The sequence below is a fragment of the Thrips palmi genome, unplaced genomic scaffold (genome assembly GCF_012932325.1).
Source record: "Thrips palmi isolate BJ-2018 unplaced genomic scaffold, TpBJ-2018v1 HiC_scaffold_8, whole genome shotgun sequence".
NCBI lineage: Eukaryota > Metazoa > Arthropoda > Insecta > Thysanoptera > Thripidae > Thrips > Thrips palmi.
The window spans coordinates 14,676,573-14,737,587 of NW_023144635.1; the positions used below are offsets into that span (position 1 = coordinate 14,676,573).

Below are 61,015 nucleotides of genomic sequence, written 5' to 3' on the forward strand. Positions count from 1 at the left end.
ACCGTGTGACCATGTGACCTATGCTGCTTTCACAACTGACGGTCTACTGGGGGTTCCTTTTCGTTTTAGAACCTCGCGACCACTTGGGATCGAAAGAACATCGAAAATGCTCTCAGAAACCCGTGCCCGCGGGACCTGGGGCAGTCAAACGACGCTTCCAGGCCGCCAGAATTGTTCAAAACGGTTAGGGTGTTCAAATAGATGTAAATTCCGTTTCGGGCCGCAGCTCCTCCATCTGAGGGAGACAGTTGCCACAACCCACTGATATTCAACTTGTGATGCAGACCACACTTTCAGCGCAATACAAATGTCATCGCACTTTTCTGTTATGATCTTGCCAAAACGTGTGATGACCTACAAAATTGCAGAATTTTGCAATGATCATTGCAGAAAACTGTAATGATTTCAGATTTTGTGTTGTCATCATTGCAGCCTTTTGCAATTATTCGGATTTTCATTGCAGAATTTTGTGATACAGAAGTCATTGCATCTCAGGAGCAATGATTCGTGGGAATCACATTTTCGATATCATCGCACGTTTTTGTGTTGAAAGTATCGCAACTTGGATAACAGTGGAAATTCATGGAGAAATTAAAAGTCAACTAGTAGCGTTGCCACGCTCAGAGGGGTACTGTGGGGAGCTATGTTTGCCATCTACACCAAATTTAGCCCCAAAAATTGATTTAAAAAAAAAATGGCTACATCCGAAATGACCCTCTACGCACGGAATCACCCAGGTGTACGCCAGACCGTGTCTTGTCCCAGGCTGCGAGAAGCCCCTGCCACCACCCACACAACGCGCCTCGCGGAGCCCCCCGAGACCGTTGCCGTCTCATATTCAAACTGTTTATTTTGTGCAGTTTGTGGATTTGCTGTCGCTCTAAGAAGGCCAGAAGACACGAATGCAGAAGATTGACAGGGACATGCTTAAGTGGCTCATCAGTTTCCTTCAAGAGTTTGAGGAGGAAACTAAAACCCTTGAAGGAGACAACAAGAACCATCCCACTCTTCCCTACGTTCTTCTCGTGTCAGCTGGTCTAAGGGACCACTGTCTCCCCTACCTGAAGACAGCCATCACCTTGCTGTCATCAAGGAGAGGTGTTTTGTGTTTCTTGGGTCGAAGTTCCAGCCAAGCATGAAGGCCAAGGTGGCTTATTTTTTGCGGCCTGACTTCAAGGAATTGTCCATGCTGCCCGAGGAGGGGAAGGAGGAGGTAATTTGCCCCGTCTGAAGTGTCTCGTCAATCCAAGAATGAACAGTCAAAAATGCATTACTTTTACACTCTCAGAGCCATATTGACTTTTTGTTCATAGCAGCAGCAACATTTCCTAAGTAGCATATGAATTTTTTTACGCAACAATAATACTTAGAAATTTGTTCATATGCCACGAATAAAAAGTCCATGGTACATGTACAATTCCATAGACAATATTGTTAGTACATTACTAACAAATTTGTTGATAAAATTGTTGATAAATTTGTTGATAAAAATTTACTAGAATAACCACTGACAAAACTTTTGTCGTTACTAAACGACACTTTTAATGCTAATTTTTTCAGCGACAAGATTTATTTTGGAACGGATAGCTTGTTGGACCACTTGTTAGTCAGCGACAAGTATTGCAAGTCCATAAAAATATATGTAATGTCTGCGACAAATATTGATCATGTACATAGAATTTTGTTTGTATTTTACTTTGTACTTGTATTTGTACTTTATTTATTAGTTACTACTGACTCCGTTTCTTTCTTACTATTGACAAAATCTCTTAGTAGGCACTAACAAATTAGTCCCAGAACGCCTCCATACTTCTTTTAAATAACTAGTGACAGATTTGTTAGTAAGGCTAACATACAAAATGTCAATACGTTACACATAGATTTTTATCAGTAAGATACCTAAAAAATTGTTCATAAATTACATAGAAATAATTTTTAAATAAAAGTACAGACAAAAATGTCAGTATGGCTCTGAGAGTGTATTTTATTCTTTTCTTAGCAGGTGCCCGTGTCCGCCCCCTGAAAGGCGACGACGGCGATTCCGATGGCGGTGCGGGCGCGGTGGACCCCGACGACACCGACGCCCCTCCCTCGCCTCCGCAGGTCAGGCGCTCGATACGGAGTTCGGAACCGTCAGGCCGCCAACCCCAGCACTCCCCAGGATGAGGTGCCCAGGAACCTGTTCGAATACTATTCCCATTCGTAACAAAGCAATGACTTGTGCACCAAGCCTGTTCCTTAATGTGAGCAAAGCGAGCTAAACCTCCGCGCTTCCAATTGGGTACTTCGGAGAAAGCCTAGACCGGAAGTCAGCGACAGAACGGGAGAAACAAAAGAGCGTCGCGCTGCCGTGCTGAGCGGTGGTGGGGGTAGAAATCGGCGGAGTGGGGGTGTAGGCGGCGCGCGCATGCTACCCCCACTCTGCCGACTCCGGCTCCCACCACCGCTCAGCACAGCAGCGCGACGCTCTTTTGTTTCCCCCGATCTGTCGCTGACTTCCGGTCTATGTTTTCTCCGAAGTACCCTTCAAACTTTCCAATTTCTTGGCTTATTCGTTCTTCGCTTTTCTCCTCATGCCCTCTTCTCTTTCTCCCTTCTCTCCTTTTTTTTCCCATGCGCGTCTGAAGTTAGTGCCCCCCCCCTTCCTCCTGGATCCGCGCTTGGACACACTACACAATGCAACACCAACATAAAAAATTACATTTGCACTATGTTAAGAAATTTACAAGCGTCATTAATTCATTTGCCATCCGTCTTGATGCCTTGAGAAAAAATTCAAGACGCATTATTTCACCATGCTCCAATCGCTGGCCTGTCGGTCTAATCCTTCTGTCACAAGTAGTACACTGATTTTCTGTTTATGCACGACTTACAATTGCAGGCAAATGGACTTCAATTTGGTCAAACCTTTTACATAGGGTAAAGTGCCGAACATGGTTTGGGGTACAAAACATGGATCATTTCTGTTTGTGGGTCTATCCGAAGACCAGGTGACCAGATTCTAAATTTCTGTATTTCCTTGCTTGGACTGACCTTTTGACTGTTAGATGTGACGCTGACAAGTTCGCAACTGCCTGTCTCTACTCTGCATGGTTGCGTTAAGAAAGGCACCTTCAACAGGCCCCCGAAAATCAAGAAGGTGATTTTTGCCCTCCTGATTATCGGGCAAGTTATCACCACAGTCGCTTCAAAATTTTTCATCGTGAACTTAAGGCCGACTACTTCGATACTTTGGGACTACTGAACGCATACTTTGCTTAGTGTCCAAACGCTGGTGGGGTGATCCATGATTGGACCACCCTAGCCCAACCTTAGCAAAAACAGCCATATTTTCTTGTCCCCTCAACTTCCAAAGTATTCCTTGACAGCCCCAATCACAACAACAATTCCCCGCCTGGTAGCCGCTGGGAAGACTATGATTTACTTGCTGAAGATGATGGTAAGTAAATAATGGCTGCTTGAGAGCAATGTAAGATTGTGTAAGTGCAGCTTATTGATTTGATGTATGGTTCTTTGGCAGATGCAAATGCAGCAGCCCAAGGCGGACTCTGCTCGTACTGGGGAGAGGCAGAAAAAGGAGGAGGAAAGACGTCACACGTGTAGTGTGTTATGAAACTTGTGGCAAAATGATCAAGGTGGTGGTCCCGTGCAGTCACTACCACTTTTGCGCAGGGTGCGTAAACAAACTAGTTGCCAAGAAAAGCGCCATCCCTTTACTCCAATGGCCACAGGACTCTGATGAAGCGTATCTGTACTGCCCTACACTGCAAGAAAAAACCACAACAAAAGTACACAAATTTCTGGCAAATTTTCTATCAGGTTTTTATTGTACTTTCAAAGTACAACAATTGTTGTACAATGGCGGCATGACGAGTGCTGTGCAGTCCAGGCCTCGTTGTGGTTTGTACAATTCTCGTTGTACTTTCTACAATCCCTGTTGTACTTTTATTGTACAGTTTCTGTTGTACATTTTTAGCAGATGATACCTTCACACTTGAAACACACTTCAAACTACTATACACATGAAGGTGTCAGCGTCCTTTTACTCGAGTCCAGAAACCAAGCGCGTATCCTAACAATATAATAGGGGCTGGCTGCCGGGGCGGGCTGGTGTGTCTGGCTGGCGGTAAGCCGCAGCCTACGCGATATTCGACAATGGCACCCCCTCCTCGCACGCGACGGCCTGCGCACAGCATTGACAGTCCCTCCCCGCTACAGCGCAGAGGCACCGGGTGCTCGCAATCCAACGGGCACGGCGCGGCGGTGCAGGCCACGGCACAAAGGACTCAGTTTTAAATAATATCTTTGGAATGAGCCCATACTACCCCGTTGAAGAAAACCAAACGAGTATCATCTGCTTTCATTAACGTTCGTTGAATGAGATTTTTGTACTATTCACGCTTTTTCTTGCAGTGTATCTGCTCCCAGACATGCTCCTCGTCACAGATTGTTAGGGAGCTGGATCCAATCCAAGACAACATTGCCGAAATAATTTTAAATATTTAGAGAGGTCCTAACGTAGGCCTAATGGCTTGTTTGGGACTGTTTGTCTTGTGTCCTTGATGTCCTTGTGTTCACTAAGATTGACGCAAGTGTTCATTGTTTGCTTATGGTTGACCATAAGTGGTTAGTTTTTACTTAAATAAGGTAAAAAATCGATTGTGGGTCACATTTTTGAAAATTCCAAATTAAGGCCTTTAATTTTGACCTGGTGACAAAAGTGCATGTGCGGCCTTTAACTATGGTCCTTGGACTACGTTTTGCAGCATAGTAGCCCCGTCTATCATCCATATTTACTAAGCTGTGGCTGTTTTAAAAATAGTCTGTTTTGGCCCACAATTGATTTTTGGAACCAGTTGTGGGTCAGCATTGTAGAAAGCTCAAATTTGGATATGATTTGCTTAAATGCGAGAGGAATTCACTTTTGAATTTATTTTTCGGAATCGTGAAAACTGCAGGATCAGTAGCACAATGAATCAATTCTGGGTCATATCAATTGTGGGCCATTTCGTCTTTTTGCTTGTAAATTGACCACTTTTGCAAGATATTTTCTTATTTTTACGTCCTGGACTAGAGACGAAACTTTTATAGTGCATATTCTAGGGCCACCGGCGTGGTAGACAATCCAACACCACACCCTGTCATCGTGAGGTATTGCTACAGTTTATAATCTATTTCAGTCAGAATATTTAGTCTGTAGGGATTGATTTGACTCCTACAGGGCCGGACTGGCCTCGGGTGCCTAGCCTGCTGTTGAGAGCGGTCCCCTTCCGGGCGCTATGTAAGCCCCGCAATGCCCCCTTCCCAACAAAAAAAAAAAGCCTTATGGCGGACTGGAAGTAAGAGCCAGCGTTGTCATTCGGGGCTGTAGCCTACACACTAAACTTCTTACGGATACATCCTATCTGTATTACGGACATTTTTGTGCAATTACAATTACGGATAGATTTTGCTTGAAATACGGATGAAATCATCCGTATTACAAAGAGTTTTACGTCCGTACCATACGGATATTTTCGTCTGTATGTTACGGACACGAAAACCTTTGTATTACGGATAAAATCATCCGTATTACAACCAAAATCCATCCGTAATTACGCTTGCACAAAACAGTCCGTATTGCGGTTACATGGTGTCCGTAAGGAGTCTTGAGTGTAAGCTTAATAACCTTCGTATCGTAGTACTATATGTAACTGAGCAGAAAAGTGGAATTTACTGTGATACATCAGTCATTCAGAAGCGCAGAAAACAAAAAATATAAGAAAAACTACCGCAAAACTCGTCAAAAATAATGGGTCGGACATGGTAGCGTACGCTACTTTGCCATCACCCGCGCACCATGGCGTCGAATGATTTCGGCTGTACTATGGTAAATTTATGTTCCCTGACCTATTATGAACCTAAATCAGCAAGGACGTCCCGTTTTACCTCGTAATAGCTTCACGGTGGCAATTTGAAAAACAAACGATTTTTCGGCTCGTTGGATGAGCGCTTTTTTCGCGGCTTTTTGAAGGGCCTTCCTTTGAAGCCTGATAGGAGCTGTTACAGTCGTCGCTCGGACATACACGCTATTTGGGGAGACAAAGAAAGGTTGGAGGAAGGTCTACCGCGAAATTCAAATCGATTCAATCTCCGCCGGGGTTGCGGTGACCCGTCGAAAAAAATGACCCACAATTGATTCGTGACCCACAATTGATTTTTTACCTTACCCACTGTTCTGGTTGTTTGTCTTTATTCAATAGGTTTTATTTAATTATGTCTTCATGACGACAATTGGCCGATTAAGTAACCGTTCTGCCCTGGTTGCTTGTTGTTACTCGGGTGGGCTTGGAAAGTTATGTCTGTGTGTGTGTGTGTGTGTCCGCAGTACTCCTGAACGGCTCGGCCGATTCGGTTGAGATTTTGCAGGGTCATTTGGTATGTCCTTAGCTCGCCACACACCAAATTTCAGCTTTCCATCTCAATCCCTGCGGTTAAATCCACCAAAGGACACTTGAAAAAACGGCAGAAAAGCATGGTTTACATGAGGGGGAGGAGGATTTCTGCCATAATTGGTGCTGGCACGGCATGAAGGGGTTGCCCAGGTCGGGATCTTGGTAAAAGGTCGACCGACTGAAACATTTTATTGCGGTTTTCGACAAGTCTCGCCGAGACGTTTTCAACGAGTGGTCGGAAGGGAGGTCTACGAGCCCGCATTCGGCAGTTATGGCGATCAGGATCTGGAAAAAGGGGTTGACCGCCTGAATATTTTTAATGAGTTTGCAGAAGTAGGTCCCTACTCATTGCTTCGACATAAACTTCTATGACGGCTTGCCGAAGGCACACTGCGAATGATACTGTCATGATCATGACTCAAATTTTGGGCGAGGAATTCTTTTTTACCTAAGTTTGGGTGAGGAAAGTTCCCTCCCCCAAATTTGAGTGAGGAAGGTTCCTCACCCAAATTTGGGACAAAATACTATGGAGCCACGTTAGGAGCTGATACACCGTTCCTCACCTGAATTTGGGCGAGGAAGCCGTCCTCGCCGAAATTATATCTCGCTCAAAATTGGGTGTTGATTATGACTTTCTCATTCTCAATGCAAGCAGGAAGCGCCGCAGGCCAAGGTGTGTAAATGCCAGGCGTAGATTGTCGTAACTGGCGCAGAATCGCGAAGCCTGTTACGATAAGATACGGTCTGGCGTACACCCACCTTGTATACATGCAACGTTTTCACGCATTTTATGACTTTTCATAGTAGAGCACAATCCTTTTGTATGACTTGTTCTTATGCAATCCCCGTTCATTAGGAGCAATATAAGACTTGGCCCCAAACCTTAAACCGTGAGGGCGCGCTGGCGGCGGTGGCGCTGGGTATAAATTCAGGCACCCCGACCGCAGGAGCATCATGCTTCATTCAGTCGCTGACCAGTCCACATCAGCACGATGGCTTACGCTATCGCGGCCCAGGTCCACAAGTGGGCAATCGATCCACCCTATCCTGGAGATGAGACCCCAGAGAAGCAATTGCGCTAAACTAACAGTAAGTAGATCGTGAGGCGCTTGCATTCCCTTCCCTGGGTAACCGGCTTCTCGCCCTATGACAGACTCTGATCGAGATGTCGGGGGAGTATGACTTTCTCTACGTGAAGAGGGATGAGAAGAAGTATAATTCCTCTTTAACAGGACCGGGAATTTCAGAAACTACTTGAAATATAGAGTAAATAAATAGGAAAGTGAAAAAGATAGCAATATCACAGTATTGTTCAACGTTAGTGAATCTGCTTTCGATAACAGGACCGGGAATTTCAGAAACTACTTGAAATATGGAATAAATAAATAGGAAAGTGAAAAAGATAGCAATATCACAGTATTGTACAACGTTAGTGAATCTGCTTTCGATAACAGGACCGGGAATTTCAGAAACTACTTGAAATATAGGGTAAATAAATAGGAAATTGAAAAAGATAGCAATATCACACAACCAATTCAATTCTCGATGGGGTACGAACCCTCAGACAAGAAGAACATACAACAGTTGTAATAAACTTGAGTCACAACCACACCCATAAGTCATAAGTACTCATTATGAGCACAAGAAGAACATAATACAGTTGTAATAAACTTGAGTCACAACCACACCCATAAGTCATAAGTACTCATATGAGCACAAGAAGAACATAATACAGTTGTAATAAACTTGAGTCACAACCACACTCATAAGCCACAACCACTTCAGTTATAAAGGCGACACCTGATGATCATTACTTGTGGCATTCCTCCGTGGGTGGTCAAGCATCAAGCTGCTTGACGTGCTGCATTACGAGATGTCCTCCGCCGCCCTCTGCTCCCAGGATGCTTCTGTGGACACATAGTACACTGGTTAAACTTAGGCGTAGTATTACCCTCTGTTTTCAAGCGTAATCAGGTTATGTTTCAAATCAAGCGTAAGAGGCTCATCCCATCTAAATGCATGGGGGAATTGCCCGAGTATGCTTCATTTCAAGCGTAACGTCTTCAAGCGTAACTTTATGCTTGACTCAAGCACAGAGTTACGCTTTAGCTTCACCAGTTTATACACCAACACATAAAAGAAGTTGAGCATACATAAGCTTACAAGGAAAGTAAATACAAAACTGACAATCCAATGCCAGCCAAGAACGTGCACGTTGACTATTGAAAAGTGCAACATCACACAAGACATCACTGTACGGGCCGGAGTGGACTGATGGTCCAGACTTGTAGGTTCCCAATTTATGAGGCTGACATTACAGACAATCTAATTTGCTCCGATTTCATTGATACACTCTTAAAACCTTGCGAACCGATGTGTTTGTAAGCTTGCGGAGTGTCTCACTTGTTTGCAATGCGAAGAACGCATCCGTATTGCAAATCAGTAGTTCGCAACTTGCGAAGAGGTGCTTCGCAATTTGCGAACAACGTGTTTGTATTGCGAAGCCCTTACAAACACATTGTTCGCAAAATTGCGAACTATTAGTTCGTAATACAATCAAGCCAAACTCTTCTCAAGCTGCGAACTAAATGGTTTGTAATGCGAACACATTCTTCGCAAGGTTTTAAGAGTGTACGTTTGAAGGTGTCACCAAAAGTAAAAGGCTTAAACTTGTAAATAACACTCAGGAGTGTCATGGCAGGGAGATGACCACTGACAAAGATGACCACTGGTTCGAAGCGAGTAATAAAGGGACTCACCGCAGTCGGCCGCCTGCGAGGCGGTCCTGGTCGCAGAGTTTGGCCCCGCAATTGATTTGGGGTTCGCCTGCCCGCTCGTCGCTTTAGGGTGGTAGGTGGATCCACTGCAACAGGAACATTTGTCATGAGCACTCCAATATCTTGTAAATGTGACTACTTCCAAAAAGGGCAGCCCTGTATTCATTCAGTCGTTCATTCATTCATTCATTCATCCATCTATCCACTCAAGAAACCGGCAGTGTCGGCACAGATCCTAACCTCTCAAACACATGGCCTGACACACATGTACATAAAGAAAGAAACACTTACTTTTAGGTCTGGCGAGCTGGATGGTGTGGAGATCTCGTATGGGCCCAATGAGCTACGGAGGAACTTTTGATGAAATCCGCATCTTTTTATACGAATTTTGGCACCTGTCAAAACGCCCCCTTCTTCTCCCTAAACGCTTTGGCGAGGGAAACGCTTGACCTGGGCAGGAAACTAGGTGGGAAAATTGGAGATTCTCATGTCAGAGGCAATGACATGCATATTTGCTGCTGAGCATGTTTTCTATGTCAAATACCATGGCAGTGCTGAAATGACATACTAATTGTCGGTTAATAAGAAGTTAATAAGAAGTCGTGGCTGAGTGAAGAACAAGATGAATCACAAAAGACTAAATTAAAGGCAATTAAAGTGCATATGTTCGATCAAAATGTGTTGCATTTACTAGAAAACATTTTTATTAACTTACACCATGCAAGGGGACTTAAATATTTGAAGATAAAGTGCAAAAAAATACGGCAACAACCTGTCCAGTTCAAGCGTTCCCCTGGCCAAAGAGTTCAAGGGGGCGGGGGGCGTGCGCAGTGGTGGGCGTTGCTGCTGCGGCTGCAGGGCGGGGACGGGATTGCCAACACGCGCGCGTGCATCCCTAGGCGTGTGATCTCCGCTTTGGGTGAAATCCCCCACAAAATGCATCATCCCTGAGGATATGTGAGCCCAGCTGTGGTGTAGCTGCTCATCAATATGTCGGCAGCATTATTCACGCTGATATGCATTCACTTTGCTGTGCTCAAAAACTCGTTTTCTCATGTTGGCAGTAAGCTGCAATTCGAAACCAAATTCGAAATAGTGTCACATTCCACCTAGGTCAGCAAGCAGGAATCGCCCCCCTCCTGTTCTCTTCTGCATCACTTTCACAAAAAGCCTTGTGTGAAGACAACCCTTTTGGACTGCGCCTACCTTGGGTCCCATTGTGGCCAGACTGAGTGCATCATTAAGCAATACAGCTCATCTACAAGGGCTCGTCGACATGAGTGACTCGTTTCTTGTCGAAATGGAAAATGCTCACCAATTTGGCATGTTAAGTTGCGTGTCCCACTACCCACCTTCCACCGCCTCAGAGGAAGGTGTGTATTTCAATATATTGAGTGCATTCTTGCTGCGTGTCATGTCGATCAATGCTAATTTCATTCCCTCAGATCTACAGCATTTACTAGACTGTGTGCTTGCGGACTTGAGAGACACCATGCGATGCCTCTTGGCCAGCCTGCCCCATAATCCAGCAAGAGAGCTAGGGGCAACTATATTAAATCATATCGACTACCTTTGTGCATGCAGGGCTCTCTTATGAGATGCAATAAAATCGAGTCTTTTTATTCTGGTTTTAAAATTTATTATCCTACGTCAAGGACGGCACACACACACACTGATAAAGTTAGAAGCATTTGGTAATACAAATAAGTCAACTTCACAAACACAGTTCAGGTGATGTAATGTGGAGAACTGGCCACTAATATTATAAATTATGTACAGACCAAATTAATTAATAAACTGAAACTGTCCCCTGAAGCATTTGGTAATACAAATAAGTCAACTTCACAAACACAGTTCAGGTGATGTAATGTGGAGAACTGGCCACTAATATTAAAAATTATGTACAGCCCAAAATTTAAATTTAAAAACTGAAACTGTCCCCTGAAGCATTTGGTAATACAAGTAACAACTTAACAAACACAGTTCAGGTGATGTAATGTGGAGAACTGGCCACTAACATTATAAATTATGTACAGACCAAATTAATTAACAAACTGAAAACTGTCCCCTGAAGCATTTGGAAATACAAATAAGTCAACTTCACAAACACAGTTCAGGTGATGTAATGTGAAGAACTGGCCACTAATATTATAAATTATGTACAGACCAAATTAATTAACAAACTGAAACTGTCCCCTGCACTACTTGCAAGGAAAATAAATCATGAGTACACAAACACATAAATGAAGTTGAGCATGCATAAGCTTACAAGGAAAATCAACTGTAACCCTCAAAGCAGATCATTGACGTGGAGAAATTCGGATGTACCAGTCTCAAAAATATTCCCCAAAGGGCCCTAGGCCCTTGCCATTTTGATCCCATAGGCTCTCACAGCCCCAAAAAATTGTGCTGCGGGCAATGCGAAGCGTTTCGGTTGGTGCAGGCAGGTGTACCTCAACTCACGTAAATGAGCGAGCGCTGTAAAATGGACGCAAAAAAAAAAAAAAAAAAATATCATGAAATAAAAAAAATTTTCAGGGGGTGGCAACGGCCTAGGTAGAGCGTGAAGCGATGCTCGCGTCGTCAGTGCAGAGGTTGCGCACTCGAGATTATGAAAACTAGACTGTGTTTGTAAAAAACGCTTTGCCCCGATGGAAAGGGCTTAAAATTTAGGGGCATTAGGCTAATTGCTCTTCTCAAAACCCCCCCCTTACCAAAATTTTAAAGGTGCAGAAAAAAAAAAACCGAAAAACACAAAATCATAAAATTGAAGAAAAAACTCGAGTGCGCCATGTTGATGTAAATGATTTCCCCCTTTGTGTTCGGTTGAATTGGAAGTATCGGGCAGTCTACTTGCCCTAATGCACCCCAAATTTTGTGCTCTTTTGATCTGTGCAAAGCTTTTTGCAATAAAACGGGCTAGATTTTCGAATTGAAGCAAAATAAGGAACCCCTGCACCTTACTCGCGCATGGCTTCACGCGCTTCCTAGGCCGTTGCCGCCCCCTGAACTATCTAAACAATGATGCCGATGATATCCGTCTGATTAGGTGCTTCGCGAGATGCAAGCGGAGGGCTCCCCACCTCACAGGCCCCCCGCGTCCGTTAAGCGTTTCTCCGCCCTTTACAGTCAGATCCCCCAAAAACGCCCTCTGGGGGTTCTAAGGGCAGGTGACTGACCCCTCCCCCTGGCTTAGGTTGGGCGGGGTTAGGCCCCTCATCTTCACTTCCACCTAGGTTAGGTTGGGTAAGAGCCCTCATCTCGCTTGACCTCACCCAAAAAAAAGGACCTCACGAGACGGGCCCATCAGAATGGGGAATAAACATGGCTGTCACTCAAAATGTGGTTTTACTGACTAGACTTAATATAGAAAGACGTTTTTAGGAAAAAAGTGCCAAGGACATCCATGCGACACAGGGACGTCATTATTGAAAAAGAAATGGAAAAACGCCGTTTTTTTTAGATCTTGACGCCCAGGGCCTTGCGGTTGATGAATCCGCGGTTTTTCTCGACGCCTATGGTTGAGGGGTAACAGGACAACACGTGAAAAATGAGGGTCATCGAGCCAGGTGGGAACTTAGATTTTTGGGCCCTCAAAGTACACACTTTTCAAAAAAAAATCCACCAAAATGCTGTTTTTTGACAAATCCGAGCCCTGGCTTCGGCTCTGCGGCCAAAACCAAAAATTTTATCGAGTTTAACTCGTAAAGGGGGACAAGGACAACACGTTTCATTATTAGAAGCATTGAGGGCAGGTGCGGAACTATTTATATTTGGCCTTAAAATTTATGATATTCTGAAAAATTACCAAAAATGCCGGTTTTTGACAAATTTGACACCTAGCATTAGGCCCCATGGTGAATCCGGGAAATTTTCTCGACAAGAATTGTTGAGGGGGACGACAACAACACGCTTGAGGTTTTCAACCCCAGGGCAATGCTTCGAAGTTATAACGTGTTTTTCCCGGTACTCCTTTTCCCGTTGACGTCGATAAGAGGTGCGGGATTGCCGCAGAGCCGAAGCCAGGGGCTCGGATTTGTCAAAAGAAATAATTTTGGTGGATTTTTTTTTTTTAAAAGTGTGTACTTTGAGGCCCAAAATCTAGAGTTCCCCCTGGCTCGATGACCCTCATGTTATCAAAGTGTTGCCTGTTTCGCCTCAACCAGTAGGGGGTCGAGAAAAGCCGCGGATTCATCAACCAGCAGGGCCATGGGCGTCAAGATCTTTAAAATTTGGCGTTTTTACCACTTCTTTTTTAATAAAGACGTCCCTGTGTCGCATGGATGGTCCCGTGGCACTTTTTTCACTAGAATACGTCTTTCTTATTAAGTTAGTCAGTTAGAACAATAAAATATTTTATGTCCCACTTTCCGACCCTTTTATTACAGTGGCGTCGGCAAGAGCAGCTGATTTGGACCCTTTTTGGGGAATTGTTTCCTGTACCTCCCCCCCCTCCCTCCCCCCCTCCCTACCCAGCCCCCGTCCACCGACGCCTTGCGTTTTTATGTGCCCCTCCCCATTATACAACCTCTGGTCATGGTATAGACCGAATTGGTCAGTACAATCCTATAAAAGCTGAAAAAAGGGGGGAAAAATCAAAAAATTGTGTTTAAAAAGTATGAAAATTTAAAACTCTGGGGGCACATATGTGAGGTGTACGGTGGTCCAGCCAAGCTGCAAAAATTGTATTTAGTGAGGCGGTGACCCTCCGACCGGCAACAGCCGCCCCGGCAGTTTAGGATGGAATGTGGAACCAAAAAAACAAGAAAAAGTACCCAAAAAATCCGCTTTTTTGGCCAAGGGAAAAAGCCCGGTAGGGTCATGAAGGAGTATCCTATCGCAAAACCCAGGCATTTAGGAAACAGCACAAAAAAAAAGAAAATTTTGAGTGCTACCCAAAAATTGCATCTGAAAAGTCGTGCATATCGAGACCCAATGCAGGGAATAGGGAGGCATTGCACTTCATGTGCGATGCTTTTGCATTGCACCAATTCATAGCGTTTGGATTCTTAGTGCAGTATGAGCCCCTTTAAGCGTCTCAAGCCTATTCGGCCGATGGCCGTTGTTCTCTTTCTTATCGGAAGCGGGGCCAGCTGGCAGCACGGGGACGAGGCTGATGCTAGTCTGGCAGTTTGTCGCGTCGCAGCATGTTGCGTCTTACAATCGTTCTTGCGAGTTTGGCAGGTAAATTGCCCCACCCATCTCTAGAGTCGCTGAAAAAAGTTGTCGTAATTTTGCGACATATTTGGCGATGAATGCTTCGTAATCTTAAGAATGGCTCGTTTTATGCTCACTACAAAAAAAATCATGAATGAGCCAAATTTTGAACCCTTTTTAAATTTTTTTGGAGAAATGTGCCTGAAAACGCCCGAAAGGTATTCAAATTTTACGAACCATTCATAAAATAATGAACCATTTATCGTTTAATTGTTCTTAAATTTACGATTTTTCCACAGAAACTGTACAAGAATGGCTCATATAAAACTCTACGAAACATTCTTAAATTTATGAATTATTCATGTAACATTATGAAACATTCGTAAAGTTACGAATGGCTTGTGATGCTGTAACGTTAAAATTGGGGAATGAAACATGCGTTTTTTTATGTTTTTGAGTTAGTCATTTTTCCAACGAAGCATTCATAAAATAATGAGCCCTTTATAAAAAAAAAATCATTCGTCGTACAATTATTCGTCAAATTACAAATATAATGTGGGGGGTTAGGACCAAGCTGGTCAGTTCTATAACGATTTTTCAATTTTAGTAAATTTACCAATTTTAGAGAAGTGTTACAAGTCTTCCTTGGTACTCGAAACACGTCTTGCTGAGACCCCAATGACCGTAGCATCTTTCAACCCTGTTATTTTAACATTCTAAATGCAGCATTGGTTTTGACGGAACCCATCATTCATAGGGTGATACTGACTTTCATAGAAGATGGTAACTGTGCGGGGTAACTTAAAACACCAAATTTCGTTGAATTTGACGGAAGTTTGAGTGGCGTAACTTGGGCACTGGCCCCCTTGTACTACAGGGTGATTTTAAAATTTAAAGGACCTCTCCGTTCAAAGATCAAAACCAAGCCGAGTTTGATCGGGAATCACTTTTTTAGACAGTGGGGAGGGGGAGGGTCCCAAGTTGATATGCAGCTTAAAGTTGGAGTGTTTTCTCAACTACTCACGGACCAGATAAGACTTAATAAATCTTGAAGTCGCAAAAGATGGGGAATTTAATTACCTTTCCAGCGAGCTAAATACCATTGAAATCGGACCACTTATAGCCCAAGAACCGTCGATTTTTTTGAAGAAAAACAACTGTAAAAATTGTGAAAGGATTTTGAGTTAACTTTAAAAATTGATTAAGACTATATACCTTTGCAGGAATGGACTTGTGTACTTAGAAATAAGAAAAAGTCTTTCAAAGGGGTCAGGGTTTGGGTGTGAAATGAGAGAATCGCTGTACTTAGTTTACGGGTGGATGTGAAATGGAAAAATCGTTTCGCTTCGGGCGTGCCGTATCCCTCAAATACCAATGTAACATTGATGAAAAAAAATAATATTTGGATCAAAAATCTTCTAATATTTTTCCCCAAGTAGTACTTCATTAAAAAAAGTTAAATGTATCAGAAAATCAGTATGGGGGCAAAAAAAAAAACCCCTTCCGTGAAAAAGCAAAGTAAAAACTAGGTGTGTCTCAAGTTACCCCAAATGACGGGGTAACTTCAGACAACTTTAGAGGCCCATTACTCCCCAAAAAAAACTTCATGGGGTCCAAACTGAATGTAATCATGTGAAATTAAAGATAGTTGGGATTCGGGTTGGTGAGAGAAGTATTGTGGACACACGGTCCAAAAAACGTGAAATATTCTCTCAAGTTACCCTGGTTTGCTACACTGAAAACGTAAGGGTCGGACACATGGCCGGAATTATGGCGTGACCAAGAGCCACGCCAAAAACTGGTGGGACACGAAATTTACGCCGATATACGGCATGACACAGTGAGTCACGCCTTCATTTGGCGCGAATAACAACACGTTTCATGAGAAAGTCATGTCAAAAACCAGGGGTCCTTAACCTAACATTTAACTAACATTGCTTTAACGTAACACAAGACAATGTTCGCTAAAGGTTAAGCGTACGGACTTATGAAAGTACTTGCAAAAGTATATCCACACAAATTCGAGACATAAAAAAATAATCTTCCCTTTAGAAAAGACGTTAGAAGTTAAGGGTAATAACTTTAACTCTTATAACGTTATGATGCCCTTATGTTATGCAAGTTAAGGATCCCTGCCACAAACCGGCATGATAGGAAATTCACAACAACAATTGGCGTGAATTTTTGAGTCACGCCGATTTTTGGCGTGACTCTTTAGGTAAAAATAAGAATGAGTTGGCCCTACCCACAGATCAAACAAGTCAACGGACTTAGTCCAAGAAACGTACAAACACACATGTGTTAGGGTTAGAAGAAGGAGGTAGGTTCCACTTGCCAGCAACAACTAGGTGGAACCTCCTACTTCTAACCGTAACACGCTCATTGATAAAACAGTTATTTATTTCCTAATGCGAGAAAATAGAACCCATTCTGACCCCCGACCAAAAGTTAAGTCCGATTAGTGAATGTTTTGATCACCAAATGCTTCTTTTGGTGGGGATCACGCCTATTTCCACGGTTTGACTAGGAAAGCAGCATGCCGAAGGCAGGCTAGCGCCGCAGGCCAAGGTGGGTGTGTACGCCAGGCGTGGATTGTCGAAACTGGCGCAGCACCGCGAAGCATGTTACGACAAGGCACGATCTGTCGTACACCTACGCCAGACAGTGGCTTGTCGTGACAGGCTTCGCGATGCTGCGCCAGTTCCGACAATCCACGCCTGGCGTTAACACCTACCCTGGCCAGCGGCGCTGGTCTGCCTTCGACAGACTCTCGCCACACGTAGCCACACTAACAGATCTCATCGCATTTAAAAGCAGCATTCATTCGGTTCCAACTTTTATGCTGGGGGACTCCAGCTATTTCGAACGTACTCACTCAAAAAAAAATATTGCCAAAAATGGAAAATCGGCCGACTGTAACGGACAGGATTATTCCTTTTGTGAGTAGGTCGGTGTCGGTCGTGACGGAGCCAGAGTTGATAAGAATGGTGGCCGCCATGACGTCAACATGCGCGCAATCTTTACTGCCATTTAATAGCCAGGATGAAACCTTCTCGGCTTATAATTTAGAATCCCAGGCTTCATACTGAACCTTCCGAACCTTCGGACGTCAGGTTAAAATTTATGACACCTGGTGTCGGATGTAGCTTGATAGGGCAGTGCGCAGAACCCCTTAAAGTCTTTAACTTTAACTTCCGATTACAGCTTGCCATGCACTGCCACGTCCGCTAGAAGAGAATTCAAAACTCAAAATTGTCGGAGGGCTGACAGCGGATATTAAAGACTTCCCGTTTCAGGTAAGCGTGCTCCCTGCAGGAGGCGCAGGCGCGCCATGATTAGCGGGGTAATACAAGAGAGGGGGGGGGGGCTCAAAAGTATGTACTAAGGATTTTGTTCTTGAACTTAACGAAAGTCTGCACCAGTCTTTCATTATCGGAATTTATCTCGTATAACTGACAATCGCCACTGATATTCCCAATGTGATAAGTTGCTTACAAATTGCTGCGATAAAAGGGCTAATGTGATTCCTTCAAATTATCGCACTAAAAATGCAGGAAGTCTCTAAGGTTTTGGCCGGTCATGGCCCAGATTATCACTGTTTTGGTGTGATAAAATGATAACTACGCCAATGAAGTGCTAAATGCACTAATGCAATACAATATTTAGCAGTTATTGCATAACTTTGGCTACTGTTATAAAATTCAGAGTTATATGAATCTTTCTTGAAAAAGTAGACGTGAATTAATTAAATTTTTCTTGATATAGTCTGATATGTTAGACAAGCCAGAATTCTCATGAAAATTCAGACTGCAAAATTTTTATATCAACGATGCTTCCAAATGAAAATTTTGTATTCATCGGTTAATCCAGAAACCTTCCTACTGAAGGGAATGGGCACTCTCGAACTGTATCGGAAGACGTAAAAATGGTACTGCACTGCGACTCGAACCCCGGACCTCGGGTTACGAGGCAGCCACCTTATCCACTAAGCCGTGTGGCGCTTGTGGGCTCCGAGGAGCGTCGAGCCGAGTACATGCTGCGACTCGGGCAGCCGTCCGACAGGGGTCCTGACGGTCCATACCGAAGTACTCATCGGTTTTCAAGTAATCCACATACCATATTAAATGTGTGTTTGACGACATGATTTTGACTTCAGAAATACAGAGATTACAAATTGTATTCAGACCAGGCGATAAAAATTTGGACTGCGGTCTGAATCTACAAGAAAGACCAAGGATTCTGAAAATAAGAGCATCAATTGTGAATTTTCATCTCTCGGTCTGAAAACGCATTTCAGACCGTGCAACCCAAAAAATTTATACTAAAGTCTGAACTTTAAGACTTGAGTCTGAATTCCCATTTCAGAGTAGGAAGTCTGGAAAAAATGGTCTGAATTTTCAGACTTTTTTTAACAGTGTCTCTAAGGTTTTGGCCGGTCATGGCCCAGATTATCACTGTTTTGGTGTGATAAAATGATAACTACGCCAATGAAGTGCTAAATGCACTGATGCAATACAATATTTAATGCACTTATAATGCAATAACTTTTTCACGGCGCTACTAATGTTATACAAATGTTATTGGGTTTTATATGAGATCATTATTACTTTCAGAAAACCAGTGACGGTGCAGTTCTATTAAAATTAAATTCTTTAGGAATACTAAGCCGTCTGATTTGTCTCAAAAGCTTTTCTTCAGAATTCTAAACATTTTAAGACAGTACAGTTCACAGACGTGACCAAAAACTACCTGAATATATCAGACGCTATTGCTTACATTATGGAAGGACATTTTGTATTCTAAAATACGGAGTTAATCCCCATGGAAACATCCGCGTGACTGACAAGGGAACATATTCAGGTGGTACACTCAGATTCCAGCCAAACTTTTTTTTTTCGGAAGAGTAACAAATAAGATTAAGAATGCACCTCAAAGTTGGTGCCAAGATATATATCTACACCCTTTCCCAATTTTTTAAAACAAAAAAAGGGGTTAAAATAAGCCTTTTTGCAGTGTATGGGTCATTTTCGGACATCAAATCGGAAAATTTGAAGTCTAGTTTTTTATCATTTCCCACAATGTTTGGTCCCTTTCTGACGAAAATGAGAGAAAATTTTGGTCTGTTTCATATAGTACCCTATTTTGCACATATTTTGGTTTGACTGCTCAATTACGACTGAAAATCTGCTCGTTGCATGTAGAAACATGAACCATTTTACCCCTTTTTTCGGTTTAAAAAAATCAGGAGGGGTGTGGATATGTATCTTGGCACCAACTTTGGGGTGCATTCTTAATCTTATATGTTATTCTTACAAAAAATAAAGTTTGGCTGGAAAGGGGTTTGGGTGGAAAGGACTGCAGTTCATACTAAGTCCCAACTACAGTCTTAAACTGTAGTGCCTAAACTGTAGTAATAATGCAAACGAAGTGCATTATGAAAATACAGATCGCCATGTAGACTGAAAAGTAGACAAAAACATACGTGAACTATTATCAAAGCATAGTTTCGACTGCAGTTTAGAAGTAGCGTTCTAAGCGGTATCGAGTCTGCAATCGAAATGCATTTTCGAATGTACATTTGAAGTGCTCATCGATAGTGAAGTAATAATTGTACTTTTATTCTAGTTGTTTTGCGCTTCAGGCTTCATTTCGCCATGTGTGTCGCACGATGAGTCGAAACTGCTGTTATACTCTTTCAAGGCATACACTTGTTAAGTTAGACGCGAAGTGTCATCAGAATTTGCAGACTCTAAGCTGTTCGTCCAGGGGTTCTTGTCCTCTGATCGTGGAAGAATAATTTAGGTTCGGCAAGGGGCAGCATTAGTTGTAGCGGAGAAAACGTAAATTTTTTCCCGGCAAGTGCATTTTATGTGTAGCTCAACTGCAGAAAAACTATAGTTCATCTGAACAGTCGTTGCGGCGGGAGGCCTTGTCATGTGGTCGGGGCATCGCACGCTCGTCCCCACGGGCGCTCACCAGCGCAGTGGATAACACAACAACTCCACAACACAAAAGATCCAGGATCGAATCCCAACACTGACATCACACTTTCACATCCAAGATACGAAACAAACCATGAGATGAAGGGGGCACAGGAGAGGGGCATAAGAGGAGAGAAAAAGAGACGGAATGTCAAAAAAATTTGGTTTTTGAGCTTTGCATTGTTCAGTACATTTATGATTGTAATGATTGTTGTAGTTAAAATACGTTTTGGAGCTGTATTTTAAAAAAAACGATTTCAACTAGATTCCAAACTGCAGAAAAACTGCAAATGTCCGAAAAAACTACCACTTTCCCAGTAAATAAACTGCAGTTGAACTGTAGTTAACTATAGTTTTACAGCAGTTTGAGCAGTTTAACTGCTGTTGGAATGCAGCTGGACTGCATTGACCTATCTGCAGTCCAAGTACTATTACTTTACATTTAAAATGTACTTGTGATCAGTAGATTAACTTTAATCCATGCACAAATAGACAACAAATGTCTTACAGGTTAAGTAGTGTAACACGTGCATTTTCGAAATGTAAACGAAAGTATAGTCCTTTCCACCTGAATATGTTGCCTTGTGAGAGGTGGATGGTCGACCCGACAATGAAGTAAAAACGTCCAAGTGAAGCTACGTGCAACGTGTATTCAGAAACTCGCCTTATCCACCCACCATCCAGGTTACATCGGGGTGCACACCGGTCATTGTGAGCTTGGCGAAGCTTCATTCGATTGTCTCGATATTCGATGTAAAATCTGGCTACTAAGTTAGGCATTTCCCCAAGGTTGATACCAGAGGTCACCTAGAAATCAATAGACTATTCTAGTCGTCGCCACGAGGCCCCACAAGTGGGACCATCTTAGCTCCACCTCTTAAACTGATCCTGCACTACAAACCTAACTGTCTACTTAGTACACACTTACAAATGCATGCTTGCAAGCACACACTTACAAACGCATGCTTGGCCAAGTACACACTTACAAACGCATGCTTGCAAGTACACACTTACAAACGCATGCTTGATGCATGGAGTTATACGGCGTCAAGCATGCGTTTGTAAGTGTGTACTTGCAAGCATGCATTTACTTAGTAGTACTTAGTAGACAGTTAGGTTTGCAGTGTGGGGAACACAACTACAACTATGTTAAGTGGCATTCCGGCATCTCGATTTGCAAGGTTGAATCTGCTCACCTTCGGACTAACTCCTGTGGTACAGTAAATCCCGTACAAAGTACAGTAAATCCTGTACTCTTGACTGCAGTGACAGCTGTGCTAATCACTACAGGATTTCCTCTGATTTTTGCCCTCGGTGCACGTGGAAGTCCGATTCAAGTCAGATGAATGTGGCATAGACAGACGACCATGCTTCGATGAATTTGGATACGTGCGGATACGTGAGATCCAGATCGAGATCATGTGGAAGAATAAACGCGCTCAATCCATATGCTATCGATATCGATACGACCGCTCTGGATACTCGTCACAAAGTCACCGTATTATCGACGTAGACACAGCGTCCATCAAAATCGTTAAAAAATGCACGTAGAGTCGACGTTGATTTGCTATAGACCACTGTACACGATTAAATCGATGTAAATCAACGTTAGTCACTTGGATTTGAAGTAGGAAAGTGCTAATCCACCCACTCCACTTAAGTTACGTGGATTCGACGTGGATGCTGCGTGGTCAAGGTGGCAACCACTTGAAAATTTTTTGTACATACGATTCTCTGAAGGGATTTCGTCCAGATTTCGCAGGCTTTTGCGTCAAAATTTTGCAAGATATCGCTACGTTATGGTGTTATTTCGCATGATTTCACCAGATTTGGTGGGTTTTCACGAGATTTCACCAGACTACGAAGGGATTTCGCGAGGACTTCGCGCGTGGTTGCTCCCTCGTGCGTATAGGGTATAGTAATCCTACAGAATAGTTTCCCAATACAACTGCACTGTGTTCACTTGTAATACAACAGGATGCTGCGTCGTTCATGAGTCGTCTTTGGTTTGCTGACCGAAGCGATGCACCCTGTTCGGAGATTTGTTCGTGGAAATGACCGCCCACCCCTCCTTATATCGTTAAATTACTGGATGTATCTTTCAATTATGAGAAATCCCATGTTCATATGCGTACACACACTGCGAGAAGAAGTGTGGATAGTGGATAGTACAACAAAAGTAGAACAAAAACTGTACAATAAAAGTACAACAGGGATTGTTGAAAGCACAACGAAAACTGTTCAAACCACAACGAGGCCTGGACAGCACAGCACTCGTCATGCCGATTCCATTGTACTTTGTACAACAATTGTTGTTCATTAAAAGTACAATGAATACCTGATAAAACAATTTGCCAGAAATTTGTGTACTTTTGTCGTGGTTATTTCTAGCAGTGCATAGTCTCAGCCATGTACTCCAAGGTTTTTAATGCAAGCTAAGCTACACCTACACACAAACCGAGTCAGCATCGATGGAGGTTCCAAATTAACCAGGAATGCGGGGATTCATTTACTTTCTTGCACCTCTTCACTTTCTGTTATTTCGCTCCTATCACCCAGAATCAAAAGTCGGTACACATAGTCTTACGAAGGCAGTAAAACAATCACCACCATCTACGAGCGGAATCTATTTTTTTCCGCCTCTCCAACGGGTCTTAAAAGAATACCTATACTGTAAAGGCGGTAAATTTACTACCTTTCACAGCTGTACTCTCGGTAAAAATGGTTCCTGGTGTTTCAAGGAACCCCCTGGAAATCGCCTATGTCTTTACCATAGCTTCCTTGGAAAACTAGGTACCGTTTTTACGGAAATTTCCCTTCAACAGAACATTTAAGGCGATACAACTGTCGAAGGTGGTAAATTTCCTGCCTTAAATTGGCGGTAATTCTTTGTAACTCAGAAATAGATTCCGCCCGTAGCAATTTTACTGCCCTCCAAAGGGGTAATTTTACCACCCTTGGGTTTCGGGTGTTTTCAAAGACACTTCGCAGACCCTCCCTCTTTAAATCTGGTCCTTGCGTGGATGTATTGTTGTTGACTGTGTTTGGGTCCTCGTGGGCACTCAACCATGTTGGGTAGCACATGCTACATGAGAATCTGCTTCAGGTCTCGCTACGGAGAGATGACGTCATATATTGCGGTGGGTCCATCTTGAGCGAGCATTGGATACTGACTGCTGGACACTGCGTCTACGAGTAAGTTTTAACAGATAAATGTGAAACAGTGTACGTTTTGTCTCAGGTGACTGCGGTTTCAGATGTCTACTGAAAAGAAAATCGGCGAAAAGGTTACCCGTGTTCCTCTGAGCGAAAACCGAGGGGGTAACCACTCGCGTAATACCCTGTACACAAAAACCGTGTATTACGCGTAATACACGTGATCGTAATACCATTTTTGGGTCAAATGAGCCAAATTTTGGCATTTGAGGGCCGTAATACACGTGTAATACACCCGTAATACAGCGTAATACCGAGTAGTCTGTACACGATTTCGTGAAGTGTTTACCCCCTCGGCGAAAACCTCGAAAACTGAACTGGGAGCTGTTTGTACGAGCAACTTCTCTTATTTTGTGCCTGAATCACTGGAAACTGGTCAGCACGTTGTCTCCAACTCTAAGCGTTCTTTTGTCTGCCTCTTCGCACCTCCATTTAATCCTGTCGACGGCCACCAGTTGCCCATTATCAGTGTGATGACACTGCTTAAGATCGCCCTGCGATTGCCCTACATCTATATTGCTGAGACCTTGGGGGCAATCGGTGGATGCGAAGTCCTCTTAACTTTCAATGGCGGCGAACGGTAATAAGTCATCTGCAGATTCTTGTCAGAAGTCCTTAGAAACTGTCAATAAACTTTATGACTGTCTAGCTTTAGAAATACAAGCGTTCAGCAGGTGACTGCACCGTTAGCTTCAAATAAGAGCTACAGGTCAGGTTGCGACAATCTGGAACGGAAGCACACGCACGCCACACTGGTGAAACTTAAGTATAGTATGACCCTCTCTTTTTCAGCGTAATCAGTTTACGCTTGAAATCAAGCGTAACAGGCTCTTCCGCTAAGATATCTCCTATCTCAATGCATGGTGCAATATACAAAGTATGCTTCAATTCAAGCGCCACGTCTTCATGCGTAACTTTATCCTTGACTTAAGCATACACTCTAAAAAAAATCAGTACAGAATTTTGTAACATGGTTACGCAGCTTTTTCAATAACATGTGTTACAGATATTTGTATCACGATGGATACAATTTTTTTCTTTGTAACTTGGTTACAGAATTTCGTAACGGTTACAAAGTTTGTAAACAGTCGTTATTCTTCCAAATCAAGCTTCAAAATGAGAATTTTGTTCGAACGTAGTCTCCGTGGGTCTGATTGAAGGTCCTTATATCCTTCGAGTCACAACTTTCCCAAATGTACTCTGAGAAGTCGGGAATCGAACCCCAAACTCTGGGTTGGCGGCCCGCCACGCTACCAACTGCACTGTGCGGACGCCGTGGAGGGAGCGGCGTGGGTAGCCGGTGACCTGAGGCGCGCGTGGTAAGGGACGGAGGCCTTGCCAGCCAAGCATACACGAGACTGAATCTCTTATTCCGAGTCGGGAAAAATAAAAGCACATGAAAACTCTAAGTTTAACTTGTCTCTATGGGCACTGCTGTTCAATTTTACCGTTAAACATTATGTTTTAATATCTGATACAGAATTTAGTATGCAGTTACAATTTTTCTGTATCAGTTATGTTACAAACATAATATTGTAACCTTCATGTAACAAATTTCTGTATCAAGCTCCAAAAGGATTCATTTTTCTGTAACCGGCACATCTGATACAAAATTCTATATCACTTATACAAATATTTGTAACCAATGCAGGTGATACAAAATCCTGCATCAAAAAAATGATACAAAATTCTGTAACTTTTTTTAGAGTGTAGAGTTACGCTTTACACACTAAATGTCATGAGACTTTTTTTGTCCCACGGTTTATGCAATTTTAAGCACATCCGACGCTGATACAATTTTGTTCCCGTCTGGTGACACATTTTGTCCGGCGCCAGCTGCAACTTGTACTTTCACTAGACAATTTGTCCCGCCTGACGGACACAAAATTGCATCACCACCGGATGTGCTTAAAATTGCCTAAACCGTGGGACAAAAAAAAGTCCCATGACATTTAGTGTGTAGTTTTACCAGTGAGGTTTCTGGCGATCGCGGCGTCTTGAAGATGAAAAAATTCTCTTCATAACCTTCATTCATCCATATACCTGCCCTGCAGGATAACCTCCACTAAAACCATACTGAAGTTTGTATGTAATATTTATGTCTGTATGGTTACGTTTTAGGAAATGTTTTCCTTGGGTTACATAGAAGATTGTTGATGTTAGCTTATCGCATGAAGTTGATTACACCAATGAATCTTTTTAGGTGTCCATGCCAAACTTTCAGGCAGTTCCTGATAAGGTAATATTAATCAATCGTGGGTCACTTTTTTCAACAATGCATAGTTAAAATGTTAGTTTTGAACAAGTAGCCAAAATAGCTTTGAAACGTCCAAATGTGATCCCTTCCCTACGTTTAGCAGCATAGCAGCACCATCTGTCACCCTCATTTACTGACCTATGGCCGTTTGAAAAACAGGCTGATTTTTGGAACCAACTGTGGCTCAACAATTTTTCGAGTTTCCCGCCCGCCAAGCCTCGTACAACTTTTGCCAAACTGGGGTTGACTTTGAGTCTTTCACCTATTATACACTAAAAGCGGCAGGGCATCCCTCTCCATTCCATAATTCGACTGTTCGAAAATGTTTGAAAAATATCCCTTTCCGTCTTTTCTCTTGCCTGCCCTCGGATTGGCCCAATTTTATGTTGAATTTTGAAGGTCTCTCCTAGCTGCCCGATAGCTGGCGTTGTGGTCGTGGCGCAGACATCGACGCTGTTTCGTGACAAAAGAAGATCGTTGGAAGACCCATACCGCATTTTAAATCGATTCGCTCATTCATGGATTTGCAGCGGCCTGTCAAACAAAGCGGCCCATACACACTAAATGTCATGGGACTTTTTTTGTCCCACAGTTTATGCAATTTTAAGCACATCCGGTGGTGATGCAATTTTGTGTCCGCCAGGCGGGACAAATTGTCTAGTGAAAGTACAAGTTGCAGCTGGCGCCGGACAAAATGTGTCACCAGACGGGAACAAAATTGTATCAGCGTCGGATGTGCTTAAAATTGCATAAACCGTGGGACAAGAAAAAGTCCCATGACATTTAGTGTGTAATTGATTCGTGACCCACAATTGATTTTTTATCTTATGGACTGTTTTTGTAGAAATCTAATTTGATTTTAAATTGGTTGCCTGACTTCGGGCAACCACATATTCTGCCGTCTTGAATTAGGATTGCACCCTACACTTTGTCTGCAGCTTGCACGGGGATTTGGCGTCAGTGAAGATCCGTGTGGGTTCAACCTCACAATCCTCCGGCGGCCAGGAGGTGGGCTTGGCGTGGGCGGCTACGCACCCACAGTTCAACATCCGCACCTACGTCTACGACGTCGGCCTCTTGAAGGTCGACACTCCGTTGGTCCTGAACAAGGTCTCGGCGCGCCCCACTAGACTAGTGGCCGCCGGCAAGTCCCTGACGCCCGGCCAGCTTCTCACTATCAGTGGATGGGGACGTCTAGCGGTGAGAGGCCATCATCTTTTTCCACTGTCCGGGCATTACACCGCAAGAAAAAGTGTCGATAGTACAACAAAAGTACAACAGGGATTGTAGAAAGTACGACAGGGATTGTAGGAAGTACGAGGCCTGGACTGCACAGCACTCGTCATGCCGGTTCCATTGTACTTTGTACAACAATTGTTGTACTAGAAGTGTACATTAAATTCTTTAAAAAATTACCAGAAATTTGTGTACTTTTGCTGTGGGCATTTCTTGCAGTGTACTCTGTCATCCGGCGGGACCTTCTCATTTTATCAGCGTGGCTTCGTGAATAAAAAGTCTCGTTAAAGAGGTGTATAACAGAAAAGTCATGGCTAAAATCCGAGGACATAAGGACATACTGATTATTGAACTTTTCACTTCGGTCTTACAAAATTTATCAAGTTGATCTACTTGCAGTCTACTACTATACGTACAGTCCTTTACCAGCCTTTGCATCAGTTGTAACTTTCGGGCGTCCACACTGTAAGTCCAAAGGCAATACTTTTAGTACCTTTTTAGGCGATACAATTGAGTATCGCCAATAAACGGCCTTACGGAAAAGCATTGCCTTCAAAACGGCGATACACTAAAGTATTGCCAAAATTTGGCAATATTTTGGGGTATTGCCACAATTTGGCAATAAACGTCGAACAAATCAAGGGGAGAAGACCTTGGTTAAATGCCGTGGCTTAAGCAATATCCAAAAGTATTGCCAACTTTTGGCGATACTTTTTTGTATTGCCGTTCTGAAGGCAATACTTTTCCGTAAGGCCGTTTATTGGCGATACTCAATTGTATCGCCAAAAAATGTACTTTAGTATCGCCGTTGCATTTTCAGTGCATCAATATACGCAAGCCTAGAACAGTTTTCATCGAGGGGTAATTCACTGTAGTTGTTAAATAAGCTGTGGACAGGAAAATTTAGTGAATAGTTCTTGCTTTTCTTGTCATAAAGTTCCTTTTTTTTCAAGTTTTTCTGTCTTAACAAACAAAGATTTCTAAAACTACAACAACTCCAAATAAGAGGAACGCATGTTTGAATTTCAAAAACCTACAACGTTTGAAATACGCTAGTAAGTCTATTTTAGAGCCTATTGCAGTTAATAATTCAAGGTGCGTTGTATTTAGTAGAAGATGTAATGGTCGTAGTAGGTGGGAAAGGTAATCGTCGGTTGAGCATTTTCGGTAATGAAATTCCCCTAGGTTTTCTTTTAAGTAAATTAGCTGAATAATTTTGGATTACTGCTGGCTTTTGGGCGCTCGCTCCTAAACCCTCATATTCCGACCGATTGCGGCCTAAGTCTTCTCTGCGAAAATGTATAAGTAACTTCATTTTTTTTCGCGCATTTAGATAAACAACCCCGACGCACCTGACCACTTACTCGCTGTGATGCTGCCGAATCTACCTCTGGAAGTGTGCAAAGGCCTGTACGCAACAAGGAACCTGCTGGTTGACGACACCATGATTTGCGCAGGTTTCGGCGGCAAAGACTCTTGCAAGGTACGAGGTCCATGTCAATCAAATGTGCTTTGACAAAGCGAGATCAGATGGGACACCCTTTCGGGGCCATCCATAAACGGCATAATCCAGGCAAATGAACCAGACTGGCATGAATTCGTGAAGGAAAGGTTAAACTAAGTACAACATAGTAAGGGTCCAATGGTCAGGGTCGACAATCTTGTCTCTGGCGTTAAAAAACGTGGAAAAGTGTACCAAGTTACCCCCGTTCACTCTACCAAAAATGTCCTGTCAATGCCGTTAATTTATTACCAGTTTTCACTGTAGGTCAATTCACAGCGTTTACTGTGATCTGCTCACGCGATTCACTGTGATCTTGTTCACGGTGTTCACTGTGATCTGGTTCACAGTAAACACTGTGAGTTTGACGCCGCTGAGCACCGAAGTGCTGCAAATCAGGCTCCAATTCACGGCGTTTACTGTAGCCAGATCACAGTGAACACTGTAACCGAGATCACAGTGAACGCCGTGAACTAGATCACAGCAAACGCCGTGAATTGCATAACAGCAAAAATTGGTAATAAATTAACGGCGTTGACAGGACATTTTTTGTAGACTGTTGACGGTGGTTCGAAGATGACCGGAGTGTTTCCTTTCCAGGGTGACTCGGGCGGGCCAGTCGTGGACGACCAGCAGGTGCAGGTGGGCATCGTGTCCTGGGGCGTCGGCTGCGGCGACGTGGGATACCCCGGCCTCTACTCCAACCTCGCCAACCCCATCCTGCGACAGTGGATTGTACAGACCGTGGAGGCGCCTCAAAGCTAGCCCCAGACAACATTGTCAAACACAAAACTGTGAAGCCATTTCGAATAAAAGGAATAAAGCTTTACTTATATATACATTACCCGAAAAGCTAATGCACTGTGCTGAGCGAACACAGCATTTGAGTCGTCGCCGACCGAAGAACAAGAGGAAGAGGAAAAGCGGAACTGGCGCTGGCAACAGAACCTCTCCGACCAGTACGAATGCCTGACATTAAGAGTTTTCCAAAGTTTATCTCCTTTATTCCTCTTCTCCTTTTCCTCTTATCTACTGTATGTTCCAGCCCTCCACTTCGATTGCGTTTTTCCATGTGCATTTCGTTAATGGTTCTTTTCCTTTGTAAAATGTATGCGCAATCGCATTCTACTTGCTCACATGTCAGAGCTGTGTTTTACTTTGTTGAGGTGATTTAAAACTCGTTACTCAGAATAAATAATTTCAGTCTTTCAGATACGTTATCTAATAATTTATCGTACTACCACGTCAGCCCATACTAAAACGTTTTCTTTATGCACATTTCTTTTGTTTTAAAGGGGACCCTAGTGAAACTTGCAAATTTTTTAAAAACTCTTATTACGATGAAACTTAAAGACCACTCAAAACTTGAAACTTTCCTGCCCGCAAAATCTCTTTAAAACGACTTTCCGAGCGTACTGTGACGAACGTTCTTATCGTAAACGAGAGTTGGAAGTGTGGAGCCCAAGATACGTTCAATTTTTTTAGCAGATACGCGATTGGATTACGAATAAAGGGTTAAATACGAACCGGGGAAAAACCGTACACTAGAGTGGGGAAAAATCGAACACCCCTGTTTTCTATAAAAATCAACGATTTACCTAAACATTTAACCTAAGTGGCCGTAACAAGTGATTCGGGAAGCGGAAGAAGGGGTTAAGTCGAGTTGATTCAGTGACCTCTTGTCAGTCTATCAAGTAAACATGAGCGAAAATTTGGTTCAAAAATAAGTGTGATGAGACAAGTCCCATCCTCTTGCATCTATTTTTGGATGACATTCCCCACCTGTTCTCCCACCTGCAAGGTTTAGGCCTCGCAAAAGTGCACGGATTCAATTCGACTTATACCCTTCTTCCGCTTCCTGGATCAAGTGCACTTTAACATTTCACAACATTTAGTGGGAATACAAGCACGGCTGTTAACGATTTCATGCATTTCGGTCATTTAACCTCAAGAACGTTTCGCCACGGACAATGCTAAGAGGATTTCTGTCTTCCTATGAATGCCCGTGCGCCTGCTTCTGTGCGTATCGCAAGTCTTACCCCCGGAAACCGTTCCCAAGAGATTTTTGACCTAGTTTCATAGGTTCTTGTTAAATTAAAGCCTGTCTGCGATTTTTCCCCTTGGGTGTTCGATTTTTCCCAGTTTCGACGGGGAAGAATCGCACTCTGTGTCTTGTTTATTTCTGAATGAAGCCGGAAACACGCTCAACGAGGGTTGAAATGTCTTTCTTTGAGGCTGGATCAACAGACCTAACGGATACTGTGCCTAAGTATAGTCAATTAGAGTCAAAATCGGGAAAGATTGCAAAGCGTCCAGTTTTTCCCCGCCCTGCCCCTAATATTCGTAGCGTGGAATCTCAGTGAATGGTGCCAGTTTCGCCCTGTTTGCACCCAGAGGGTGCCCTCTAAAATTGAGATAAACTGAGTTGAAAATAGTTATTTTTCTTGCAATGCCCCCTTTATTGATTATCATGTGTATTATAATATATAATAAATGTGGTCTCATTCACTGTGAAAATTTGAGTCGCCACTTGATGTCAATTTCATAAAGTGACGAACTTTGACACTGTTGGCGGTGACTGAGTCGGCAGCTCAGCACCAGGGGCACAGCGCCTTCCTGTCGCGCTTGATGATGTCGGCGGCGCGCTCGGCCAGCATGATGGTGGGGTTGTTGGTGTTGCCGCTGGGGATGAAGGGCATGGCGGACGCGTCGGCCACGCGCAGGCTGGCCACCCCTCTGACGCGCAGGCGCGAGTCCAGGACGGCGCGCGGGTCGCGGGCGCGGCCCATGCGGCACGTGCCGCTCCAGTGCCAGGAGGTGGACGTGCGCGTGCGCGCCACGCAGCGCAGGAACGCGTCCGAGTCCACGGCGCCCTCCGCCCTGCGGCGCACGCCCGTCGGAGCAGAAAACATCAATCAGAGACAGATGCTAGCAAGCAGTGAGCTGACCCAGAGAGCCGTTTTCGACGCTCACTGCAAATTGGATGGAAAGACTTCGCGCCAAAATATGGCGATACATTTAAGTCTCGCCAAGTTTCGGTCAGACCTGAAAGTCTCGCCAAAATTTGGTCAGACAAAAAAGTCTCGCCACAAAACGGTCAGACACAAAAGTCTCGCCATTTTGTGGTGAGAATTTTGTGTCTGACCAAATTTTGGCGAGACTTTTAGATCTGACCAAAACTTGGCGAAACTTTTATGTCTTGCCTCTGGAGTGGCGAGAAGTCTGACCTTTGGATTTGTAGTGAGCTCTGTCACTCTTGCGTACGGGATCCGTCATGAAAAGTGCTTTGCACGCTTGGAACCTTACGAGGTATTTTGAGCATACGCAATACAAACTAATCGGTACCACCTCAACGTCTGAACTGTCGCGAAACTTACGCACACTGGGTGAACGAGCTGGTGTCCAGAGTGAGGCCCAGCGGGGCGAGAGCATCCCGCAGCCGCAGGCCCATCCTCAGCGCCTCCACTGTGACGGCAAGGTCGTGGCCCGCGGGGTCCCCGAAGTAGTTGAGCTTCACCAGGGGCAGCCCGCGAGGGTTGGACGCGTTGAGGCGCAGCCAGCCCACGCTGTAGGGCCGCATGAGGGACACCAAAGGGATGACCCTGTTGATTCGCCACGAGTCGTACGGCAGGCACCTGCGATGACAACAGCACCCGTGTGAACGAGACTCTCTGGCAACTTTGTCCTTCTCTTTGCGGCGCTTTTATTTCAAATAAGTAACACTATTGTTGAAATTCGTACAATGTATTGAACCTAAAGTGGCAGTATTTTTTTTCTTCTTTAAAATAAGCTACTGTAAAATTTTGCTCTGATTTTAAAACTGCTTTTTCTTAGCAGACGCTATCGCAAAATTGTAGTATCTTGAAGTGAAAATTGCAATCTGATGTTCAGACTAGACGCTGGATCTGCGACTGTTAAGAAGGGGTTAATGTAGAGAAATGCGCCCGCTAAACTCTATGCATTTCTGCAACAAGGTTTTCTCAACGCGCACAAGAAGAGAAATAGTGAAGCAACTTACGTCTCGTATTCGTCCACAGTGCGCGCAAGGAACATAATCTGCAGATCCGGGGCCAGGCCCGTCCCCGGCTCGGCCAGCGAGCTCCTAGCGAAAACGTTGAGGTGCAGGACGTTCAAGGCGGAGAGGGGCCCTGTGCGGTTCTGCCGGTACTGCCGGAGATCGGCGAGGCGGCTCTGCCAGTCCGTGGTGCAGAGCGGCGGCTCACACTTGTAGGGCACGCCCACGACGTCGGCGTGGTCCAGCAGCTCTTCGCCCACCGGGAGGTCTTTGAGGACGGGGATGCCCAGCGCCTTCAGAAACACACTGCACTGTTATGGAACCTTTCCAGGTGTCAATCTCCATCCACTGTGAGAAAAGAGTACGAAAAAAGTACGGAACATGTCTGGTCAATAATTTGCCTGGACCGTCCGTACTTGCCAACTACGGAACGTTCCGTACTTTTTTTCCGTAGGGTAAACTATACAGTTACCGTCAGTTTAAGAGCATCGCTTTCTTTTCAAGGGCCTCTAGGGTAGGTTATGACACTTAGACCCGTGCGACTTGTTCCAGACACCTCAGAAGGATCTAGACAACGAAGTGGCTGACAAAGATTTCACCAAAAATTGTTTGTGACGCTCTTATTTGACCTGAGAAAAAGGTTACCAAAACACAGTTATCGGCAGCCAAAATACAGTTATCGGCACCCTTTATGACAGTTATCGGCACCCCTTGTTAAAAAGGCAAAACATGACCGAAAGTGACGAAAATTTCTAACAGTCGTCACAGACACTCTATATCACCCCTCGACATGTCACGAACCCCCTCTCTCTTCTGTCATGCCTCTTGCGCCCTTTACTTTAGACTCACGGACAACTAGCACCATGTGCTGCGAAAAAACAACCTTTCAAAGCGCGGAGGAGGACATTTCGTAAATCACGTAGATCACTGGGAAAAAGTGGTCCGATTTCATTCAAATTTGGCAGGGGTCTTCCTATGGTCATAATGCATCAGAATATTAACTCCCGGACGACGCCCGAAACACCAGTTAAGTCTGAGGCCACCCTGACGATAACTGTATTTGGGTGATTTCTCTGGTGCAGTTATCGGCACCCCCCGAATGAGGGCAAGCAAGAGGAATTTCTGTGCACCAAGCACAGTATGCCCTCTTCAATAGATGGGGAGACGGAACCTGACAAAGGGAATAGTTTTTTCCGGCCCATATTCACGAATTTAACGAAAGATTGAACCCCTGTTCCTGGCAGAGAAGATAAGAACAGGCGGCCGAAGCAGCTTCATTCTGCACTTGACAAGAAACGTGGCTCTGTTGGCTGACATGCTCAATCAAACGCGATGCTTTCTCGTTCCTGCATGCTCAAAAGGTGTCTCTAGCGATCTGCATTGGCCGCATCACTAACGGACGCGTACTTGCAGAGCAGGACCCAATTATTCGCCGACATGACGATAACTGTACCCCTGCCGATAACTGTATAGTTTACCCTACCCATTTACATGGGTTCATATGGAACAAGTACGGAACGTTCCGTACTTTTCTCCGTACCTCCGTACTATATTTTTCTGTACCATTTCCGTACAAAAGTACGGAATTTTTTACAGTGTCTTGGTTAAAACTTTGAAAATGCAAGATCCACACTGAGAACCCAAACGCTATGAGGAAAGCTTTAACTATGGTGCCATATGAATTTGAACTCTTATTCATCGCACCAGTAGTGCAATGCCTACCCATGCATTAGCAAGAGCGTTTTCGGGATGCTTCGGACGAAAGTTTCGTTATGGCTTTGTTCACGACACTTGCACGGTAAAAACGTCTCCTGGTTTTCCCAGGAACTCCCTGGAAATCGCCTATGCCTTCACCATTGGCTTCCTGGGAAAACCAGGTTCCGTCTTTTACCGTGTGGAGTGTGACGTTTGGATGCATTCCGCTCCGTTCGTTGGGTTTAGACTCACAGTAGCTGAAGCAACTTTCTCAGTCAACTGGCTTACACTCGAAATAACAGGGTAATCCTGACACCATCGAAACTCAAACCAATCAGAAATAGTCCCTCATCAGGAAAATTTAGAAATTGCCATCCGAATAAACTAAAAAAATACTAGACCTTGAGCTGCCCAGCCGGGCCTATGCCAGAAAGCATGAGGAGTTGCGGGGTGTGGATGGCCCCGGCTGTTAGCACCACTTCCCTCCTCGCTCGCACCACGTGGACCTGTGCAGAGTTGAAAACCGCAAGTTCAGAGGCCGTTCAGGCCAACCTACCAAAAATTGGTCTGAATTTTCGGCGTTTTATCATTTAAAGTTCAGTATTGCCATGAGAATTATTTCACGGTTTTACAACTAATTACGTCATATTTTAGAACACTCCAAACCTACTGGCGATCCTTGAGTATATTTTTCGGCAATACAATCGCACACGAGGAGTGCACACTAGATATCCAAGGACATTTATTTGTTCACAGAATCAGGAACAATTCAGATGTCCATTACAGGCTCAGAACAATTATTGTGAATGCCTATGCACTGCTTTGTTCGTAATCGGACGTAAAAATTCCTTTCGGCAAACTACAGGAACCAAAGTGGAAACGATTTAAAGCGTTACCAAATGTACACATAATTGTCCCTGGCTTTTAAACAATACAATTGTAGATTTGAAATGTTCAACAAACGGTGATACCGAAAATCTAGCCTTCAAAGCGGCTATACAAAACAGTTGATGGCGATACATTAGAGTATTGCCAAAATTTGGCTATAAAGTTAATCAGTTCTCTCGAGTTTTGGAAAATTAATGGCCAAATTTTGGGAATACTCCGAAGTACCGCTGATTTTCGGCGATTCTTTTGTTTATCGCCTCTTCGAAGGCAAAGTTTTTGTGTATGGCCCTTTGTTGGCGGTACTCTATCGTATCGCCAAAAAAGGTACTAATAGTATCACCTTTGGAGTTGGAGTGAATGTGGGCCTTGTCACGTTCGTTTGAAAATGATATGACATTCGATTGATTGTTGATCCACGTTCAAACGATTGAGGCATCTTATTAAGGACGTATGACAAAGTTCACATTCTGACGCGTAAGACGTCACATTCGATGCACCGACGAATACCAGTGTATCGTCACCAGCAAACTCACCGTGCCGGCAGCGTCCTCGAACTCCACTCCTACCGCCTTGAGCTTGCCGCGGGCCGCGTTCTGCAGGACAACCTTCCTGGCCGTGGCGAAAGTCTCCACGTGAAGGTTCCGCCTGCGCAGCACCGGCTCGATGTAGCTGTTGAACGTGGTCCAGCGCCTGCCACCGGCCGACGTCGTCTGCACCACCGAGTAGCCCAGCTGGGCCTCGGCGTTGATGTCCAGGCGGGGCCGGACGCCCGCGGCCTCCAAGGCCTGGGCCAGCAGCGGCATCACGGGGTGGCGGTAGGGCTGCCAGGACACCTTCTGCGGACCGCCGCGGCCGTGGTACCCTGCGTCGAAGGCAATCATCATTCTGTCAGCCGAACTGCACACGCTTAAAAGCGTACAAAGTATAATGAGCAAGCATGCATACACTAAACAAACCTAACTGTCTACTAAGTACACACTTACAAACGCCTATGCTTAGCGTGGAATTATACGGCGCCAAGCATACGTTTGTGTGTACTTGCCAAGCATGCATTTGTAAGTGTGTACTTAGTAGACAGCTAGTTTTGTAGTGTAGTACAGATTAGTTTACGAAGAAATAGTAGACAGTTAGTTTTGTAGTGCAGTACAGGTTAGTTTACGAAGAAATAGTTCGTGAATAAAGTAGTATTTACTTTGTAAGCTCATGTATGCTAAAATATACATTGTTCTGACAAGCTACTTTTCTTCGCAAGGCCGACCATAAACGTTAACATTAAAACAAATCAGACGCGTGACAGGGTTCAGGTTTTAAAGAATTTAACATTTCATAACGGGCACGAAAAGTTAATTCTCAGCTTTCAAATGATCCAGGAAGCGGAAGAAGGGGATAACTCAATTTTGGCCATTTTTCAGGAGAAACAGAACTGTTAGCGGGGAAAAGTAAAACAAAACAAATGAATGTTGCAAATGTTAATAATTTCAAAAAGCATTAGTAAAATTTTGGAAAAAAATCAAAAGTGTAAGGTCACTCCGTAGAGGATTTCTGCGACTTATCACTTTCCGTTGAAATGGAAAACAGAGTCAGCTCACCTTATATTTCCTAAACAAAGAGGAATTTGGAGACAAGTCAAGTGGAACAATAGTCTGCATAAAGTGTATGTTACTCTGGTGTATTTTTAGGCACGAAGTAGCCTTATAGTATACCCAGGATTCAGCCGGCCCGAGATTCGATTTGTGTGGCCCTTTATGCATTTCGGAAATTTTCTATACGATTTTAATGAGATTTTGCAGACTTGTAGAACTTTGAACGCTGATTCTGATGCTGAAATCTGGTTAAAAATTTGGTGGCCAATTTTGAGAAATTTCCTGTCAAAATCGCCGTTTCCATGGCAAAACTCGACTCGTCAAAGGAAAAAGAAGGTAGTGGGGGGAGCCGAGCCGAGCCGGACCAATAGCGGAGCTTCTTTTTGGGTCTGTACAGCTTACTCCAAAAGCTGAAATAGCACGTTCGAAATGAAAAATTTCTTTGACTGCAGGTAGACAAGATGCAACAATAGAATTGGTGTCGTTTCGAACGTGGCCATTTGGATCGGCCGGCCGGCCACTGACTTTTTTATGAGAGTGTCCCGCACCAATCCCGCACCGCTGCGTCGTTGTTTTTGTTGTTGTTTTGTTGAAAATTTTTGTTACTCTTCAAATTGGAGTGAATTGAGCCATTTAACTGCGTACCTGTGCACATGCATCTGTGAATTATCTTTCCTTAATGTAGTTTAAGAGTCGCTTTAAGACTTTTAGTCTCTTTTTTGAATAAGCTGGTCATGTAGCTGCTCCTTTTAGCCAGGTTTGATGGTACTTCTGATTCAGTTAGCACCATGATCACTTCGCTCCACCTCGCGACTTTCAGTGCTCATGTTCCTCGAACAAGACTCACCCGTGTTTCGAGACCATCCCTCTCGAGTTTATAAAGTTTGTCAAGCCAACCGTCGTGGTGTTGCTACGTTGTGAGTGAGAACTATTACACAGAATTGAAGAAAACATGACTAGAGAACCGTAGCCTTTTGAAACAAGCCAAACAATTCAACGTCAGCAACAATGGAGGGGCGGTTTTAATGCGCGACTATACTCGTGTTTTCGGCTTCGCGATTTTCGCAAGGGCGCAGACGCCGACAAAATTGTTGCCAACCCGCGAAAATTAATTTACTGCCTTCTTTCTGCTACCAAAATTTTCATAATGATGGACTTCAAAGATGTTCCTTTGTCAGATCACTGTGGAATACATTAGCATTGGAATTTTTCGAATTTCCCGGCATTTTGATTTCTCTTTATTGCCAAGGTTAAATTTTGACGGGTGGCACGACCACATTGGTACCACTGCCGCCGTTCGTAGCCACCCTTGAGCCACGCCCTACCTTTTACATAACTTTTTTGCTTTCCCCACTCTCCTACCCAAATTGACTTCGTGACTCCTAGGATTTCTTGAAATCGTATTTTTTGGACTTAGCTCTTTTTTCCAAATTGAAATTTAAAATTAAGGGGGGGTTAAGTTGAGTTGATTCTTTCTACACTAGATTCTTAAAAACACAAGTTGAGTTATATCTTTTTGCCAATTTGTCAAACGGACTCATGTAGACTAAGGTTGAGTTATCTCCATTTTCCAATGAAATTTAGACTGTAAAAGGGGTTAAGTTGAGTTATACCCTTTTTCCATGTGGATTTTCTCCTAAACTGCTTGGAATTCAGTCAAATAATTTGGTGTAATGATGTAAACCATTCTAAGGCACAATAATAAAATAAAAACTCAATTTGGGGATAAGTCAAGTTATTCCCTTCTTCCGCTTCCTGGATCAAATACCTACTCATGTCCCTGTTGATCGGAGAGTCAAGATTGTCTTCAGATTTCTTGAAGTAACGCAACACGTTGTTGAATGCCCATCCGCGGTCTCCTGTGAGCCTGGCCCACTCGTCGTAGTCCTCGCCGCTGCCCCGGACGTAGAGCATCCCGTTGATGGTGCTGCCACCTCCGAGCACCGTCGGGACGTTGAGGACGCAGCCTGTGGCGTTGCAGTTGTGGGGCTCCGGTTCAGCCTTCAACACAAAACATTACTTTCAACTCACATGAAAGCGAACTTGGCTAAGTACACATTTACAAATGCATGCTTGTTATGGACACACTTACACATTTGTGTTTACTTGCAAAGCATGCATTGGAAAGTGTGTACTTGGCCATGTGTGCCTTGGTGCACTACTAGGGGTACGCGCCGTTTAGTCTGGGCGCGTAGTGTGGCTGAGCGATGCGAATTGACATAGTTTGTGCACTTTGGACTTTGCTTGAGTAGACGAAATGTGCAATGATGGGCTCATATTGAGTGAACTTTAGACCAGGGGCACAAGTGGAAGTGATTTTCGTTATCAGAACACCAAAAACTGCTGGGATCAAAGTCAAACTCAATATAAAAATTTTGGTCCAAAATTGGTCAAAATTCGGTTAAATGTGAGTCTGGGAAAAGTTTGGAGGTCATTTTTGAGTTCAGCACACCAAAATCTGCAGGAAACCATATAAAACTCGACTTGAAAATTTTGGTCCAAAATGACCTAATTTGGGATGAAAATATAAGTCTGAAGTCGAAATGGGAGTGATTTTCGTTATCAGCACACCAAAAACTGCTGGGATCAACGTCAAACTCGATTTAAAAATTCTGCTCCAAAATTGGTCCAAATTTGGGTAAGTGTGAGTCTGAGAAAATTTTGGAAGTCATTTTTAAGTTCAGCACATCAAAAACTGCAGGAAACAATATAAACCTTGACTTGAAATTTTTGGTCCAAAATGACCTAATATGGGATGAAATTATAGGTCTGGTGTTAAAAGTTTGGGTCAGGGGACAATTTAGATGTCAATATTGAGGTCAGCGCACTGAAAACTACAGCGAAACATACAAATCTCAACTTGGAAAGTTTGGCCCAAAATTGCGTAGCTCTAGATGAAAATGTAGGATTGGCATTGAAATAAATGAAGTTTTTGTGACTAGTACACTGAAAACTACATACAATACTTTAGACTAAATTTCTTTCTGTATATTGTTCCTATTTGTCTTCATGAAGCACCCTCTGTCGTCACCAATTCCCTGATGCCACACCAATGCGAATCCCTCAGTCGAGTAACATTCAATTGCCAGCATTGAATCGCTTAATTGGCTACTTGTATGCTTGGGTTACTATTCGATATCTTTTTTTCCTAACTAATGAATTCACAATTTTATAAGTAATATTTAAGAAACATTTTGCCATTCTTTCATTGTGAACCAGTGAATAAAACAAAATTGATTGGAACATGTTATCACAGTTAATATTAAGAGAGTGGCAGTTTAGGGTAGGCTGATCTGAACCAGTCAACGGGGACCAATTATTGTCAAATCCAGTGGTTCGTCACATAGAGTCCAATGCCAAGGCTACCCAAAACTTAATGAACCGACATAATTTCTCTTACTCATGTAAACAATACTGAGTAGTACCAGTTATATTAACTTCGGTGATGTTAAAAGAATTGTCTCATTAAATCGAATCACTAATTCACTCACCGCTCAAAACCTGAGTCGTCTCTTTGAACCCAATATCAATTCAAACTCAATACACACAAGCATACATTGATTCTATTAATAAACACATGTTAGTACTTTTGCACTCTTGTCAGCTTGCAGTTTTGAAAAAGAATGTATTTCTCGAGTCCAAACTAAGTATGCCTCCTAATTTCAACACAAGTTATTTATGCATTTCCCTGATTTCCTCTAGTATGAAAATTTAAAAAAGAGGATGACACTATAGAAAATGAAATATGAAGATGCCCACAATACAAAAGGAGAAAATAAAAACATTCTGTTTACAATGCTCTGTCAAAGTGCACTGACCTGAAGAAGATTCCCCTCTAACGGGGGAGAGGGGCGAGGGGAACGAAAGACGTAAATCATTTGCACTTCCATTCTCCATATTTCGCTGTGTTGATACTCCAAAAGGGTTATTATCATTCTAGAATGTTGAAAAACTATGGCCGATCTCATTTCCAAACCCTTCTGCTCGTTATTTTGTTTTATTTGCTTATTTGCTTCTGTCCCGTATTTGAGAGCCGCTGCCGCAGGTATGAGAAATTGGTGAGTGCTGAGTGCTGCCAACCTAACCATGCTAATAACCTGATTCAAAAATATGTTTTGAATATTTCAAACGATACTAAACAACGATTTGAAACAAACTCGTGTTGGAGGGTACTAAGGCGACGTTAAATACGAAATCTTGAAACTATAGCCACTGTAGTTGCTGAGAATCGTTGGTGAGTACAAACAGACTCACAGACAGACAGACAGACGCACGACCAGTCACTTTTCAGCGCGCCCAAACACGGCAAGGGCTTCGCTATCGCTCAGCCAACAAATTGAAAAGCGTACATTATATGCTCTACCCCGAGCAGTATTTGTAAGCACGCGCTCTAGCACTGCTGACACCTCGACATTGACAAAAGCAGGTTGCATTTAGGAAACTTCTATCGCCACACATGACATAACGGGGAAAACAATTTTACGTGAGAGGACTCGTGTCTCAGCCGAGGGGTGAACCACAAGTGTACTCATGTGTACAAATTTGCCCGTCCTCAGTGTGGTCACAAGTTTAACAAGCTAGGGCCCGCCCTTCCGTCGAACCGAGTTGCCAGCTCCGCTTCGCTGCGCCGGCAACTCGGTTCGACAGGGGGCCGGCCCAGCTTGGCCTGCCGGCGGCCTTTTCTCGGGCCTTCGGCCCTCGCATCAGACCCAACTTGGCCAGTCGAAGGCCCGGGCCTTCGGCCCGCTCGCATCACACACCCCGTGAGCGGGTAAAGCACAGTTATCGATGTACCATCGTGACTTAGGCCCGCCCTTCTATTCACAATATGCAATAGTCCTTACACTTTTTACTCCAACTGTCCTTGGAATATGCCCATTACATTTGTCTCTTCGCCCTCATTCTGAAAATACCCATATTTGCCATGCTACTGCAACTCCTTGCAATAGAGGCACAGCAGGAGCGCAAAACGAGTCCGTCGCACTTTTTCCCATAACTCATGAAGCCGGGCTCCTGGATCCCCCTTCCGACCCCTCGTTGAAGAGGTCTTGCCAAGACCTATCCAAAACTTAAGTAAAAATTTTCAGTCGGTCGACCCCCTTTTTTCAAGATCCTGATGTGACTAATATACGAAGTCGGGCTCCTGGACCCCCTTTCCGACCCCTCGTTGAAAAGGTCTTGCTGAGACCAATCGAAATCTGCAATATTTTTTTTTAGTCGGTCGACCCCCTTTTTTGAAGATCCTGATCTGGCCAACTCGTAAAAGCGGCCGATGGGGTCGGGACCAGGTCCATTCATCTTGTCTCGTCGCCCCGATTCCAAAAATACCCCTATGTGCCCTGCTAGCACCAATAATGGCGGAAATCCCCCTCCCGCTCATGTAAACCATGATGCACCTGCAGCAGCCCTTGTGCGACCCGGACGGGATTTGCACCACCCGATTATTTGTTTGGACGGTACTCCTGAAGTACCCTCCAAATCTGGTTACTCTAGCTCAACTCCTTCCTTGTACACAGACGCCAACAACAACAACAACTACAACAACAACAACAACACACAGACACAAAGGCAAATGCATAGGCCCTCCCCCTATTTTTTGAATAGAAGGGCGGGCCAAAAAGGGCGAAATACACTATTTTTCGACCGACTTCACGTTGAGTGTCGTTTAAATCGTTAAATAAAGACTTAAAATTTTACAAATGTGAAATTTATGAGTAAAACAAGGTGTACTCACCCGTACTCATGTGTACACCAGAACGCTGAGCGATTCACCCCTCGGTCTCAGCCACTTGGTGCAAAAATTGATTGCATTTTGCATTTTGATTGCAGTAAGCAAAATATCAAAACTCATGTTTTTAGTCCGAAAGTGTAAGTTTGCCGAGCTGTAACTCAGCCAATAAATTTTTACCAGACGTAATGTTTTGGCTCTTAAAGTCTTTTTATAAAGGTTAAGTTATATAGATGGGTGACACGCCCGCAAAATATCAGGACGATCGGAGGGGGTCGTGGCACAAAGTGCCCTTTCTTAAATGAGGTTACTCTGAGAATTTTCACCGGCACATCTTCAGCTTAACATCCAAATGACCAAGGATTGAGGACTTTGTTAAGGGGAGGTTCTGGTGAAAATGCTATTTTCTCCTAAATAGGGCCCTCTGTGAAAATTAGTTAAAAAATTTGACGTCTTTTTAAGTTATTTTTAAAAATTTTCAGTGGGGAGGCCGAGGCACATTTATGCCCTGAACCCAGTCGCAGAATTTTTTTCTCCTACTTAGGCCATAACTTTAAAAATCTTCTTGCGCATACTATTTTGTCATAAAAGGTTGGCCTTGACATTTTTCACCTCTTCGATTAATGTTTAAAAGATGCCGGCATGCACAACTCAAAATGTAAATTAAATTTTTATTCGCAAGCTTTCTAACCAAGCATTTCACTATAATTGACCGAAAATGTACAAAATAGACAAAGTTTAGGGACTTTTCAGCTTTAAAAGCTTACAATTAATAATGCAATGGAAATTTTCAGCTATGCATGCCGGAATCTTTTGAAAATGAATCGAAGAAGTAAAAACTGTCAATGTCAACCTTTTACGACTTAATAGTATGCGCAAGATTTTTTAGAATACAGCCAAAATAGGCTCAAAAAGACTCTTCGACTGGGTTCAGAACCTGGGATGTGCCTTCAAAGTCAAATTTTAGTCTCTCCAAAGAAACATTTTATTCCGAACAAATTATGACAGTGGGATCCATTTGGAAAATGGCAACATTTTCACCAGAACCTTCCCTTAACGTTGCAGAATTAATAGAAATCTACTAAAAAGTGACCTTTAATGACTCCGCCATTGCACTGTTGATGTTGAAGACAGCGTAGCCAGGCACTCTAGCCTCTTCGGGTTCGTGGCCTCCCCGCTCCAGTAACAGGACCGAAACGGATTCGTCTTCCGACAACCGCGCTGCCAGCACGCAGCCTGAGGATCCTCCGCCGACAACCACGTAGTCGTATTCGGGAAGAGCGCGGCATCCTGCAACAGTGACGTTCACGACACTTGTGGTGTGGGGAGGTGTGTGCAGTTTTTCGAACATAATTGTACGATAAGTTCGTGAGCACAAAAAAAACTGAGTTGTCACTTCACACCCTCTTCCGCCCGCTGCCTGCGCTCCGCGTCACGCTTGACACTGATGCTCTGCAGCATGGCGGCCAGGAACAGAAGCAGGGGGCTGCCGGCCGGGCAAGTCAGGGGCCCCGGGGCTGCGGGCGTGGCGCTGCTTGGGGCGTCCATGGCAGACGACTGGCCGAAGCACCGCCTATCGCGGTGGCCGCGAGCTTCGTCCGGCCGGAGCGGTCAAAGCGGACTGTACTCAGAACGGAAGGAAGTTCCGCGTAAGGGGTATATCTTTATTGGCTGAGTGATACCGACGGTGACCCTGACGACTGTCGCCTGCTATGCTATACTTGTGACTTGAGCTTAGAACTTCTGACATTGACAAACAAGCAGGTTGCATTTAGGAATCTTCTATCGCCACACATGACACGACGCGGATAACTTGGGACACCCGACGGGGGTAACTTGGATCAGTCTACGGTTAAAGCCTTACTTTGTTGATTCTGCGCTCCAAAAAATTTTATATAATTCTTTCTGGACGTAAATGCAACGATAGAAGTCCAAGTTAGGATATTCTGCAGCACAATAATTTGTTGCAGCACAATGAATTTCCTCAGGAACCAAGACACCATGGAGTGATTTAATTCAGAGAGCCTTCAAGGTCGGTTTCAGGAACTAATGTCCGCTGAAAAAATGTCCACTTAATTCATGTCCGTTAGGAAATAATGTCCGGTGAAGAAATATGTCCACGTGGAAAGAATGCCCCCGAATTATATGGCCGCATTTTTAAATGTCCAACTATTTGTTTATCCATAGTGACAAATTAACTAACTCCGTTCTCAAACAATTTTATTTGGCATTTGGCATTTAGCATCTAACAATGGCTGCACCTTGATGTTGTACGCAATTGTCTCTACACTACAAACCTGTGTACTTTGTACACACTTACAAATGCATACTTGGCAAGTTTACACGTACAAAACGCATGCTTGGCACCGTTTAACTCCATGCTAAGCATAGGCGTTTGCAAGTGTGTACTTGCCAAGCATGTATTTGTAAGTGTGTACTTGGTAGACAATTAGGTTTGTAGTGTAAGTACCTGAAATTCCTTCCACCTTTCGTTGTAATCCTCGTAGCTATTGGGCAGAATATGAATCGTGCGTCGGCACATCTCATTCTTCTCATTCATGCCCATGGATGACATGGATGTGTCCAGCCCCAACCCCACCAAGTACTTGGGGGAGATCATGTTCCTCAGACCTCCACTCGCAAACGATCCTCCACATGTTAGCATGATGCATGTCGACCACATTCGTTCGGTGCCGAAAAAACCTCAGGCCTTTATTAGGGGTGGTCATTAAATTATTGGACATTCTACCTTGGACATTGTGTGCATGGACGAAAAATCGATGGACAAAAACGGACCGGACATTTACCTGTGGACATTTCTTCACTGTACCTCAAGGTCTTATTTTTCAACGACTGGAGTCGTTACCTTTTCAACTTCTGAGACGCACCGCATTATAATGCTTTCTAGTTTTATTTGTGTTTGACATTTTATCATCCAGTCATAATGAATTTGATGCCACTTAGCTAGACCTTGTTTGGCGACATGCTGGCTAAATTTTGTGGCTTGTTGATTTCCACGATACTTTGTCACATGCTACCTTACTAATATGGAACATTTTAAAATAAGCGAACAGATAACCAGATAGTATTATAAGCATGGTTACATCCAGCAGTCGTGTCTTCTAAAAGTGTCCAATGTCAAGTATTTCAACGTAAAACTTTAAAAGATATAACTGAAACTTCTAAGAGATATTTCCTTTCCAATCCTTATATTATTTAAATCACTCAATGTAATTGTTTTTGTTTCTTCATATCAAGTTGCAGTGCTTGACATCTACTATGCCGTAAGCGAAAAATTACTACAAATTGTAGTAAACATTCAGCTAGTTTGTCATTGTGTAAAAAAGTATGAGCAGAAACTTCATTTCCTTTATAGATCCTGCTGAAGATATAAGTGTACGCGGATCTTCAGTTGTGGACTACAGTATTAAAAAACTTTTAAGTTCACTTTTTAACTATAGATAGTACTTAATACCTGGTCAACAAATAGCAGTTCAGCTAGAAAGTAGTTTGCACACTCATCAAACTACAGATCCATAAGCACACTGAAACTGGACTTATTCTGCACGTAGTTCTTACCAAAAACTGCAGTTCAGGAACTGTAGTTTTGGCACTACAGTTTAAACTGCAGTTTCACTATAGATCCTTCCACACGGGAAAATTGGCAAGCTGTTTTGATATCAAAATAGCACGATTATGTGTGAATGGAGGAAGTGTTTAAGCTAGGTTTCATCTCAAAGGCCCTCAAAAACTTTACGAGATGATCGTTCTCAAAAAAAAAAAAGAGTCGAGACTTTTCTTGTCGCGTTTTCAGCGAAAACCCATTTTTCCCTTGCTTTTGCGATGCGGTTTCGATGGAAAACATTGATCGAAAGTGGGCTTACATTCAATTATTGCTTTGCTACGACCTTCAAACTTGATGCCGCACTCAAGTTTTAGTCGATTCCTTTGCAGGATTCCTTTAAACTGAATGTCATCATGTCATCGTATTGTTTGGAAAATATTATTTTTCCCAAAATGTGTTAGAAAGCGGCAGAAATAATTATTGAGCATTAATGTCTGGTGGTAGGTACACAGAAAAGAAAATGTCGCGTGGCTTTCTTCGAATTTTCAACCAAGTTTTCTTCATTTCAATGAGTGAAATACAACGATAAAGAAGATTGAAGCACTTTATACACCACAACCTTTGGTGAAGGCTGTCATATCCTGTTTCTTGCAGTACGGGTAGGTGATCCAAGGTTCCCACGTGTTCTTGCTCTTCGCGTACATGGTCTTGATACACTTTACAGTGGCGTCCATGTTTTTCAAAACTCTGTCGCAAGGCACGTTGCACAGATTCTGGTTGGGGGCCGGAGACTCGTTGTTGTGGCACCACCACCGGTTGTTGATTTGGAAGAGGCCGTAGTCCTTGGAGCCGTCTGTGTTGATGGTGTTTATGTGCGTCGAGTCATATCGCGATTCTCTGAAGGCGATGCACATCCATGAGTCCAACTGCCAACGTGGTATCTTGTATCTGAAAATACGTACAAATCAATTGAAAATTCATGCTCCCTCATTCAGCGACTGATAAATGGCTTTTCTGGAAATTTCTCTATTCCCCTCAAGCGCTTCTGCGCTCCCCAGCCCAATGGTGGGGTCTGAGTTTGTCCACTGCCGTTCTATACACTACTTTTTACAGCACCTGATGATAAAGTGGGTAGGCTGTCACAAACCTCAAGAAAAGTTGAAAGACGAAAAAAAAACGATTTTTAGCATATATTCAAAAAAAAAGTTGAAGTCTGACTCTCTTATGTGCGGTGCACTCTAAATGTCTCACGAAGAAATTTCCCATGATACGAAGGAAATGGCGCAAGCATAATACACTGTCAGAAATTTTGTCGTAAATTAGCGACAAAAACGTCGCTAATTTTGATAGCGACAGAAAGCGTTTTGAAACTACTTCGTCGTAACTGAACGACGAAAAAATCATTTCTCTACGACACTGTCGTTATCGCGATTACATATTTTGAAATCTGAAATCCCCGAAAAGTTGATGAAAAGTTGCAATTGTGCTCGCTTATTTACGATTTGTGTCGTTCATTTACGATTCATTACACAAATTTACGACAAGATTCGTAAATGTACGACTGAAGTCATAACTGCACGACATACTCAATAGATAAATTACGATCGTTCGTAAACTTACGATTAAGTTGTAAATTTACGACTTAATTCGTTTTAAAACGGAACGTCTCGCTATCAAAATTAGCGACAAATATGTCGTAAATTTACGACTCAAGTCGTAAATTTACGACTCAAGTCGTATTTTTACGACTTGAGTCGTAACAAAATATGTCGCTTTAAAACGACATAATTGTTCTACAAAATGTCGTAAATTTACGACGATTTTTAACAGTGTACGAAGGTGGTTTTTCTTCGTATAACGAAGGTTTTTGGCCCGTCCCGTTTATTTTTTGGCCCGTCCCGTTTATTTTTTGTAAAAAAATGACGGAGGGACGCTCTACAAATGGAAGAGCGTACATTGTATGCTCTAACTGGAGCATGCCTGTAAGCACGCTCTAGCTAGCGCATGCCTGCCAAGCATGCACTTACTAGCGCATACATGCCATGTACACGCTTTCTGATGCAGGAAACTCCCTATCCCTTATGCACTAGATGCATGCTTCAGTTAGCGTGTACATAGCATGTATGCACTAGTAAGTGCATGCTTGGCAGGCATGCGCCAGCTAGAGCGTGCTTGCAGGCATGCTCCAGTTAGAGCATACAATGTACGCTTTTCGATTTGTGGAGCGGGCATATAGTATGATGCATGCTGTGCGTCCGTTCGTTCGTCCGTTCGTTCGTTCGTCCGAGGACTTCCCGTGGTCCGATCTTGACCAAATTTGGTATGCAGCCTCCTTGGGTGACCCTAAGAACCGCCCGGTGGCAGCAAATCCGATCCGAGCCCCGGGGGCGCTGCTGCAGGTGCATCATGGTCTACATGGGGTCGAGGAGGATCTCGGCAACGGATGCAGCTAGCAGGGCATGTAGGGGTATTTTTGGAATCGGTGCGACGAGAAAAATCCAATGGTGCCACTTTCGAACGAATCGGAGAAGTTCGGACCCGGGTTCAAATCCCAGTGGGGTATATTTTGAACATTCTTTTTATTCGAGTTTTTGCATTGTTTCTTATGTTTTTGAGGGCGCTGATGACGGAAATAACATCCATTTTGACCCCAGACTCAGGTTCAAACCCGTCAGGGCTAAACAAAGGCGAAATTCACACATTTGTTAATGTACGGGACGGGCCAAAGTTGCCGATGTATATCGCTACTTTTCCTGTTATTCCTGAAAAAGCTAAAAAGATTCGTATTACGAAGGAATATTGCTTCGTATTATGCTTACGCCGAATCCACTGTAACTTACGGTACCTTACGAACAACATAGTTCAAATTTCATTGTAAGACTGCGCGGCGGGTCCATACGACTGAAAACGTTGTCTATAGTGTTTGTGATGACAATCCACGCAGGGAACGGTCTCCCCGACCACCTTAGACCGTCCGCGAGGTCTAAAATCAGGGCAACGCTAAAAATTGTCATTTTTTTTGACATGATGCGTACCCTATATATAGGGTGATAAAGGAGCTGTCCTATCGCAAAACCGAGGTCATTATTGAAATCAGCACAAAAAAAGGAAACTTTTCAGTTCAATCCTGAAGTCGTAGCCGAAAGTAGGGGAAAAACGACGCACCCTAGGAAGGCATTGCACGTTACGTGCAATGCAGACGCATGGAACCAATTGGTGGAATGAAAACGTCCTCGAACGCATTGCACCAATTTACGCTCAAACTCAAGCCCATAGGATTCGCAATGGACGGATCTGTTAGTGGATCACATCGCTATAACATGGAAACTATTTTTGAAGGTTTTTGACTTTGAACTTTTAATGTTCGCAGCATTTCCCCCGCATCTTTCCAGCCCGGCTTTTCACTTGCGATTCGTTTTACACGGATTCGCATTGGTAACTATCCGGTTTTCAAAGCGCAATCGGCCGTAATCGAGTACATAAGCTCGGCGGTAACGTTTGTTACATAAGCCGTTGTCAGCTGTCCCATGGAGATAGGGGTTCGTCGAAGTACTTGGAATCTCCTATTATCAATCCTTAAATGTAAATTGAAAGTAAAGTACGGGTCCGATTGACTTTTCGTCGACGCGAATGTAACGAACGTCGATGCAACCCGGTCACAACATAGTGAAGCCAGTAGCAAGGTTGCTTGCCACTTATTCGTCAAGCCGTTCTATGAATGCCTAAATTTGACAAGTTTCGGTCGGAAATCTTCATAAGCTTGCCAAATTTTGGCAAACTAGTAAGTTTTTCCGGGCCAAGCTGTCAAATTTTGTGGCGAGCAGACTTCCCACTGCCTTTACAGTGAAACGTTTATCAACCGTATCGAGTGCAGATCGGTTATTTGGAATGGGAGAGGGGAGAGGGAGTAGGTATTCAGGGTTACTGTTAGGTCTACTTGCAAATTTTCGTGAAACGGAGCAATTTTCAATCCTCTGTAGTTCGAGTCCCCGAGTGCTCACTCCCCACCTTGCGGCCAACTCTAACTTTCGATGTGGCTATTTGTTCATAGGCTTGCACGAAAGTGTGCACTTAAGTGTGCGCTGTTGCGCACAAACTCTTCTCACGCGCATGCTCTATTCTGAACGAAAGCTTAAGCCCACACTGTTAATAAATGGTTGTATAGAAACAATCAGATGAGTGAAAATTTAGTCGTTCCAAAACATAGAATTTCATCATGAACCAAAGCGAAGAAATGTCGTTGAATCTTGTAAGTGACAATTTGTCGTTGAAGAACAAAATTCTTGTTATCACCCTTCACGATCCTATTTGTATGGAAACAAAATATTTTGCAATTATCTGCTCTAAAGAATATTATGAATAATCATCTATAGGTCATCTTTAGTCATAGCAACATTACTATAGCTAAAGAACTACGCAAAATAAATTTAGCGACAAAAGGACTCCATGAATACTTGCCCCAGACATTACAAAATCTTTTTCGACTTACAAAACTTACCGTTGACTAACAACATTTGTTGTTGGTCAACGACTTGTATTTGAAAGTAGACTGCTAATGTGTTATTACAAGTTAGTCGTTGTGAAATTATCCTTTAGTTCCAGTACGAGTTTGGTTTAACAAGCTATTCGTTCCACAACAAATCTTGTCGCTAAAAAAATTAGCGATAGATGTGTCGCTAAGTTACGACAGAATTTTTATCAGTGCAGAGCGAAATTTGTGCACAAAAATACTACGTAGTGAACGACCGAAGAGTCCACTGCGTAGGCAGTTGGCTTAGATGTGAACTAGACGCCAAATCGTTGGACCGCCAGGCATCAAACCTACTTGTGGAGAAGAGTTTTCGCCAGAGTGCAGCGGTCCCACACTTTGGCGTTGCAGGCGGCAACGACCAGCAGGAGCGCGAACACGAAACAGGCGCGAGCCATGGCGTTGTCTGCCTCGAGTCAAGGTCAGCTCCGTTTTATAAGCTATGAGCCGGATCTCTTGGCCACTCCGTCATTGCACGAAGGCGCACCGGCTCGTGAGAAACATCAAGTTTGCTTCAACGATAACGGTGCCTACGTGGAAATATGTGCTGCACGATCGGCGCGTTCCCTTAGAAACAAGCGCTGTTAAAAGGGGGGGGGGGGCTGAAAAAAACGCCAAAATTGTCAAAAACAGTAGTTTCAAAGTTCTTAGCTAAAAGTGTGCAATAGCCGGTTTCAGCTTCAACGGTGAACACCATTAAGGTGAGTGAGTAGTTGCTGTAAAGAAATAACATTAAAATAAGTTTTCGTTAGATTATAGTCTCAACTTAACTGCTTTACTCAATCGGCAGAAAATTGTCATCGTATTGTTTGGAAAGTTTTTTTTCCAAACCTAACCTTAAAGTGGCAGAAGTAGTTAAGCGAGCATTGATAGAAACGTGTCTGGTATTAGGAACACAGAAAAGAAAAAGTTGAGTGACTTTATTCAAATTCTCAATCAAGTTTTCCTCATTGCGATACAACGATAAAGTATTGGGCTTTAGATACCACAACCCTTGGTGAAGGCTGTCATATCCTGTTTCTTGCAGTACGGGTAGGTGATCCAAGGTTCCCACGAATTCTTGGCCTTAGCGTACATAATCTTAATACACTTGACAGTGGCGTCCATGCTTTTCAGGACTGTGTCGCAGTGCACCTTGCACGAATTCTGGTTGGGGGCCGGAGACTCGTTGTTGTGGCACCACCACCGGTTGTTGATTTGGAAGAGGCCGTAGTCCTTGGAGCCGTCTGCGTTGATGGTGTTTATGTGCGTCGAGGTATAACGCGATTCTCTGAAGGCGATGCACATCCACGAGTCCAACTGCCAACGTGGTATCTTGTATCTGAAAACACGTACAAATCGAGTGAAAATTTAGGCTCCGTCGTTCATATCCAGTTCCGACGGTGGTGGTGGTCGTTCGTTGAGAATCTGAAAACAGCGGCAAGATGACAAGAAATCGCGATGGCCAGTGAATCGAGCGCCCACTTCGCCTCAAGCATTAGGGGCCGTGCACAAATAACGTCACGCATTTAGAGGGGCGTGGGGGTCCGCCAGGACGTGATGAGATGTAGCGAGGAAGGAGGGGGGGGGGGGGGGGTGCCGAGCCCTTGCGACGTCATTTCCTTAAAATACCTATAAAATCGCCTTTTCCCGCAAACGACGGCCTTACGCTACTGCACTGCACACTCGCCGCTGCACTGCCCTGCGCAAACCGCACGCTCTGCCAATCAACATTTTAACTTTATTTGAACTCTGCAACTTTTTACTTAAGTTAAAATTCTAACGAAATTACAATTTGGCAGGTAGCATTGATTATCTTCTAAATCCCCATAAATAACGTCACAAAGGGGGAGGTGGTTCAGCTGGATGTGACGAAATGTAACAGAGGGGGGGGGGGCAAAAATCGAAAAAAAAAACGCGTGACGTTATTTGTGTACGGCCCCTTACTGGCTACTAAGTGCACACAAAGTGGTGTGCTACGCTGAAAATTTGAGTCGTCACTTGATGACAATTTCAAGGCTAACTTTCCCTACTCTACAAATCAAAGAGTGTACATAGTATGCTCTAACTGGAGCATGCCTGCAAGCACGCTCTAGCTAGCGCATGCCTACCAAGCATGCACTAACTAGTGCATACATGCCATGTACACGCTTCCTGATGCAGAAAGCTCCCTATCCCTTATGTAGTAAATGTATGCTTCAGTTAGCGTGTACATGGCATGTATGCACTAGTTAGTGCATGCTTGGCAGGCATGCGCTAGTTAGAGCGTGCTTGCAGGCATGCTCCAGTTAGAGCGTACCATGTACACTCTTTGATTTGTAGAGTACAAGGATGTCATCAATTCAATTAATGACATTGCTGTCACGCCCATGCAATAAGTATAGCAGCTTTGATGAAAATGTCATCAATTCATGACGAGATTGTCATCATTTCAAAGTGATGAAAATGTCATCCACGTTTTTGTCATATAAAGTGGCAACAAATTTTCATCGTGTAAGGGGCCTCTTTCATTGTAGAATCGGTCGTTGGATAATTTCTCCGAATCAAATGCAATGAGGGCGCATTCGCTCCGAATTGAAATCAAATTGAATTTCTTTGTGTGTCCAAAGAAGTAAAATGAGCACTAATGTGTTTTGGTCTGAAATATTTCGATTTGCAAAATTCAACATATGTGTCTCGGCGATGCGGTTCCCAAGCATTCGCGACCCCGAAAACTCTTCTCACGCGCATGCTCTATTTTGAGCGAAAGCTTTATGCTCAAAGCGAAATTTATGCACAAAAATACTGCGTAGTGAACGACTGAATAGTCCACTCCGTAGGCAGTTGGGTTAAGGGAGAGTGGGGTAATTCCGGACACGGGGTAATTCCGGACACTTCGATTTTCACTGGGTTTGAGTAAAGATAACTCAAAAGCCCGCCTAACAGAGGAAGATAATCAGTTAGAAAATGATAATTCCAAATCGCCAAGGTAGGAGGTCAAACCGTTTGGCTGTGGTCGCTTCACGAATTTTGAGTACCATCAAAAATAGGCAAAAGCTGCATCTTTCCCCTGTATTTCCATGTACTTATCGTACCTTAACATCAAGTTCAGTCCCATGACTAAAATTCTATCATATTATATGGTCATTGGATTTTACTTTGGCGTTTAGGGAGTGCTCGTATGGCTCGCCGTTTTCTTACAATTGAACATCAAAGGTTTTCACTAGGGTAAGGTTACCAAACATGGATCACTTTTTAGAAATGTCCCCTATTTCGGCTCAAACAAGCGATGACCTAAATTTTCTTCGACACACTTCAAGATTACCACAAAGACAACCTTCTCCCAAGAACTCTACATTGAATAACAAATACTTTGAAATTTACAGGGCTTTGAAATTTCACTGATTTTAGTGATCCATGTTTGGGTCAGACCCAAACATGGATCACCCCCCCTCGCGTTTTGACAGGGGCGATCCGATTACTTCCGGTCGCCTAAATTTTCAAAGAGTACACTCTGAAGGTGCCACGAAAAAATTTTGAGACATTTCTGATGAATGGATTCTTTTTAATAACGGTTTGAATTTTGACTCCTAACCTAACCTGAAAACAGGCCGTTTTCGGACCTCTTTTTAGAGGCACTTTTTCACTTGCATGCTGTAAGGGTAACGGCAAGGTTGCTCAGCGCCCCCGCTCGTGATTCTGAAAGTTAGAGGTGTAGACTTCATGAAAAACTTCGAAAAAATTCAATTGGTCGATTTGTTTGGCGGTACGGGCTCGCTAACGAAAATGATCCATGATTGGTACCCCGATCCATGTTCGGCACTTTACCCCCTGTGGGGTAAATCCGGACAAGAAGTGTTATTTTCTTCATTTTCCCGCATTATATTAAGGTAGTGGGTTCAAAATTGTGGACATGCCTCCCCCCCGTTAGGAAGGATAACGAAAGGACGAAAACAGTATTGCAGCTATGTTTAAGAGCTTTACTCAAGACAGTGTTGTCAATTTAGGGGTTTTAATGGAAACTATTACTTATAATATGCTTTGAGTAATAATCAAACATTTCAGTTCGCAGCAAATATCCTTGTACGCCTTCTAAAAGCATGCCTGACATCAAAACAAGCGAAAGTAAGCTCGAGTAGTGTCAAATATTAAGGTCGTCCGGAATTGCCCCATAGGTCGTCCGGAATTACTCTACAAACTGAAGTGTGTACTCAGTATGCATCTACAGATGCATACTTATAAGTACACACCTACAGATGCATACTTGGCTGAGTACACATCTACAGATGCATACTTGATAGGTATGCGTCTGTAGATGTGTTCTCAGCCAAGTATGCATCTGAAGATGTGTACTTGATACTGGGCATTCATATGGTGACAAGTACACACCTACTAATGCATACTTGCCAAGTATGCACCTACAGATGCATACTTAACAGGTATGCATTTGTAGATGTGTACTCAGCTAGGTATGCATCTGTAGGTGTGTACTTATAAGTATGCATCTGTAGATGCATACTGAGTACACACTTCAGTTTGTAGAGTACCCCAGGCTGGGGTAATTCCGGACACGAGCAGGGCTTTTGTTAGGCGCCTATCTCTCCCTAACCGTTGCTGAGATTTGGCGTTCATGGATATCATTGTGAAGGTAAAGGTCCATACTTTACTCTCCTGTAATAACATTTGACCCAAGAAGCATATTCAAGCTCAAAGACCGAAAAGAAAAAAAGCGTCCGGAATTACCCCACTCTCCCTTAGATGTGAACCAGACGCTTTATCATGGTATTGGACCGCCAGGCATCAAACCTACTTGTGGAGAAGAGTCTTGGCCAGAGTGCAGCGGTCCCACACTTTGGCGTTGCAGGCGGCAACCACCAGCAGGAGCGCGAACACGAAACAGGCGCGGGCCATGGCGTTGTCTGCCTCGAGTCAAGGTCGGCTCCGTTATAAGCTATGAAGCGGATCTCTAGTTCACCCCGTCGCTGCACGAAGGCGTACCGGCTCGTGATAAACGTCAAGTTTGCTTCAACGTAAAAGATGACTTCGCAGAAGTATGTGCTGCACGTTCACGTTCCCTCAGAAACACTCTGCAAACTGAAGTGGTACACTCTTATTAGAGCATGCTTCCAAGTACACTCTTATTTACAGCATACTTGCTAGGCACACGCTACAAGGTAGGTATACGCCAGACCGCGTCTTGTCGTAACAGGCTTCGCGATATCTCGCGGCCTGTTCCTCCAATCCGCGCCTGGCGTACCTACCTTGGCCTGCGGCGCTAGCCTGCCTTCGGCAGGCATTGGCTTGTCCATCGTCGTTTACTTCTTACGTGATGCATGCTGGGCCCCCCAGACCCCCCTTTATTCTAGAAAGAGTTGCTTCATCTACAGATAACATGATCTTGACCCTTGTAACTCTTTAACTTGTCGAGGCTGGGGGGCTCCGCCCCCCAGACCCCCTTTCTTCAAGACAGAGGTGATCTACCTGCAGAAAACTCGATTTTTCGCCGTTTATTAGGTGTTTTTCGGCTATAAAAACTGAACTAGTGCCGAGCCAAGAATATACCTAATAAGCCTGCAAAATCTCAGCTAGATCGGCCGAGCCGTTCAGGAGGAGTAGTGTACACACACAGACAGACAGACGGACAGACAGACAAAACTTTTCAACCGCACTGGAGAAACAGGCTTCGCGATCGCTCAGCCAAAAATAGAGTGTGCCTGGCAAGTACACGCTAAATAAGTGTGTACCTTCCATGTACACGCTAAAATACACTCGATAAGTCCTATCTAAAAGCATGGGCCAGTTTAAGTGTACTTGCCAGGTACACTCTTATTTAGCGTGTACATGCAATGTAAGTGTGTACCTAGCAAGTATGCTGCAAATAAGAGTGTTCTTGGAAGCATGCTCTAATAAGAATGTACTATGTACACACTTCAGTTTGCAGAGCAAGCGTTGTTGTTTTTTTTTAGAGGAAAGGGGGGGCTGGTGACAAAAAAGTGGCCTGAATTGCGAAACCAGAATTTCCAAAGTTCTTGTAAAAATTTCGAGGGTAAATTTACAAATCTGGACCGCGCAACGCTTGTCCTCGGTCCATCGATTGGCGAATTCCCGCATCTCTTTAGAGGGTAAAAGTAATCCTACATGCCAAACTGTGTAAGAGCAAATTGGCGCATATGACTTTGCCGATCCACGGGGAAAATTTGTCCTTTTGGTGTGAAAATTATGTTTTCTCGATCCACGGGGGTAAATTTGTCCTTTAGGTGCGTAAATTATGTTTTCTCGACACTCTACCAAAAATGTCCTGTAAATGCCGTTAATTTATTACCAGTTTTCACTGTAGGTCAATTCACAGCGTTTACTGTGATCTGCTCACGAGATTCACTGTGATCTTGTTCGCGGTGTTCACTGTGATCTGGTCCCCAGTAAACACTGTGAGTTTGACGCCGCTGAGCACCGAAGGACTGCAAATCAGGCTCCAATTCACGGCGTTTACTGTGGCCAGATCACAGTGAACACTGTAATCGAGATCACAGTGAACGCCGTGAACTAGTTCACAGCAAACGCCGTGAATTGCATAACAGCAAACATTGGTAATAAATTAACGGCGTTGACAGGACATTTTTTGTAGAGTGGATCCACGGATGTAAATTAGCACTTTAGGTGTGAAAATTGTTTTCTCGATTCGTGGGGGGGGGGGTAAAATTGTAATTTTACACGATCACGAGGCCAAGGGTAGTCATGAGAGTGAGAGTGGTGGGAAAGAACAACTGTACCCCAGAATACATCCCACGTGATGAAATCCATTTGGCCTGAAGTGCACTGAGAAAACCTTACAAACTATTTTGGGCCTTACAAAGAAAAGTAGTTTGTATAACAAAGTATTTTGAGCATACGTAAGCTTACAAAGAAAATACTTTGTAATTTACGAACTATTTCTTCGTATAACAAAGTATTTTAGTTTGTTATACGTATGCTCAAAATATTTCGTAAGGTTTTAAGGGTGTGATAGGCCCGCGTCTCGAACCCTGATTCTCTCGCTCCGAACCCCGCGCCGCTACTCTTTGCACCGCGACGCTTGCCTGCGAAGGTCGGGAGAGGCGCGGTACTACAGCGGCCCGGCCTGCCGCCCGCCCACCCAACCTGGTCCGCGCGTGTCCCTTTGGGTCGAGGAAGATGTTTCACTCCTCCAAACGCAGAAATTCACCGCGTCCACACGAGCGTTTGGATTCACAGCAGGGATGATGTCAACTGCTATGAATGAATTATTCAAATTATTTCTAAGCATATCGAAAGTTAGCAATGATCCACATGATATGGAGGATTCCATGGTAAGCTTATTAGTGCAGAGTGATGTGTGTTCGCAAGTTGTTTTCATTATCATTTCACACATCCAAACGCAGATGTTTACAGCACACGCTCATCATCTTACGTTGGTTTTCGTGCGTAATACGATGATTTTCCATCGTAACGTACGACCAATTTCCAACCTGCATAATACGCACGAATGTCAACGTAAGGTACGCAGGATTTTCAACGTAATACGCATGTTTTCAACGTATTACGCACGTTGTCAACGTAAGGTACGTTGGTTGCGATTGTAGTACGATGACATTTCAGCGTAATACGCATGTTTTGATTTCAGCGTATGTTACGTTCGCGTTACCATCGTAAGATGATAAGTGTGCATAATGGAATGAGTTATTTTACTATCATGAACGTGAATAAGGACTTACCTATCCACGGAGTAAATTTACTCATTCAATGGCAATGCAAACTTCCCGCATGGACACGTAAACACCTTCGTCTCCATACATGGATCGGCAAGCGTATTCCATACGACCAAGAGGAGAAATTTGTTCCGGAAATGGGTAGACAAATTTACCACTGATTTTTTACAATAAACCGACTACGGTGCAGCGAATGCTCACCGAGCGCCGCTTGGCGAGCTGACCTTTAATCTCAGCTGTTCAGGCGCCGCAAGAGGGAACGCTGCACAGATCCGCTGTGCCGCTCCACCCCTTCTTGACTCCCATTGCCCGCGCAAACCTCTCCCCTCGGAACCAACGAACATGGCTGTTACGGCTCGGGGGCCACCCATTAAGCGACGAGATTGAAAGTGCCACTTTTTAGACCCCTCAAAATAGCTACACCTGTGACGCCTTGACAGCTTCGAAATGGCCTGAGCTGAACCTGGGTGTGTGCTTCGGCTTGAACCATTTCCCCAAATTCGGGTTCCTTGGTCAATTTCTAAGTGCCAAATTCAGCCACTTCGAACTGAAAACCTCAGAGTAGTTGCGGAAAGGCGTTGCTCGTATTAGATAAATTAGCTCTCTGGGAACTCGCCATAATGGACCTAACTATTTGGGCATAAGGTTTCGTCTTACTGAAATGTTCAGAAAGCCTACTTGCAAGTTTCACCACGGTCCCCCCTAAAACGTCATTTATTTAATGAGAAATACGTAAGGAAAAAGTCAGGGGTTGTCATCATTCGCTCGACTGATCAAAGCGTAACGTGGCCCGTGAACACTCGAAAATGTGTCCATCCTAACGTCTCTTAGCGGAACATCATTTAGGTCACCGTTATGGACACCGTCACCGTTTTGGTGACGGGCTACTGCCGCGTTTGTATGGGTCTATTGGACAGAACAAAGGTGCCGCTTTGAAGAGAGGATCGTCGCAACGCACTCAACGTGGGAAATACCCATTAAAGCCCCCCTTTTTTAAAAAGTGCCTAGTTTTCATTGAAAACTCTTTCCTACCTTAAGGAGTTTAATTTTGTCTTGTAATGTGTTCCATATAGATTCCAAATTCAGCCAGACATTTAACCCAAGTACCCTATGAGTGTAGAAAACTTCGGCCACAAAACAACGCTGCCAACCTTCGGTGCGCACGTTTTCTCGAAAAGTAATAGGGTACTTTGGAGAAGAGCTGGAGCGGAAGTTGAGAAGAAATCAAGAAGAACAAAGTATGCGAAATGCGTAAGAATGAGCGTCTGCGTCGCCGTTCTGCCGCTTCCGCAGAGTTACATTCTCATACAAGTCCGGCGTTTCTTCTTCTTGATTTCTTCTCAACTTCCGGTCCAGCTCTTCTCCGAAGTATACCCTATTGATCTCCAGGTCCAGGATTCTGTACAGGTTACTTCACACATACATCTAGAGAGTTAATACTTCCTTTTTTGCACTTTTCTGCCATCTTTACAAAAAACTGGAACTCACTTTCCAAAAAGGGCGACGGTGTGAACTAGACATATGTGTCAAGTATCCTATATGTACAGAATACCTCGACTCATAGGGGTTAAATGTCTGGCTGAATTTGGAATCTATAAGGAACACATTACAAGGCAAAATTAAACTCCTTAAGGTAGGAAAGAGTTTTCAATGAAAACCAGGCACTTCAAAAAAGGGGGTGACCCCCCCGCAATCCGTAATTCGGCTGTTCAAAATCATCCGTAACCTACAAACACGGTATCCGTAAAGACTTCACTGTGTAAACACTTTCTTAATTTACCCTTATTGACCGTTTGTGCTCCTCTCACATTGGAAGTATTCTGTGTAACGTCACGCTGCCTCAAACCCCCCGCCCCTCCATGTACCGCACGGTTACGCCGGACAGATTACCTCCCCACGCCCTCTCCCTTGGTGCGAAACGTAATTAATGTACGGCCCCAAACTTGGAACTTTCAGCCGGCTTTTTTCTGCGAGGAGACGTGTCCACCGTGTGAACATGTTGGACTGCTATCAAGCGGTCACGTTTGTTCCTAGACATGTCGCGTCAGAACGCTTCAGAGCCTTCAGAGACGTCCATCAATAAAGTTTCGCTACACTGAGAATGAAAGAGTCACCACCATCGCCCTTTTATTGGGTGACCCACGCGTCGTCGCCCAAATTTGGATGACGAGCTGACGGTGACCAAATTTTGGGCAGTCATAAAATCGTCGCCCAAATTTGGGCAACGCCGTCGACGACGCCGTGAGGTCCCCGATAACGTACTTCCGGGGCCACCACGATGATCCAATGTGACGTTGAGGCCTCCGGTCATCATGGTGGCCCCGGAAGGACGTCTGTCGCGGACTGTCAACGGGGGTTACTTAGGACACTTTTTCACGTTTTTTGAACGCCAGAGGCAAGACTCTCAACCCAGACCATTGGATCCTAACTATGTTAAAGTTTGACCCTTTCCCCATAATTTCATGCTTGTCTGGTTCATTTGCCTCGATTACATCGTTTCCAAGCGGTCTCGAAAGAGTGTCCCAAGTTACCCCCCATATTTAGTCAAAAACCCTATTTCGTAGTTCCCCGTTTCTCAAATACTAATTGTAATGTTATGCACCTTTTCTACCTTTCCGCGCGTGCCCTGAGGCCTTTGAAACAAAACGCTGCCGCGGGTTTGACGCTAGGAACCCCCGTCGCTGAATGGCAGCACCAACAAGCTGTACAGGGCAGACTGTCCCAAGTTACCCCTGGGATTCCATCCCAAATCGGCCACTTTGGTTTACCTTT

The 61,015-nt window shown here is 43.9% G+C and overlaps 4 protein-coding genes across 4 annotated transcripts; 1 reads left to right on the top strand and 3 right to left on the bottom strand.

The window, feature by feature from the left end:
• The first annotated feature begins 14,253 nt into the window (after positions 1-14,253).
• On the top strand, positions 14,254-29,403 carry LOC117653594 (trypsin-like). The gene is made up of 6 exons (XM_034399388.1): positions 14,254-14,395; positions 17,573-17,664; positions 23,456-23,544; positions 26,761-27,022; positions 28,392-28,541; positions 29,160-29,403. The coding sequence occupies exons 1-6, from the start codon at positions 14,359-14,361 to the stop codon at positions 29,322-29,324; spliced, it is 795 nt and encodes a 264-aa protein (XP_034255279.1). The 5' UTR covers positions 14,254-14,358; the 3' UTR covers positions 29,325-29,403.
• Positions 29,404-30,991: 1,588 nt separating this feature from the next.
• On the bottom strand, positions 30,992-44,013 carry LOC117653611 (glucose dehydrogenase [FAD, quinone]-like). Its single transcript, XM_034399408.1, has 8 exons — positions 43,872-44,013; positions 43,562-43,758; positions 38,513-38,741; positions 35,691-36,019; positions 34,671-34,775; positions 32,578-32,867; positions 31,937-32,194; positions 30,992-31,439 (listed from the first exon to the last, which is right to left on the bottom strand). Exons 1-8 carry the CDS (start codon positions 43,927-43,929, stop codon positions 31,151-31,153), a joined length of 1,755 nt encoding a protein of 584 aa, XP_034255299.1. The 5' UTR covers positions 43,930-44,013; the 3' UTR covers positions 30,992-31,150.
• Positions 44,014-46,564: 2,551 nt separating this feature from the next.
• Positions 46,565-51,012, bottom strand: LOC117653612 (lysozyme C-like). The gene is made up of 2 exons (XM_034399409.1): positions 50,859-51,012; positions 46,565-46,981 (listed from the first exon to the last, which is right to left on the bottom strand). The coding sequence occupies exons 1-2, from the start codon at positions 50,957-50,959 to the stop codon at positions 46,639-46,641; spliced, it is 444 nt and encodes a 147-aa protein (XP_034255300.1). The 5' UTR covers positions 50,960-51,012; the 3' UTR covers positions 46,565-46,638.
• A 452-nt stretch (positions 51,013-51,464) lies between these two features.
• Positions 51,465-55,483, bottom strand: LOC117653613 (lysozyme 2-like). The gene is made up of 2 exons (XM_034399410.1): positions 55,330-55,483; positions 51,465-51,882 (listed from the first exon to the last, which is right to left on the bottom strand). The coding sequence occupies exons 1-2, from the start codon at positions 55,428-55,430 to the stop codon at positions 51,540-51,542; spliced, it is 444 nt and encodes a 147-aa protein (XP_034255301.1). The 5' UTR covers positions 55,431-55,483; the 3' UTR covers positions 51,465-51,539.
• Positions 55,484-61,015: the final 5,532 nt, after the last annotated feature.

What these genes read in the sequence shown, in the direction of transcription:
- LOC117653613 (XM_034399410.1), bottom strand. Translation starts at nt 55,430, where the DNA reads ATGGCCCGCGCCTGTTTCGTGTTCGCGCTCCTGCTGGTGGTTGCCGCC. An exon ending in GCCAAGACTCTTCTCCACAA is followed by an intron (nt 51,883 to 55,329) that starts GTAGGTTTGATG and finishes ACGTGTTTTCAG; the next exon opens with ATACAAGATACCACGTTGGC.
- LOC117653611 (XM_034399408.1), bottom strand. Translation starts at nt 43,929, where the DNA reads ATGCTGCAGAGCATCAGTGTCAAGCGTGACGCGGAGCGCAGGCAGCGG. An exon ending in CAATGGCGGAGTCATTAAAG is followed by an intron (nt 38,742 to 43,561) that starts GTCACTTTTTAG and finishes TTTGTGTTGAAG; the next exon opens with GCTGAACCGGAGCCCCACAA. An exon ending in ACTGTGGACGAATACGAGAC is followed by an intron (nt 32,195 to 32,577) that starts GTAAGTTGCTTC and finishes TTGTCATCGCAG; the next exon opens with GTGCCTGCCGTACGACTCGT.
- LOC117653594 (XM_034399388.1), top strand. Translation starts at nt 14,359, where the DNA reads ATGTTGCGTCTTACAATCGTTCTTGCGAGTTTGGCAG. An exon ending in CGTTCTTGCGAGTTTGGCAG is followed by an intron (nt 14,396 to 17,572) that starts GTAAATTGCCCC and finishes TTCCGATTACAG; the next exon opens with CTTGCCATGCACTGCCACGT. An exon ending in GCTGGACACTGCGTCTACGA is followed by an intron (nt 23,545 to 26,760) that starts GTAAGTTTTAAC and finishes CTTTGTCTGCAG; the next exon opens with CTTGCACGGGGATTTGGCGT.
- LOC117653612 (XM_034399409.1), bottom strand. Translation starts at nt 50,959, where the DNA reads ATGGCTCGCGCCTGTTTCGTGTTCGCGCTCCTGCTGGTCGTTGCCGCC. An exon ending in GCGAAAACTCTTCTCCACAA is followed by an intron (nt 46,982 to 50,858) that starts GTAGGTTTGATG and finishes ACGTATTTTCAG; the next exon opens with ATACAAGATACCACGTTGGC.